Source organism: Pholcus phalangioides, unplaced genomic scaffold, assembly GCF_987345545.1.
Source record: "Pholcus phalangioides strain wild (caught in Gottingen) unplaced genomic scaffold, Ppha-v1.0 ptg000011l_1, whole genome shotgun sequence".
NCBI lineage: Eukaryota > Metazoa > Arthropoda > Arachnida > Araneae > Pholcidae > Pholcus > Pholcus phalangioides.
This window is the reverse complement of record NW_028301604.1, coordinates 57,222,090-57,294,178: the sequence shown is the minus strand read 5'-3', so window position 1 is coordinate 57,294,178 and position 72,089 is coordinate 57,222,090. Positions and strand designations below refer to the sequence as shown.

At 34.8% G+C, this 72,089-nt stretch overlaps 1 protein-coding gene across 1 annotated transcript; it reads right to left on the bottom strand.

Moving 5' to 3' along the window:
• Positions 1–42,493: 42,493 nt before the first annotated feature.
• LOC149080617 (substance-K receptor-like) lies at positions 42,494–59,128 on the bottom strand. Its single transcript, XM_089239766.1, has 7 exons — positions 59,042–59,128; positions 57,637–58,654; positions 51,817–52,022; positions 48,088–48,270; positions 44,890–44,991; positions 44,103–44,351; positions 42,494–42,829 (listed from the first exon to the last, which is right to left on the bottom strand). Exons 2-7 carry the CDS (start codon positions 58,031–58,033, stop codon positions 42,689–42,691), a joined length of 1,278 nt encoding a protein of 425 aa, XP_089095892.1. The 5' UTR covers positions 58,034–58,654; positions 59,042–59,128; the 3' UTR covers positions 42,494–42,688.
• Between the last annotated feature and the right edge of the window lie 12,961 nt (positions 59,129–72,089).

Below are 72,089 nucleotides of genomic sequence, written 5' to 3'. Positions count from 1 at the left end.
CCAGGCTATTCACAATGCAAAACTTTATCAGCGAGTCGCAGAGTCATGTCCCTCTTACCTCTCTTCCCGAGGCATTTTGAAGGAGTTTCGAGGGAGGGTTATTTTTTTTTTTTCTGAAATTATTTTTCTCTTTACTTTTTCCAAATTTTCACTTTATTTTCCTTTTTTTTCCACCTCTTCCCTATCTCTATTTTTTCCCCGAGTTTTTACCTCAATTTACTTTATTCAGTTTCCAAAGTTCTTTTATTGACCAGAGCACTTTGTGTGAGAGTGCAAACGTTAAAAAACCCCGTTTCTTAATAATATTTTTGTCTGGTTCCGGGCGATGCACAAAACACTTTTTCTTTCAAATAAAAATAACATTGAATACGTATACCTGAGGGCTTGTTCAGATTTATTTTATCTTTTTTTTTTCTGTTTGTAACTGCAATTTAGGAAAACTTTACAAAGAAGGTTACACACAGAACCGAATTCAAATAAAATTGTTATTTCAAGTACTATCAAATTGTCCCTACAGAGCTGAGTAACACGATTAATAAAATACAGCTCCCATTTATCGTAAAATGAAACACATGATTGCACAATCGAAACCAAATAATACAACTTAAAAATGGCATTGCACTATCAAAAAATTAAAAAAATATTTTCAATAAATTCTTACTGTTTTTCGTAACTTTTTCACATCGTTAAATAACAAAAAGTGTTTCTTTCAATAACCATTCCTCGTTTTAATGTGCTTTCAGATATTCCACGCTTTTTTTTAATTAGAACAGCTGTTGAAAATTTCACTAAAATTTAAACTAGGTAATGTCGTTGGTTATTGCGCTATTGGACATTCAATGTCGCTTTCATCATCGCTTTCCTTTGTCTTCTGCTATACGTTATTATGAGGTGCAATCATTGGTCATCATTTTTGCAACATCCCGTTGTACGAATTCAAAGCATTAATTTAGACTTGGTTTACAAATAGTAAAAAGTTAAAAGTTAACTATGTGTGGTTTTATATTCGAATTTCTTAAATTTCTTACGAATTGTTAAAAAAAGTGACTTTAAGTATAGTGGTATTTTCTACCACATTATTAGACTGATAGTAGCGAATAAAGAATATTTCGAAATGTACTTGATTTGTTTTAAAATTTTGACGATTAAGTGGGATATTTTTAAGTGGTTCAAATCCTGCATGATTTCGTTGTTTCCTGTTAACTCGGTTGAACTTTTTTTGATGATTACATATAATGTATTGTACATTAGGTCTTGTAACTTGATAAATATTAAAAAAAGTAACTAGTATAAATAAAAACTAAGATACTAAAAAAAAAGTTACCTTCTGTTCTTACCTTTTCTCTAAAAGAAAAAATGTATGAGTGAAAGAAGAAAGAAAAAAAAATATGGAAAACAGAGTCATTCGATTTACTTCGTGCATGATAATGACAAATCCAATTCTGAAATTCTGTCATCGTTGCAAACTCTAGGAATGATGTATATCTGATAGGGAACTGAAGACTTCCGAAGCCGCAAGGGACGAAGTGAAGGATAGTGGTCATTGAGTCGATAGTAATAGAATTACAGCAACCCCCTATGAATCACAGGGGAATTCAGAAAAGAAGGACTGCATGTTTGTTGTCAGCTGCTATACTGGATGCTCTCTCTAACTTATTTTTTGTGGTAGCGTGTCTCTTTTGCGTGTATTTGACATCGAAGCTCAATAACTTTTTTGGTAGTTCAGATAACACATTTCTTCTGTTCTAAATCATCACAATTTTTATCCATTTTCTAATAATATTCTACATGAGATGAGAGACACATTTGCGAAAAAGCGTGACGAACATGATCGACTTTTTCCATTGTATTTAACGAGAGATGACTTGAAAGCGTAGTAAACATGTGCAGTTACATCTATTGAGAATTATATACCGATAATTAGACAATTGTCGACTTGCACAGTTATGTAAGTCTTTTAACGGTTTCGTTTACTAGATCTCCAGAGCCTAGCTTGATTTTCGAAAAGAGAATATACACTATTTCATTTATTGCCATCTGGCTAGGATGTCAGTAAATCTATAATTGCATCTTAATGCACCGCTGGACTAAAATGATGCAATTATACTGATTTTAATAAGCGCACTCACCCGCTTTAATTGAAGTAATATAGCATACCCAGAATTGCGATGTATGATGACTGCTTCCAGTTTTAGTTGCTGTATAAATTAGAAATTTCTGGAATGACAATGCACAATTTCTGCTCTCACACATGAGAGTTACGATCATCTGATGAGAATGTTTTGAATGGTAATCACGAAAATAAAAACATTTCCTCATATCTTTGTCAATTTTATTGTCAGTATATGGTTCCAAAATCAACAATTCATAAAATGTGTGGTCATAGTTTGTCATTTTAAACCATTTAGAATCATTAATCCGCTGCAAATTAGATTATTTTATAAACTCATTAAGTATGATTTTTTTGAACATGACTTTTTGCGCTTACACTTCCCAATGCTATTCTTATTATTTTTTTAAAGTATTCATGTGAAAATATTTATGCAACCAAAGAAATACGTTTCAAAAGAAAATTGTGTATAAATAGAAAGTGTTTGGTTGTACATATATCAGAAATGCATGTGAGATAAATTAATTATTTTTCAAGCTTAGATTATTTTACTACATTGGCCATCCAATAACAGGTGGAAGACTAAAATATATAAGATTGTATCGTTCAGTTCTATGTATTTTATTACGGTCAAGATCGGAATAGTTGTTTTTAAAAAAAATATATAGCACTATTTAAAAATTCAGCACCATTTCACAAAAGATTGATGGAGAAAAATACTTCAAAAATACTCCACTCTACGTAAGAAAAAAATCTCAAAAACCTCCATTTCAATTTGACTCGAAATTGAAGCGTTTTTAAAAGATCGAAATGCTCTCTGAGGGATTACTAGACCGAGGTTAAGAAATGAAGAAAACACTTTTAGAGACTCAAAGGTGAACGAAAATACCCCAAGGATAATACGGGGCCTCATCCGGAGTAGTTCAATTCAATAAGTTGGTCATGGTTTAGAACAAAAAGCGATCTTTCACGATCACACCAGTTCAAAAGATCCAACTCCATTTCCAAAAATACAATTTTTTTTTTTGCATAGTACCAAGTACACGATTGAAAAATGATGCTTCAGCAAAACTATTTTTAAATTGAATAATACGGTTTGTTTGCTATAAAAAGGAAGTCGCTCTAATTTTTGTGCGGTTTTATCGAATTAAGACAATGAAAAAAATTGTTTTTGCATGCAACGAAATATGTAAATTTTTTCATATGCAAAAACAGCTTTTTTTTGATTGGTGCAAATGGAAGCTGACTTTAAACTTCAGCTTGGAATGACTGAATGTAATTTCCTGGAAAAAAATTGGTTTGATGATAGATATAATTTGGTTTTCGTGGTAAATAACCAAAATATGTACTTTATATGTAAGAAGTAATAACTGTGTATATAAGAGAAATAGAATATTTCTAGGTATCTCTAAAAAACTTGATTATTTTTCAAAAAATTCTTCAACTCCAGAAGATCTTTAGTGATTGTATTAACTGCGAAATTCCAATGTTATTTCTTAATAGCTATTGCGTGGTTTACTTTGATTTTTCTACAAACTTAAAATCACAATGCTTTTTTAATGTGCACTGATACTATTTTCACTAATCTTATTTCCAAAAATAAAATGATCAATCAATATTGAATTAGTTAATTAAATTACTTTTCTGCTTACAGATGATTTTCAAGCTTAAAATAGTATCTATGTTCTATGTCTCCTTAAGGCAGCTTTCTCTAGTTTTTACTCTTTTACATTTTTTCAGCTGAGATTTGTCAGTAATCAAAAATATAAAACATAGGGCTTTTCAATTTCCATAGACGATTTTTTTACAATAAAAAAAAACCAACAACTATTGTTCAACTGATATCAGATAAAATTTTTCATGAATAAAATTGCTCGAAGCATTTCTTAAATAGGCTTAGGACAAGCGATTGATAAACAATGATTACCTATCGTACACTTTTGAAGGAGTATCTTCTAAGCGAAATCGATATACCGGTCTGAAGAAGCATCAAATTATGAGCAAAGAATGAGAGGCAACAAAAAATAAACCCTTACGATGCATAACATGTCCTGGAGCCTGTACCCTGAGAGGATATCTTCATACAGGATATTCGAAGAGGATAAAAAGAACAACGAAACTTCTGTCTTGACAAGGTCGGTAGAGAAGAAAATTCGATTTAGCGCAACGTTGCACAACTCATAGCTCTCACTAATGGAATTGGTAGGAACTTTCCCAAAATGTCGTTATTTGTGTGTTTCTAGTTTGGTTACATGTCAGTGAACAGAGTATCATTGAGCCTCGAACGATCAATAGTGAGCTGTTCTTAATGAACTATCATCATGCATTTTATATGCACTTGTTGCAAGATTGAATAAGGTATGTCTCAAAGAAAATACAACGGTAATGGGAGAATTATTTCACCTAACATCAATTACCTACATAAGTACTATACTGTAATTTGAAACTTTAATCTCTAAAGATGTTATCTGTAATCTCACACTTTTTCAATAGTGGCTAAACCCAGCTCTGACCTGTTTAAAATGATTGCAATAGTAACTTCTTTCAATAATTTAAGTAAGAGAGATGTATAAAGTTAGAGGCAAATGTAACGAAACAGCACATTCAGTGCTATTGATATCACGAGTATGAGAGAGGAAATCTGAAAAAATCTAAAAATGAAATTCCCCGTATATTGTATATCATTCGATATGTAATAGAAATGAAATGTAAAATTATGTATGATTTATGTTCTACTAGTATAAGATACAGATATATGAAAACACGTATAAGTTTATTCTTTTTCATGTATCTGATTATTAGTTTACAACAGTTAAAACTATCACCATTAAGAAAATTTCTTCTTGACAGCTCGCAATTTATGTTCTCAAAATTACTGAATTCATTAAGATTTTAGTGCATTTTTATTTCATATTATTGAAATGCCCTAAGTATATGACTCAATCAGCTGTGAGAAGTCAGAGTAAAACGAATGATGCATCGATATAGTTATAAACTCCGACATCAAATAACGGGTAAGATACTCAAGATATTTATAACAAATGATCAAAGATAATTTATTTTGGATCATTTTATGCATTAAAATAGGATATAATAATGTCGTACTGAACAAATAAATATGACGATTCCAAACAGCCAGTCACATAAAAGAGTGTATATTGGTTATTATTCCCACTTAAATATCCACATGGAGGTTTAGCTGCCGAATGGAAAAAAATCTTTTGAAGATAGATTAGCGAAAGACTTCAAGTGGTATTTTCCATATATGAGCATCAATGCCACACTTACAATGTATTATTCAGAAATGAAAAAAAAAATTCCTTTCACCAAGATTTAGAATGTAAATCATAACTTTCTATCAATTTTGTACCATAGAATGCTTCAATTCTACAGACTAGCTCAATATTTCTTGACGGAGCATTTGCACGCTAACTTAGAATAAACTCCGGCAATAGAACAACGCATATGCTAAAATTCCAATCGAAAATCTGAATCAATTCACTGAGTTCAGTATTTTTACGAACATACTCTTTCAACTGCATTCGATTGAGAATAGAAATTCAAATCTACATAGATGAGACAGAGATTATTTGGCTAGGAAAAGATTTTCAGAAGAAATCTAAAAATAATGAATAATATTTGAAAGAAGTTACGCTAATATGAGCTGCAATGATCAAAAATGCTCTTGTAACACAATCTTTCTATTACTTAAACGTAATCATAAAACTTTGAGAGAATCGATATATATATATATATATATATATATAATTACTACAATAAATAAATTATATTTACCATTGGCAATGTAGCCGTAATCCAGAGGAGAAATTTTTTTTTTTCCAAATTACAACTGTTCGGAATTTGACTGGTATTAGGAGCGAGAAAATTACAGTGAAATTTTCAGGTACATGAAATGCAATTAACTACATCACATTTCAACATTATGCCTTGAAGCGTTTCGTTCGTTTGGTAGCATCTCATCGATTAAGCAGTTTGCTTCGAGTGATAGTCGTGTAACTATCAGTAAAAGGATGGCATTGACTTTTTTCCATCCACATCCCACACAAATACTTCTTTTGCAGGTTGTTGTCCGAAAAAAAAAAAAAAAACATCGGTGCAGCACAATTCGCCAATTCGCGTTCTTTATGTCAGAACAGATGTTCGTGTCGTTCCGTTTTTGTGTTTCCTTGTGGAATAGAAGTGAATGGCACAACAAAGCAGGCATTTAATTCAGTTCTTGAAGGTAAAGATTTTAACGGAAACAAAAAATAAATAAAACACTTTTCTCTCGTTGAACGTTTGCAACTAGTCTTCCCCCCCCCCCATTTTTTTTGAAGTGCCAGAAGCTGGCAGTGCATACGTTAGTTTTCATTTTGAAAATCAATCATACCGAAATAAAGTTAAAGTCCAAAGAAATAATTAATTACACTTTCCAACAAGATTTTTCACCGAAGAATTAAATAGTGACTACAGTACAACTTTTCATCCTGAATTTACAAACACAAACGCCAATATAAAGGCTACAACAGGCAAGTTGTCAAACAAAATGGCTGAAAATAGATGGCCATGAAAAATATGGACGTCAAATATAACTGAAATATACACTGAAGAGCCAAGAAAACTTGTTCACCTGCCTAATATCGTGTAGTGCCCCCGCGAGCCCGCAGAAGTGCCGCAACACGATGTGGCATTGACTCGACTAATGTCTGAAGTAGTGCTGGAGGTAATTGACACTATGAATCCTGCAGGGCTGTCCATAAATCCGTTGAAGTAAGAGGGGGTGGAGATCTCTTCTGAACAGCACGTTGCAAGGCATCCCAGATATGTTCAATAATGTTCATGTCTGGGGATTTAGGTGGCCAGCGGAAGTGTCTAAAGTCCGAAGAGTGTTTCTGGAGCCACTTTGTAGCAATTCTGGACGTGTGGGGTGTCGCATTGTCCTGCTGAAATTGTCCAAGTCCGGAATGCACAATGGACATGAATGGGTGCAGGTGATCAGACAGGATGCTAACGTACCTGTCACCTGTCAGAGTCGCATCTAGACGTATCAGGGGTCCCATATCACGCCAACTGCACACGCCCCATACCATCACAGAGCCTCCACCAGCTTGAACAGTCCCCTGTTGACATGTAGGGGCCATGGATTCATGAGGTTGTCTCCATACCCGTACACGTCCATCAGCTCGAAGCAATTGGATCCGAGACTCGTCAGACCAGGCAACGTGTTTCCAGTCCTCAACAGTCCAATGTCGGTGTTGTCGGGCCCAGGCGAGGCGTAAAGCTTTGTGTCGTGCAGTCATCAAGGGTACACGAGTGGGCCTTCGGCTCCGAAAGCCCATTTCGATGATGTTTCGTTGAATGGTTTGCACGCCGACACTTGTTGATGGCCCAGCATTGAAATCTGCAGCAATTTGCGGAAGGGTTGCACGTCTGTCACGTTTAATGATTCTCGTCAGTCGTCGTTGGTCCCGTTTTTGCATGATCTTTTTCCGGCCGCAGCGATGGCGTAGATTTAATTTTTTACCGGATTCCCGATATTTACGATACACTCGTGAAATGGTCGTACGTGAAAATCCAAATTTCATCGCTACCTCGGAGATGCTATGTCCCATCTCTCGTGCGCCGACTATAACACCACGTTCAAACTCACTTAAATCTCGATAACCTGCCATTGTAGCAGCAGTAACCGATCTAACAACTATGCCAGACACTAGTTGTGTTATATAGGCGTTGCCGACCGCAGCGCCGTACTCTGATTGGTTCCATATCTCTCTATTTGCATACGCATGCCTGTACCAGTTTTTTTGGCTCTTCAGTTTACAACCCAATATAAAAGCATATATCTCGAAAATAATCAATACTATATACACTACCCATAAAAAAAGATTATGGTTTTCTTATCTAAGTATGGACAGCTTCTCGATTTATCCCAATATGTTTATCGTACTTCTTTTTTTAGACGAGTTAATGGCGTACCGACCATTCACGACCCCCGGAGGTACTTAGCTATTACAGTTATTGACAACCTTTAGAGAAAAACTTCCTGCGACACCACAACCTGGAATTAACCCTTACTAAACGATACTGGTGTACCCTTGTCGAAGCAGTTAACTGATTGTGCATGGTGCATTAATAACTCATGATCCGTCCTATCCATCCTGTTGAAAATTTGAAACACTTTGATCATATCCCTCCGGCACCTGCGCGTTTCCAATATAAACATATTCAAGAAATCAAGTCTTTCCTCATAGCTTAAGCGTTGAGTGCCTGCAAGAGCATGCATAGCTCTTCCCTGCACTCCCTCACCAAGTCTACGCCCCTCTATAGATATGGTCTCCAAAACCTTACGGCATATTCCAATCCGGGAGCAACTAAGCCCCGAAAAGAGGAAGAATTATTTTGTTAGAACGTGAAGAGCTCCTTTTAGGAATGAAATTGGGCATTCTATTCACTATTTTGACCACCATTGATTAATGTTCAAAAAAATTTAGATATGTAATAATAATGTTTTTCGTCAGATAATTTTTTTTGTTTTAACAGTTAATTTCAGTGTTGAAAATTAAGAGATTTTGTTGCCTGCAATAAAATTAACTTAATATGATATGATATTTACTGTTTTATTTTTATTTGTTTAGGATTAACTAATTGCAATATTTATTATTTACAGCGAGACAAAATGACAGAAGTATATAGCTTTAACGCATGTTCAGAGTTGTTCTAAGGCCGGCATTACACTATAAAAGTTTTATAAAAATTATTTTATAAAACTTGTGTGTGTGTGGCAAATGCAACCAATAATCTTATTAGTTGTATTTGTAACATTATGTATATATATACATAAAACCGATAAGCATATTTGCTGAATTTTTCAAGTTTTATCAAAGAGTTTCACAAAACTTTTATAGTATAATGCTGGACTAACAGGTTTAATCATGTTTAGCACACACATTTTCTGAAATTTTTTTTTGTAATAGGATAACGTTCATATCACGGAGGCAAAAATGTTTTTCCCCTTTATTGTGGGTGTGAACATCGCAATATTGATCAAAATAGGCGCAAAAAATCATACACATAGTCTGTGAAGTTTCTGTTTGAATAGGAAAAAATGCCACACCAGACGTCTTTTGCAATTCAAGACGTCATTTTGCAGACGTCAATTGTTGTTTCTGCTTATCTGATATTAAATTAACAACATCAAAAACAAAATAAGCGGACAAATATCTCAATTTATCATTTCTGATGAGGCTTTATTGCATAAGGAAAAGAAGTGTACAACAGATTTCGTGACTGTGAATGATGACGCTGATGAAAACATTTGAAGCATTTGTGATCTAAATTTTTGAAAGTTAAACTGATTCAAAACTATAGGGAGGCAAAGCTCATGAAAGGTGCCAAAATGCGAAAGAACTGTTAAATCCAAGAGGAAGCAGCTTGTGGCAATCATTCAAAAATACAGTAAAATACAGCCCCGTAGGCCTATTTTTTAAATCAGTTACTGATTTATTTATATTATTTAAGATATTTTTTTTTTCAAATTTACCGTTTTTATATTTTCCTCGAGCGGCCACGGAGTCCCTGAGGAGTGCACACGCAGCTCAAGGGCTCCGGACTCCGCGGAGCACCGGTTGAGAACCGCTGTTCTAGAGGCTCTAAATAAAACCTCAAAAGGGTGGCTCTAGGATGTGTAACTTATGCGAACGCACGGAGTGATGAATTAGGGTGAAGGAGAAAAATAATTACAAAATTTGCAAAAAACAAAAAAAAAGAAGAGAGAACAAATAAGTTTTCACGCAAAATTTTAAAGTATGAGCGTACTGGACTGAATGATTCGCCGAGAAAACCGTAATTTTTGACGCATTTCATCAAGCTTAGAACACAACATCGAGTTTTCGGGATTATTTTACTGGTGCAGCATACACGTCAGAGGGGTGCCGAAACTGCCTCGCACGGGTAATAATAATTAACGATAAGATATAACACTCTTGAATTCATCCCCCCATTTATTGCATCACCACTGAAACCATGCAGTTGATCCGCTAATGACTCATAAAGATTTACACATTTTTAAGTTCACGTCCTTATTCTGTAGAACTTAGATTACTCTTTATGCGTGGGTCTCACCCGAACATAGCCCGAGGACTTCATGACGATTAGATCTGTTAAAAATTTGCGGCAGTTAGTATGCAAATTCTGAAGCAGGTATTTATAGCTAGGTAGTGAGGAGGGGGGCCCCAGAAACATAAGTTTCCCCAAGCTTACTTTATGGAAATTGCACGAAATCTTATTCCAAAAACTCAGAATTAACGCGATTTTTAGTTTGCAACATCATTAGTTTTCTGCATTTGTGCCATTCTTTTGATGAAGGGCTTTAACTATGCAATCAATCAGTAATTTTATGATTTTTTTGTCGGATCCTTGATGCTGGAAAAAAAAATTGTGCAAAAAAAAAACCATTTTGATAACTTTTGTGTTCCCCTTTTTTCCTGATGCCCTAAGCACGTGCTTATGGTGCTTAATGGTTAATCCGGCCTTTTGGTTGATTATTGTCAGACTTTGAAGAGAAATATTTTGAAGTTAAAATATGCTCGTAAGTGATTATATGCAACTTTCTCAATGAGCCAGAATAAGCTTTATATTTGTCATTTAGAGTTGCGTAAGTACTGACTGCACCATATTTATAATACGTTTCACAAAAATCCCTTGCCCGATGGAAAAAATTCAAAGGTATACTCAAATTCAGAATGAAAAGTAGATTTATGAACAGCTCGTATTGTTCTTGTAAAACAAAGGAAAATTAATTTTTATAAATTTGTGTTAGTACTGCGCTAGGCAGTGTTGGTATTATCATACAGTACTAGTTTTCAAATATCAGTATAATAAACTGCTGTTTAAGTATTCATAATCCATCGATTATTTAGTATGTATTTTCACATTTTTTTCTGAAATAAAAGAAAACAAGAGAGTATTGTATCATATTTTAAAGTTCCTACAAAACTTGAAGTTGGGGGAGGGGAAGTTCAAAGTTGATTAATCGTTACTGTGTGTTTAGTTTCCGATTTGCTTGTTATTTACTGATAAATTACTAATTTAGTAACGGTTCAAATGTAATAGTTTATATATATATATATATACATTGTTTTCATACTTTTAAACTTTATTTTTCTCTTCTTAAATACGATAAATGTTGGGGTAAATCGAGAAGCTATCCATACTTAGAATAAGACGACCATAAGTATTCTTTATTGGCATTGTATAATATTTTATCATGTATAGATATATAAATTGTTTGTAATTGCATTTTTAATTGGGTTGCTGTATTTTAGAAATATATGACATCCATATTTATTATGGGCATCTTTTTCTCAGCCACCTCGTTGGGCATTTTGCCTCTTGTGGCGTTGTATTTGTATTTATTAATTTTGCTGCACCAATATTGTTAATAAACATTGTTTAACCCATTTTTCAAGAAAAGAGCACCATAAAGTAAGTGAAATATCATTTAACAAAGTTATGAACGTTTATATTAGGACCCACAGTTCTTTTACACTTTCCAGTTTTCTCATTATATCCAATACTCCATTTTTTATTCCTTTTACATCAGAATAATTGCAAGACATATAGAAATGGGTGTTGGGAAGTTTCTCCCTAGCGGTACCACCTCTGAATCGGCAGAATATCGTGGTCCGCGTAATTGCATCGACAGAGCAACATGGTAGAGAGTAAGTTCCCGAGGCATATTTTCCGATTTGTCTAATAAAGTCCACTTCAGAGATGCGATTTACTATGACCCGCAGGTAAAGAAGAGTAACTGGAAATTGGTTTCATGTTCTTCTTGGAAAAATTCAGGATGTTTCTTCAGTTTAAGTTCATTTAGGATGGCAAGTAATGAAATTTTCTTTTTCCAAGTAGCTTATGAAATAGTTGATATAATTTTCGATGGCTCCTGGGTAAAAACATGCTCCGTTATTATAACAGGAGAAAAATGGAAAAAAGTATTTTTTTACTCGTTGAATAAGACCAAGTTCTAAACAGGATACATATAAATAATGTTAACACTTGTTTTTCAAAAGCCTAGTGATAAATGAAGAACTGGCATTATTTGAAAAAAAACAATATATACAAGATAACATCAAAATATGAATTGTATCATTTCCATTGTAGCTCAAAAACTAAAAATGTAAGAAAATAAAATTTCAAACAAATAAATTTATTCGATGAAACATTTAATCTCAATTTTTTTCTCTGGGCACGTGAGATATATAAATGTATATAGAAAATATATTAGAGTTGTACTTGAATGTATCGAAAAAGATCTTAGTCATTTGGTGTTGGTTTCGATTTTAAGATGTATATACAATTGCTACTAAACTAAACATCGATTTGCATTCACTATTTAAAATGAAAATTGGTCCGGAGGGACGTTATGTAAATTTTAATTAAATTAAATACAGGGTGGGCAAAAAGTCCACACATAGAAACTTTAAAAATTCATAAATACCGGAAAAATAACCGAAATAAAAAACGGTTTGCAGGGTTAGCATCGTAGGTCACAGGAATTTTTTTAAGACAGGAAAAAAATAACTCAGAAACAGCTGATAGGTGGCGCTGACGTACACAAGTAAAAAAAAAGATACGCAAATAACGAACAGAATGCCTCCAAATCGTTTATTACAGCAGTATGTGTTCCACATGACCGCCACCACAGGAGATAACACATTGCAGACGCGTCACGAATCCAGCAACGGCAGAGTGCAGCAGGTCCGGATGTATACATGACACCTCTCGGCAGATCGCATCTTTCAGTTCCGACAGATTGGATGGAACGGATCGATACACCCGGGATTTCAAATATCCCCTTAACCAGAAGTCTGCCGGTGACAAATCTGGAGACCGAGGAGGCCATGGATAATGCAACACCTGCTAATGGTTCTGTCTTCCCCGAACGTCTATATCCTTGACCGGAATAGCGGCGTGACTAGTTGCTCCACCTTGCATAAACGTGACGGTAGAAAGCGCATCTCTTTCGCGGAAACATGGCACTACCTTCGCACGCAGAAGCGTTAAATAACGCTGCTCGTTGACCGTATCCGTTTTCCACATATTTACTGGGCCCTGCGTTTCGAAGAAGAAGGGTCCTATGATGAACGAACCTGTGAATCCACACCACACTGTCAATGGTTTCTGCGTGTACTCACGTGGATTAGACGTCGCTCAGATGCGATAGTTATGGGTATTAACGTCGTCATGAAGCGAAAAATGAGCTTCAACTGTCCGCAAGATGTTAAAGACCCAGGTGGTATTCTGTTAAATTTTGGAGAAAGCCCACCTTGCAAATGCTTCCCTGTGTACGGTATTCGCTGGTAAAAGTTCATGGCACGACTGCAATCTGTATGGGTACAGATCAAGGATCCCATGAAGAATATTGCGTATCGAGGATGGTGGTAAGCCCAAGCGTCTGGCATCTTCACGAGCACTGCTGGTCCTTTCAGCTGATTCAGACGCTAATGCTTCCATTTTGGCTGCAACACGCGGCGAACGTGCCTTCCTTAAACATGGTCGTCCGGCTCTTACACGATACTCCAGCGTTCCAGTTTCCTCAAACCCCTGAACAAGCTTTATGAGGCCTGTTGCTGTTAAAGGCCCTGACATTCTTTTGAACTCGGAATTTACGCAAGGTCGCTGATTCCTGGTTCACGTAAAACTACTTCACCAACAAAGTATCCTTCGCACTCAGCAACCTTGTTCACATGCCCGGTTTACAACGGTGAACTGATTGTGGATTAGGAGCGCAACTTCTTATAACCATCTCATTTGCATATTTCCCACCTAAGTCGCTCGTACCAGCGCCATCTATCAGCTGTTTTTTTTAGTTATTTTTTTTCCTGTTTTAAAAAATTCCCGTGACCTAGCGATGCTAACCCTGCAAACCGTTTTTTATTTCGGTTATTTTTCCGGTTTTTAGGAATTTTTAAAGTTTCTACGGACTTTTTGCCCACCCTGTATATTGTATGCACACACGCACATTAGTGAGAGTGTTTGCGCGCGGGTGTGTGCTCTAAGTAATACAAATGGTGCCGTAAAATTGAGGGTGTTAACAATATGTTCTGTGTTTTTCTAAAAAAATTTAAATATCTCAATTCTTTTCATATCGGTACAGATATATCAAGTGTGAAAAAACTCCCAAAGTGTAGTGATATAATACACATTACAGTACCCCTAGTCTGATATGTGCCGGATTACCGAGTCTACTATATTTGTAATCTTTTAAGATGTTCTGTCCAATATAAACAAATTTTCAACCTTTGATTATTTTCCATTAATTTTATTAAACCCGCAATTTAACAAGATGAAATTGAATAGGTATACTGGATTTTATAATCAAGTGATCTTTAGATCAAGTTCAAGTACTGTATATGGATAATATGTATTAATCATTGTGATAGCAAATACAATAATGCAGGATGAAGGTTTTGGACAGATATTTTGAGTCAAATTCTATCTCACCTAATCTTCAAATACGATATTTACTGAACATATTTCTATGTGATATTCCCTCCCCAGTAACATTCTGATTATTATCTTTGTGTTCACGGTTATTCTTGCAAACTATGAGAATACATCGTTTATTTTCCATCTGCCTCGATACTTTATTGGCTATCGGCCCTTTTTCGATTTCTTCTTCGTATGGTTCCATTGACTTATTACACATCGAGGTACCTGGGGATTGGAAGTATCTGGGATTATTGCGTCGATATTCCATAGCATATATGTTCCAACGATTACCTACCCCCAACAGGAAACATCTTGAGAATATTTCTGAACTAATCACTCTTTATCCATTCGCATAGATACGTTGATAAAGCAATACACGCTGATATTTCTTGTCTAATTTTAGTCTAATTTCTTGCTTCCCTCTATTATACCGAAAAAAATTTTGCTTACAGTGGATGAATGAAAATTCGCTGAAATGTTGATAATTATAATGATGATGATGTAAATTGAAATCCTTAATTTTTTGCACTTTTTATGTGCAAAACTGTTTCAAAAAAATCTTTGGATTTCGAAAAGTAGATAAAATAGATAATCACCGATATCTCGACTGATTTTTGTTTAAGTGTTACGGGAATTCTCCTTGATTTCACTTGAAAAAAAGAACAAAAAGATTCACAAATTTTTTTCTAATTAACAATTTTTTTATGGGGAGAGTATTAAAATTTTAATGCTTATATTTCTACTAATAATCGTTTTGGGAGGTCAAACGATCGTAGCATAATATTCGTCTTCTTGCTGATAATTTCTCATATTTTAATTGAATCTAAAACTAAACCGTATAACTTATATTCCTTTTAGACATTTTTAGTGAAACACCCTGTGTATAGTACTTTTTTTAGGTCAATGGTCAAGTTTTCATTTGCTCTGTTATGTGGGGTGAAACTCAACCTAATTGAACATATTGGCTTCTAACACAGTTCTTTCGGATGCTGCCAAGAAATTCCTTGACAGCCGTAACATGTACATCAACACTGAAAGGATTCTTGCTTAGACTTCACTTTGACGTCTGTTGCTCAGCAACATCTTCTACTGAAGTACTGCTAAAACGTGGTTGTGAAGAAAGACGAACCACTGGTATTTACTGATTGAAATTAGAGTTACACAATAGTTGCAGAACATCGCTAAAAAGACATTGTTACTTTTATCCTCAAGAATCTAATTCTTTTGGAATTTGATACTATTTAAAATTATCATTAACAGAGAAGAAAAAAACATCTTATTTTGACACATACGCATTATACTTTTATGTATTTGCTCCAATTTCTGTAAGTGAATTAACGAAATGGAGTGTTTTATGAAAAACCTTAACTTTGAAATTTTGCAATTAGCTTGTAAGCCATGATTCAAAGTATATCTTTATCTAATACCACGGATTTTCTAATATGCTCTTCATCGTCATACTAGAATTCTACTCCCATTTCCGAGTAGACCGTTCCGAGTGTATATTGCACAACGAGATAGATTGAAATCGGGAAAATATCAGGTAACAAAATTAAAGAAATAAAATTTTGGTAGTTATTTTCATTTTGGATAAAAACATCTCATCAGGAAAAATTTGATAGCTTCTTAGAAAAAATTCGAAAAAAAAATTATTTGCTGTTTGAAATTGTGTGTGTTTTTTCCTTAAGAGTTTTTACTTTATTTTTTATTTCTATTTCATAGGATCCAATATTTCTGACAACACACATAAGGAATAAAATTTATTTGTCTGAACGCATAAGGAATTTGATCAGGCTGAAGTGTTTTTTTTTATCGATATGGGAATAGAGAGAGAGATTGTCGAGGAGTTGAATGGAACTGCCCTACGGCAACAATCTGTAGAGGACTCGAAGTACTTGAGCCCTCAAAACAGAAGCTAACTCAAACGATGGTTTTGATTCCAAGAAGAGTATGTCATACAATATAAAGTACTGTCATTCCTGGTCGAGTGAGTAAAAACGAGAAAGGAAACATACACACGTGTTGCTTTTTTTTATCTGAAATTGAAGAAGGAAAAACCATTTGTGCTTATTTCAGGACAATATGGTTTCAGGAAATTATATTAATTCGGTCTGTGCATATATATGTATACATATATGCCAAACGAGAGGGGGGCGCGGTAGCCCGGTCGATAAGATGCTCGCCTACAGTACCAAAGGATGTTTAGAGGTGTCGCGAGTTCGATACCCGGTTCGTCCTTGTCAGAAAACTTTCCTGACACAGCGGTACAACAAAAAACGGCGACTTGACCGCAGCAAAAAATTGCTACCGTAGGGAGTCCCATATCGAGGGTTTAGCGCACCAACCTCTCGGTGAGTGTTAAAAAAATGGCTGCCATTCGGAATCGGCAATAAATTGTAGGCCCTGTCTAATTAGCCCTCGTGTGCAGAAAATGACCGGGATGCGACGAAAAAGATGAAATATATATGTTACTGTCAAAGCCCGAAATTAGTCACTTCGTGAATTGGCCAATTTCATTGTAAATCGGCTCGGCCAATGTTTGAATTTCGGGCTTTGGCCAGCAAGTTCGCAAAGTAGCTGGAGATCCCTTGCCAAAGTCCGAAAAGAAAATGTATGATTCGGGATCATCACCGTTTGGCGTATTTTTTCGTGATAAATATGTCCACGTTAGCTATGGCAACCCATCATATCGCAATCATGATGCGGTAATCATTTGTTTTTCAAAATTTGACAGAAGGAACTAATGCGTCTATTACGTCTATATTATTTTATAAATAGGTTTTTTTTCAAATTTCTCTTTTGTTTTCTATCGTCACATGGAGCTAATCCAATACAGCTACTACATCTGTATGTCGGAAAAAAGGGCACCATGTCACAAAAGGGAAATTTTACAAGAAAACTGTTTAAAGATTTCTTTTAGCATGTTTTTCTATGGAGCTCGCTTGTTTATAAAGTGAACGTGTCTGTTATTTATTGAAATATGACTTCGTGTCTTATACCTATGTGTTGTCTAACGAAAGTGCTGCGAATTAATAGCATTATCTCAATGTTGAATAAAATGGACATAGTGCCCTTTACCTCCGGCATACAGATATATAGTCATGTATCACACGTTGGCGATGAAAAATGGATTTGGTTCCTACCGGACCATCTTACATCAGCACATCGAACATTCGCTCTTCGCGAATCTGCCGGCCAAAGCCCGAATAATTTCTGCAAATCGGACTTTGGCCAAAATTTGCCACTTCGCAAATTGGCAGCACTTCGGGCATTGAGAGTAGCATATATATATACATAGATGTTGAAATAGAATTCCATACTCTTTTGTGTATCTTGAAAATTTTCAACCCAAAATCGTCATCATTTATCACGCTTACATTATTCTGAAATTTGTCCGAAATAACAAAAAAAAAAATTCAATTTCGTTCATCGCAATCGCTTTCTTCTTCTTTTTTTTCTCAAAATATCCGTCCGCTATGAAATCCGTGTGCTCGGAATAAATGCTTTCCTGTTCCGAGAATTAAATATCGAAAATCAAAGATCATCAGCTACAGAATAACATTTTTTTTTTTATGCTTCTCCTCCACCGCAGGTCTGCCTCGTTTCAATCTATCGGAAACTGTCATCCGGATTGTATTCCTTTGCGTGTCAACATAAAGGAATCTGATTACAAGAAACACTATCGCTCATGGTACGGGAGGGGAAATAAAAAAAAAAGAGTTCATTGAAATAGTAGTACAGATAGGTACGACAGAGTGGAGAAACGAGATGGTAGAAGGTGGAAAGAAAAGTCGATGGAAACGAGGCACACCTTATTGCTGAGAACCTTAAAAGAACCGATCATTAGAAGAGCGAACACCTCCTTCACGTCTGCGGGTTCTTTTCCCTCGTCTTTACCTTCTCCACAACAACACCTCCGGGGACTCAAAAAAAAAAGGAGGTAGCATCTATATATAAACCTTCAGGATTCTCCCCTTCTATGCTGCCTTCACACCAATAGATCCAAAACGATCGATAGTGCTCGAACTGGTTGAAAACCATTTTTTACAATTTTTCTCTCATTTTATACCCGTCGTTTCACTAAACGCGAAACACTGTTCTTCTCTCACTTGATTACTATGACGGTAATTTGTGAAATTATGTTTATAAAAAATTTATAATTTATTAAAACTACCGCGAAACATCCTCGTGCCCAAGTTCTTGGGAACTATTTATTCGTTTGTTCATTTTTTTGCACTCTGTCTTTATATGAACGCTGGCGGGGTAATTGTTATATATATATTTTTCGTAAACAAAAAACACAACTACTGTGCATACGTATACAATATCCGTTTTAAAAGTCCGTTTCAGCTTAAATAACTTGTCAATTGTTGGTTATAAAAACATAAATTCAGTTGAAAAAAAGTATCCAAATAACGTAGTTTTACTCTTTTTAGATATGTCATTTATTTTACCATGGGCTGTATAGATAGGGTGATTCCATAATTCCCGTTGTCGCATTTTAATGGTGAACCGTTTATCCTAGAGGCATACTTCGAATTTAAAAAAAACTACATTTCGTATCTGTAGAACTCAGATACGTTAATCCCCATGTTGGAAAGGGTTATAAAGTTACTAAAATGCAAAAAATAACTTTTTATGCGGAACACCCTATTCTCAAAAAACCAATTCGAAAGTTGTTGCCCTGTCTCTCCTGAGGTTAACAAAAACAGTTCCACGTTTTTAAGTGCAATATTCGCAGAGATATTTGAATTGAAATATTGAAGGAAAGTTGCAAAAGAGCAGCACAAAAAAATCAGGGAAAGAAGCGTTGTCCATTAGTTTATGTTCTTCTTTTCCTTCAACTTTCCTCCGATTTTTGAATTCAAATATCTCAGTGAATATTGCACCTGGAAATGTGGAATTTTTTTTAGTTGACTTCATTGCAGACAGGGTAAAAACTTTGTAATTGGGTTTTTGAAGACAGGGTGTCCGTATAAAAAGTTAATTTTTGTATATTAGGAACTATATAACCCTTTCCAACATGATTGACGTATCTGAGTTCTACACGTTATTTCAATACTTTTTCCAATTGGAAGTAAGTCTCTACGATCAACAGTTCACCAGTAAAATGCAGCAAGGGGAATTATGGAATCACCCTGTGTATCAAGATAAAAAATTAAATTTTTTATACGGTATACCTCTGTCTTCTAATTTTAAATTAAAAAGTTTTTGCTTTGTCTCTCTTGAGCCAACAAAATACCCCATGTTTCTAATTTTAATATTCGCCGAGTAAAAAACGCTGAAAATGAGGGAAAGAATAGTATATATTGAAGGACAAGCTTGTTCTATATATAAGCTGCTCATACGCTGTTCTCTCCCTCATTTTCAGAGTTATTTGAATTCGAATATTTCGGCTAATACTGCACTTAGAAACATGGAATGTTTTTGGACTCCGAAGAGACAGGACCACCATTTTTTAATTAGAAGTCACGAAGACAATATAAAAATTAAATTTTGTAGCTCGTTACATATATGACCACTACTGATAAATTAAATGACATTAAATGGGCACATTATTTGGATACCTTTTAAATTGAAAGTACAGTTTTTCTAATCAACGATTCACAAGTTATTTGATCTAAAACGGGCTCGAGTTTTCACCCTGCATATAGCTATACTGTATATTATATAGCTTTATAGCCCTTTTTGTGCATTATACCAGAGAGCACAATGCAAAAAATATTCCAGAGAACACTTAGTTGCCTTGTCAAAACAGGAAAAAAACACATTGATGCACGATGTTTACAAACATGTAAAATACAAAGTAATGAAAAAAAGGTATATTTATAATAATTATTAACTAAATAGAAAAATTGGTTCGAAAGTGAATACATGACAAATCATTGATGTTTTTCATTTCATGACAGGTATTAGTATTGTTGTAAATCATTAAATATACAATAAAAAAAGAAAGAAATAAAGCAATGAATTATTTCCATCTCGTAAAATAGTAACTAAATCATACAATGATAACGACTAAGAGCCAAAATCCGTGAGACATTGACTAGCAAAATGCAAAATTAATTGGCCAACGACAACCAAATCATGAAACATATATAAAAGAGTGACAGTAAAACAAAAAGGAAACATACACACTATGCAGCTCTTAAGCAATTTGCAAATCTATAAATTTCTTCCTCGATATGTTTGTTTATTATGCCACTAGGTAATTTTTTATGAATTTGATACAAAATACATTAAAATTAATTAACACCAAGTAATTGATACTTTTTTTGGATAAGGTATTTATTGGTTTTCGCATAGAATAGTTAAAATTATCTATTTGGTAGAAATATTCATTTTTATTTGGGTTTCGTGAAACAATCTCGCAACCATGAAACGTTTCGGACGGACTAAAAACGTTGGAAACCACTGTCCAAACCAGAAAATATGCTAACTAAAAGGCAACTTCTACTTTTGACTTATATAACACGTGATATAGTTTTCCGTTAAAGGGTTTAACAAATGGAATGTTCTATTCTGGAGTCGTGATCAATTTATAACATCAACATATTTGAAAAAATAATTCGAATTTTTATTAAAGATTATTTTACAAATACTGTATATTGTTTTATAAAATAAGTTCTCTCGTCCACAAATAAATTTAAAATTTGAATAATTTATAAACAACAATTACTGCTATTGATAATTAAATGTACCATTGGTGTGATTGAATATTTTTTGAATCACGTTTTTATTTTAAAAAACTGTAATTTTAAGAGAGAAGTTACATTTGCTTGCAAAAGGGATACAGACAAGAAGCCAAGAGGAAATGTTTTCTCTATTTTTTCCTCCTCCTGTAAAGTTAATTAAATTCACATTCTAAGAATATAAAATAAATTTAAATGTAATAAACAAAAGTAATGAGGATATGTTTCTTTTCAAATAAGTAACTTATTAATTGCTACATCTATTATATTAAAGCAACGCTTTACGATTTATTTCCCTCTTTTGATAGAGCTAAAATTTGTAGCTCTAATACAATATCGATCTACATTTAAGGAGTGGTTTGTTTCGTGTGAAGAAAAAAATTAATAATGAGAAAGTATCAACGATTGCTAACACGTTAATTTCTCAAGTTGATTTATTATGCAAGCATGCATAATAATATACGATAAATCATGTGTGGCCACGTCCAATTTAAAAAAGAATATTTGAATCTTATCAAGGAATACATATATACATAGTATCATATTATGATACTATGTTCATATATACTATTCATATTATGAATAAAGAAAATGATCAATCGCGTAAGAGGTAGCGTTTTACAAACTTTACATGTAAAATTCAAGCAGAAAAAAAGATTGATAGATATGATTTTTTTTAAGCTGAATAGTAAACAGGGAGAGATAAAAGAAATGATAATAAGATGCGAGTTATTTTTCGAAAAAAGAAAAGAATGCTTGTAGCAGAAATAGCGAAAGGTGTCAGCATCTCACCGAAAATGATTTCACACAGAAGAACCGAAGTATGAAAGTTCTCAGACAAACACGGAAGATAGAAGGTGTTCTTTATCTCAAAGAAAGCAGAATTACTTTTCGTGAAATAGAAAATGGCCTCGAGCATCACAACTGAAAAAGATACGTGTTTGTAGACGTTTAGTTGGACGAATAAAAAAACACGGAAAAAAAACACCCAAAATAAAACCAAGAGCAAAAGTTTCTACCACTCAACACTAAATCAGCTGTTATTTATAGCAACTCATTAATTCATTTTATGGCTATGAATTTTAAAATGCTGACATTTAATTATTCCATTGTGAGCTTTTTATTTCAGGTTTTCTTTTTTGGGGGAGCGTGTCTTTCTTATCTTTTTTTTCTTCGTTATTCTGGACTTTTCTTTTGGACGCAAACAAAATATCAGCCTCTATTAAATTTTAATGAACAGGTTTGATGGTTCGATAGAAGAAAATGGGAAATTCAAATTTAAGATATCATAATACATTTACCATAGTCATTACCATATCATAATACATTTACCATAGTCATTACCATATCATAATACATTTACCATAGTCATTACCATATCATAATACATTTACCATAGTCATTACCATATCATAATACATTTACCATAGTCATTACCATATCATAATACATTTACCATAGTCATTACCATATCATAATACATTTACCATAGTCATTACCATATCATAATACATTTACCATAGTCATTACCATATCATAATACATTTACCATAGTCATTACCATATCATAATACATTTACCATAGTCATTACCATATCATAATACATTTACCATAGTCATTACCATATCATAATATACATTAGTCCATAACATGCTACTTCAGTGTAAGAATTTGTTGTAAATTGGTATAAACACGTTTCACATTTATTTTGAGGACTACTTTTATTGCGTAATTATTAAAATAACTAATAATTATTACATGCATAAATATATTATATGTATATAACATGTTATATGTAGATGTGCATATATAAACGAGAAGATATATTAGTGGACTATAGCGTTAAAGAAATGATTCCTATGCAGTTTTTTTTACTTTTTTTCCACTTAATTCCGAATGGTTAAAACGACAAGACAACGTAGTTAAAGTCATTAAATTTTTAATAGCCGATTTCATAGCTTAATGGTTGTTTAACGACCAATTTGCCATGTTTTTAAATTGATTTCCTCCAAAATAACCTGACAACTTTCCACCAATCTTTTCCTCGAAATACTGATAAATATTTTAAATTATATGATTGCCTTTGCGATTTGAATTTCAGAGTATTTCACGAACTTCAGTGACAGTACTACTGTGAATAAAATAAATCGATTTTACAGCTATCAGTATTAAGTGAAGACAGCTAACAATATAATTATCTCAATGTATAAAAATATTTGAATGAATTGAGGAAAACATTATCGCTAATTCATCGTCTATTTTATGTTTGTTTATTTGTTACTTGTACATTATTTATATGCATTTGCTCTATCCGGTATTTCTTATTATATAATAAACTAAAAAATGATAAGGGAATATAAAATTAATCACATTAGTTAAATATGTAACGCAGTAAAGCTATTTTTTTCCAAGATGTGTGATAACTTAGCCAATAATAAAATTAGAGATGTATCATTTTTCAAATATTTCAACTCAAGGACACAAGGAAACGTTACGCGAGGCAAATACTCGTATACGTTACAAGGAACACTCAATCTAAATTTCGCTACTTATGTCATGTGTTTCGACCATCGTAAGCTGCGATAATTAATCAAAGAATACTATTTCCAATCTCCGAGCCAATTTTTATCAGTTAAATAATTGTGATTAAGTATTCTTCTGTAGTCCTTTATTCTTTACATTACGCTCTGAGATGCTCATCGGAAAACTTCATTTACAGTAAATAGTTGCACTTAATTTTTCATGTTATATGCTTTTTCTATAAAAGCAAATGAAGATTTGTATTTCGAATAGGTAATTTTTGCAATTGTGTGTGTGTGTGAAACATCTCCACAATTTAATTTGTTTTCTCAAACAAATTTCTATGTTATAACTCTTTCACTCTTTTTCTAGGCATCGCCACTTTACTTTCAAACACCGTTAAGAAAAGGGATCTCAGAAAGTTACGTGCAATTAGTGTCAGTCATATGCAGCGAGTTGCTCGGCTCGTAATGTGTAGACTGGAGAAAGCAATTAAAGTATCTCCTCTTTCTTTTATTTAGATCCTCGTTCTGAAACATTTGAAAGAAAGCTTGAGCATGAGCAAAAGTTTAAACAATTTTATCAATATTGCTTCAATCTGGAGAAGCTAAGTAAGCGAAACACCCCGTTTTTATCAGCTACTGTATTAACTTAAATTCAATTGTCTCACCGAGGAATTAAAATTTCCTTTTATTTTAAACCGAAGCATCGGTTTTATACTTACCGTGATAAAATAATAACAGTATGAAGAATTCTAATCCAAAAATGGGGTTAACATTGTATTAATTGAATTATTATTTTTTTATATTAGCCCTTTATTTGGCAGTGCTGCTTTTAAAAGCAACATAAGCTTCTTATATTTTTCAAGTAAAAGCATTTTGTATTTTGTGCTCGTTTTGGTGTAGATGCGTCTAAGCAACTACTAAACATTCGATTTTTACTTGTGAGCTGTTCATGAAGTTTCTATAATTACCAGCAGAATGGCTCCAAGGCGCATATGCCTTCTATTTCTAGACAAGCCAAGCAAGAACGATTTTTGAACCTTTCATTTTGGAGGGTGAATGTCATGTGTGGAGGAGACATGTTGCTGTGCCTTTTTCAACAATGATAGAAAAGTAAGTTGGCAAACAATAAATGACATTTTTATACTATTCATATCTATGTAAATCACAAAAATACAGTATGTTCCCTGAAGTGCAACATCCCATATTTTTTTTTAGATATTGACCATAAATTTTTTCGTCACATTCAGGGTATCTCATTTTCTTAATATAGCCCCTCAAAATTATTCTCCTCGGGATATTTCAATGTTTGCCAATTACGAGCTTAAAATGATTTGACAGACAGCGATAAATTAAATGGATAGTCAATCAACGACCACTCACTTCAGAGGAAATTTGCACTTTACTCAGGGCCGAAATTCAGGATGCAATGATGCAATTTTAAATTCCTCAGGATAAGCTATAGATTCTATAGTACATGCATACGATAAGAACGTTACAGAAACTCAATTATGCATGCACGGTTTCTGCGTGAATTAAAATCAGTCATCCGCTTTCTATTTAAACACAGGGGATGCGAATTTTCCGTATCGGGGAATAAACGACAAGAGCGAGTAATTTTAATGCCCCTTCTTAAGTAACAATAGTCGGCTGATTAACAAGGTAGGTCAGAATATTCCTTAGATCATAACGGAGCGATATCGCCATTAATTTAATTGGAAGCCGACGTTAAAATGAAGATTTTGAAGGCAGCGAACAATGACCCCGCAATTTCCGAAGTCTTTCGAAGCCGAAAGTAGCCTAATCCCGCTTCCTGCCTTAATTATTGGCTGATGGCGTATTTGCTGCTCTCGGCGAAAAGAGGGGATTACAATGTGACAACGAACTTTTCCTTTATTCTTGAGGCTCGACGTTCGAGATCGACAAGAGGCTTCTTCTTTGGAAAGAAATGTCATCATTGACCTTTTCCGTTGGTTATTATTTTAAGTAATTTTGTGCCCGGTCACGTCCAAAGTTCCCGAAAGTTTGCGGTGTTCGTAAAATAACCCGATTTCATTTTTCTAGTCGTGTGATATTGACCTTCTTGGCCATTGTGGAACTTCATAACACAGTAATTACTTTTCTCCGTCGTTCTTGCTTTCTCTCTCTTTTCTGCCCGAAATGTCGCAGTTTTTCACAGACAAAGAAAGCACTCATTTGGTAACCTATTAGTAGGAGCTTACGGTTGACGCATTTCTTTTCATCATCACTAAAATATTCAAAATCATAATTAAAGTATAGAAATGTGCTTTTCTGAAAAATTTAACGCATTTTCTATTTTTTTCATTTTTAAAATCTAAAATCAAACTTCGATGTCTAGCCTTATCCCCTCTCACAAACAGGTATCCATATTAAACGCTTGAGGATTTCCCTATCGTCAGGTCCGTCGGAAGTGTTTAGAACTCGTGGGTGCTCGTAAAATAACTATAGTTAGCTCATAAATTTTTCTTGATCTTTACGTAATAAATTTTGGTCACCTCAGTGGGTGCTCAGACCCATGCCACCATGCACGATTGCCCACAGCACCCCTGGTTCCGACGCCACTGTTCCTATCATTTACTTTAACAAAAAGGAAAACCCACGCAAAATACGAATTGTAATTGAAGACGCGGGTGTAAGAACCAGACAGCTCACTTTTTCCGATTTTCACTTTTTCACTAAATCCTAGAAATGAAAAATCCTCTATCAATTGGTGCAAGAACCATAGAGCTCCGCGCAATAGCTATAGAATTATAAAGGATAAGAGCTGCACTGGTGTCTCATACGGTGCAAGAAAAAAGACGGATCCAGGAGCTGTCTTGTGTTTCTGCACCAAATTGTTTTAACGTTTGGTCTATTGGTGGCAGTGCTTTTTGCGTTGCATCAGCCAGTCGTTGGCGTCCAGTGATGGTGATGTTAATGGTGATTTCTCAGCACATTTTAAGGGAGTTAATGAACAGTGTAATAATAACTTTTTTTAGAGTAATTCTGGTAAAGTACTTTTTAAAAAATGGACAAAATTTCATGATTATTTTAAAATCTTTTTCTAGATTTTTTCTATAAACTTATTACCAGTTACTTCTTGTAACTCTAGTTTTAATGTGTTAATAAAGAGTTTTCGGGCATCTACTAGGATTTTATTGGTAAGATTTTTCCCCCAAAATTCCAGTGCTTCCAAAAACCAGACAGCTCCATTCTTTCTTTCTCAATAAAAAAAAACCAGGCAAAAGGGTAAAAAAGTAAAATTACTCTACGATAGAGGAAGGTATTATTAATGTTCTACCCGATATTGATAAGTTTCGAAAAACGTTAAGCGTTTTTTTAGTGTTTTTGTGAGTCCTGAAAAATTTAGAGCACTGGAGCCGTCTGGTTCTTGTACCCACTTCTCCAATTGCACGTTCTTGAATATGAGAATATATGAAATTTGAGCTATATTTTACTTATCTGCCAAACTTATAATTCATATAGACTCAAACTTCTGGTACAAGTCTCAACTGATGATATTGTAAGACCTATCTTAATGACCACACAATTGATCATAATAGTATCTTTCGCTTTTTTGTGCCATTTGTAGTTTTTTTTTTTGTATGTTTGATTAATTCACCACACAATCACTTTAGATTATTTATTTTGTTTTTCCTTTTTTAATGCACGTATTTTCATATTTCATATATGTTAAGTTTTAGTCATTTTTCGTATCCTATGCACATATATTTCATGCTGCTGTATTCGTAATTGCCAAACTGATCGTGGAAAAAATCGTAACTGACCAAAAAAAATTGATTGATTTTTCCATTATGTCTAAAATATCTGGCAGTTTTGTAATAATAAAAGAAAATATTCACCCGAAATTCGTTTATATTTTTTAACTTACAAAATTACATTTTTTTTTTCAAATTACAGAATTTTACATGCACTTCCGAAAAAAATTCTGGCAGTTAGGTACAAATCCCTAACTTCAAAAGATAATAACTACACAGTCATTCAAATTCTTATTTCAAAGGAAAAAGTTCCGATCAGTTTATTTTTCATCACTGTTCATAAATGAAACAGGAACGAAATTGAAAATTGTAATTCTATAGAAACAATAATAATCATCTTAAATTAAAAACTTGACCAGTGCAACAGTGAAAAAAATTTACATCGACGTATTAGTTCTCTCAAAAAGGGAAAATATAAAAAAAAAATTGAGTTATTTGAGTTATACACGCCATAAAAACAGTGGGAAATGGCTTTACATATTTCAAAACAGCATAACTCCCAACTCTGCTTATACGCTCTCCTTCTATAGATAAATCTGAGTTGATTCGCATTCAGTGCCATACAAATGAGTCTTTAAAAAAAATGCAGAATTCTCAAAACATATAATTTTGAGTTATTGCTTATTTAAACTGAGCTGTCGATATGATGAGAGCCGTCGAAAATTCATGAGATTTTTTTTTTCAGATGTTGGTGGGGGGGGGGGAAATGATTGTACACACACGCAACGATTGTACTGGATTGATTCAGATCAAAGGTTACTTGTTGTGTACGGAAAAACTGATTACGGTAAATAAAAACAAAAATGGATATAATTTTTCAGATCTTTTAAACACGTGATTTTTTTTAAATAAAAAAAAATTATCACATCTTTATTATTCGCTTCAGATGTCCGCAATGTCTTTTAAAATCTTTGAACATCCAATAATCACCCCGAACACGTGCTTTTGACGCATATCAGGTCGTTACTCTCGAATCTGACATGTTATTTGCTATCCATGGGTTTATGTGATATTTATTAGTATGGTGTTTGAGACTTACGTTAGTCAATGAATATGCTTGAAAACGTAATTCAAATTTACGAGAAACAGTAAATCTGCACTTAGATGAATGAAGGCGTCAACGCATCTGGAAAGCATCCAGTTACCGTTTCGCTATAGCTACCGTAGCACTACTGCTCCATAAACTTTACACACACTCTTAGAGCACTAACGTTATCGTTATGCTAACGATGAGAGTAAAAAAGAGAAAAAAAAATCCCCTTTTTCGTCGAAGCTAAAAAAAAAAGACATCCGAAAAGCCAGAGATATGAAAACCAGATTTTTTTTTTTTTTGCATTTTCTCTGTACCTCAACACAAGCTTTATTTTCGCTGCATCTCAAGTAACCTATAAAAGAGCGAGAGAAAAAAAAATTCGGTGGACGACTTTTATTCCCGCCGTCTCCTACAATTTCTACCCGTTCCTTCACCAACATTCGTTTTTGTGTCCCCGGAATGCGATTTTCCCGAATTTTCTTGGCCGAAAGACGTTTTATGTTATTCCTAAAAAGCCAAATAACCATTCAAACAGGCCGTAGCCTATGTAAGAATGCCAAAATGTGCGCCTTGGCACTTTCTGAGTTATTTTTCCTCTCTCTGGTCGATGTTTTTGTTTTTCTTATTCTTCTTTATATATTTTTATTATTTTTGTTCTTCCTTGGTTTCTCTTTCTCTGGTAGGATGTCTTGGTTTCACAGTTTGGAGATTACACTAGTTTTTTTTTTCTTTTCTTCTCCACCCATGCTCCTCACAAAATGATGTCAAAGTAGGACAAAGATTGTATTTTGCCCTTCAATTTTTTTTCTGGCATTGCTCAGCTAGGTATTCAACGTGACCGTGTATGGATATAGAAAAAAAGTAACTCATAAGCCTATTTTGTCCAGCGTAGCAAAGTTTTGACGGTGACGTTGTACTTACATAAAAATGATTTTTCTGTCTCTAATAAAAAATAAGTAAAAATGCCGTGGTGAATTTTTTTCTTTTAAAGAAGTGCATGAAAACGAAGGAAGAAAAAAATTAATACACAAATATACATACAGTATTACAGTAGCGCGGGGGGCGCGGTAGCCCAGGTGGATATGATACTCTCCTGAAGTACCAAAGGATGTTTAGAGCTGTCGCGAGTTCGATACCCGGTTCGGCCTTGTCAGAAAACTTTCCTGACACAGGGGTACATAAGAAACGGCGACACGACCGCAGAAAAAATTGCTACCGCAGGGAGTCCCCCATCTCGAGGGGTTAGCTCACCAACCTCTCGATGATTATACAAAAACAAGCCTGCCGTTCGGAATCGGCAATAATTTGTAGGTCCCGGTCTAATTATCCCTGGTGTGCAGAAAATGACCGTGGTACGACAGAAATGAACAAATTACAGTAGCGCCCAAAAGTCTTTTGACAAATGCAATAATGCTTGTAGCGCCAGATCATTTGCATGCATTGCCCTGACTTTGACATATGTAAAGCAGAAGGAAGATATTTATCGACACCTGTAGCTGAAATTCGTTTATTTGGAGTTAGTGAGTTTTAATCGTCTAATTTTTGTTTTTGGACGGACCGAAAGTGTTTTAACAAATATAGTTTAATCAAGTATAGAAGTAATTAATTCTTATTTAATATGAATTTATATAAACAACAATATGGTAAGATTATGAAGAATGCATAGCGAACTAATGAACACTCTAAAACGTAAAGAATATTTGGTATATTTTTCCGGGAAAGCATAATTAAGGCTTTAAGTATTGAGTATGTTAAGTCCATCTCACTTTCACTTAGCTTGTATTAGGTAGCGACTTGCATATTTACATAATTAGAGTACTTAATCCAGAAAATCATAGTACCAGATATCATCATGTAGGCTCATGGACATGAGACTTTTTCAAGTCCGGATAGGCCTATGCGCCGAGATGGCACTAGTTCTATGGACAAGTCTGTTTAATACTGAAAGTGATCACACTCCTTCCCCCCCCCCCATATTTCACTTTGAAAAAGCTTTATTTCTTCACGTCTCTTTTTTTAACAGCGTTCTATGGTCTTCTTAACCACATGACATGGCTCACCTTTCACTTGATTATCGCCAGTGGCCTCTTTTGACCCATGACCACAAGGGGGGAGGGGGGGGAGCAATATGTTCCCAAGTTGAGAACCACCGATCTACATTATCGTCATTCCAATATTTTCTGCAGCGATTACAGCTCATGAAGAATATTTTTTTGAGCTACTGTAGAAACACCAACGACATACTACTTGATAAAATATTATATTATCATAATTCGGAATTTTAATTACGGTTTTAAAGTACCCCAACGTATTTTAAATTTTCCAATTTCATTCAACCCTGAAGTAACTTTTCATTTAATATTGAATTTTTACTGGTTTCTTAGAAAAAAAATTCAACGGTACCATCCCTTCAGATAAATATCCTCATTTCGTGAATCATAATAACATCGATAAATAAACATAGCATTAATGCATTATTAAATTTTCTAGAGAACGGCGTACGGTATAAGAAATTTGTTGTTATTTTTAAAAGCCCGAATTCCCGAAATATATAGAGGAAAAAACGCTTTCCAATAAATGATTTGGCTCCACTTCCTCGAAGCAAGCGGATATCGATACCATGTTGCCTTTAGTCATAAGCCGAAAATCCGTTGGTTTTTGCTCTACCTCTTCCTCTAGTATCTAAAATATGATGCCCCTAATAATGTGATTCATATTCAAAGAACGTATCCAGTAATTACTTGGTATTTCGTGATTCGAGGAGAGAGAGAGAGAAGAGAACCTGAATCATCAAAAAATATATATATTACATTATGATTGAAGCATAAGGTAATTTGCAAAATGGGGTGATATTACTGTGATATTTATAAGTTATGTAGCTATGATATAATTAAATTTCTATGTAGAAATATAAACTTCTTAGAATGTAAGGTGAAACAAACACTAATATTAGGAGATAGCTTTTAAATTTCGTTTCTCAATTATTAATAAAAAAACACATTTTATACAGAAAGAAATTAAAAACGCTAACATTAACGTATACCTGCAACATATGTAATATAATTTCATATAATACTGTGCAGAGGCGCCAACATGAAGAAAACATTGGGAGGGGGCTGAAAGTTGCTGGTCGTACCGTATATACGACACTCAAGCACGTACGCAGGAGACGGAAGATGCATTGAATTGTTTTTTTCAGAAATTATTATTTAGCTTCTTCCCAAGAACTATTACTGGAACAACCTACCACCAAATATTGTAGATTGTACTACGATTTCCGAATTTTACTGCATCATCAATCGTCATTTTCGTCATACATAACTTCCGCATCCTCTTGTATACGCCTCGGCCAGACAATATTGAATAAATAATAAATATTGGGAGGGCTCAGCCCCCCCCCCCTACAAACTTTATTGGGGCACTCAAATTACCTCAGCCCCTAGGTTCCGGTGCATAGGATACTGTATATTAATTAAACAATGAGAGTAAATCTTTATACTAATGCCTAATCAGTGTTTTATGATCTTCAAGTTTCAGATAAACGACTGACTACGAATTGACTAATCTGGGTCGCCTTACCAGACGCGGGGCCCGGTATAAAAACAATAGTAAAGCCGGATGTGGCTCAACAATTCCGGGCACCAAAAATATTTAGGACCCCCACTCGTTTACTTGATTTAAAAATAATTGAAAGAAATAATTCTAGCACCAATGAATATTCAGAATTAATGAAAGAAAAAACTTTCAAGATTGATGAACATTCAGAATTTACGGAAGTAAAAATGCCAGAATCGAAGAAAATTCGTGAATGATACAAAAAATAATTTAAGAATGGGAAAGCCTCCATTTACGTACCGTTATTGCGGGGCCCCATAAAGCGTGGGGTCCGGTACGACCGCAATCGTCGCACCCCCCCCCCACCCCCCAGAGACGGCTCTAAGTATAATTCTCAGTTCACATATAGTCAACAATTTTCATTGCAAATGTTCCATTATGCTTCCGTTATTTTCATGGTGTGTTTAAATTAGTTCATAATTTAAGTTAATACTTTAATCAGTATTTCTATTTTTATCCATGTTTTAATCCGGTTAATCGAAAGAAATTTTCTTTTTTAATATCGTACAAAAATATTATTAATACGTATTTGTTTTTGATCATGCCGAGTATCGATTTTTTATTGAACATGAAACTAGTCATTGTCTTTATCAAGAAACAGACAATTTATATTTGAAGTTGTAACAAACAAAAGCATTAAGTTTCTTAATAAATCGTTCACCACAAAACAAAAAAATTGATAAAATCATGCACCTTCACAAATATCAATGAAATATGAGCAGGATATTAAATATTTCCGGTATATTTTGTTTTCTTCACGCTGAAAATAAATTATTTTAAAAAAAATCGGAAATTTATCTATACAATTTTCCTTTTGAAATTTAATTTTCTCTAGAAACAGAAAATTTGCAGAATACCATAAGGAATATTCATCACATCTTTTATTATATAGGGAGCTTTTTTCCAGTCGCAAACTCTATATATATATAAGAAGAGAGCCCTTTTCTAATTCTTCTAGTAAGTTATGAGTTATTTCCAGATTTGCTGGAATGTGCTTCTAAGCTTATCAGTTATAATACAGCTTGAATTGAAGATTAAAATAGAAAATTACTTCTATTTGAAATGCGTATCGACCGCTAAACAATGAAATAACGATCCTGCTTTTCTCTATCATTTATTTCCTCCTTCTACTCCATAATACAAATAATACCAATTTTATGTGATACGCTCGCTTTCAACAATGAGAGGAAATTTCCAAACTACTTAGTGTTCTCCCAACATTGATATACGCTGCAAGTTTTATGAAAATAACGTCCCCCTACTGAATTGGGATATGCTTATTTTCCGTCAGATTTTCTCTGATTCAATGCCGTTTTATTCAATTTAAGAAGTATAAGCAGTCCATAATAAAGAAAGTGTGTACGTATACTGCATACGCATAATCAAATTAAGTGATTATGAAGTTATTTGTCGATCCTACGAGAAGGATTACGAAAAGGAAGAAAATATTTTCAAATAAAGTTGTAAAAGATTTGAAGGTATACGGCTAATAAAACTAGCACAGAATACGCTAACGCACTTCTTATTTTTTTAATTAATCATTTACGTGTTTCTTTTTTCTTTACATAATTGGTGAAATGCCTCCTAGTTTCCCTCCTCCTCCTTTCTGCAGAAAATGATATAAATACGTTACGGTAAATATGATAAATCCGGTTGTTATACATAATCTCGGGTTATTATTCATAGTTACTAACCATTTTGGTAAGTTTGATAAATATTGTGGATTTATCACATTTGCTGGTGATTAAGTTTAATCCCCAGCTCGTATCATATCAGTAAATATGATAAATAGTCTACCAATTAATTTTTTTTTTTTAATTTTCCGGACATTACGCATGAACTTCAGTCCAGGATAATGAATTTGATCCGTAATGTTGGTTATATTCGCACATGTTGATAAATATGAAGATAGCTAACATTAACAGGGCCGATAAAAAAATTTAATTTTCTATCTTGTCTTCACACTTACTTTAATTTAATTTTTATGGAAAAATATGTGCAGTGCACCGCGTACGGGAAAAAAATCTTTAATTAAAGTAAACTACTTAAATTAAACTGATATTTCTATGTGATTTTTATATATTTCAAACTTGCCAATTCCATTTGGGAATCATACATAATCGCCGGTAGAAGAGATAAATGTAATGAAATTTATCAAACTTTCTGAAACGAGTGATGATTATGCATAACTCTCTCTCTACCGATTTATTACATTTACCGTAACATATACACCCGTAAATAGATGTATTACTATATAAAATAAACGTGTAGTACGGTATTTTACGAGCGATCCTCACAGTGCTTGCATTAAAAAACTTTGGAAGGGCAAAAATCCATTTGGTGTTCTTCTATTATTTTCAATGAATAAATGGTGAATTTTTCACTCAGATCATCAAACATGACTGCCCTCACCTAGTTGTCCTCCCTCGGTGGAGTCCGTTCGAGAGACGAATAAGTTTCAAAAATTCCTTACAGTGATATCTCGTCTAACGAAGATAATACGTTCCGGAATCACGTTCGTTAGCCGAAGCCCGATTTCCCATAGGTTTCCATGAAAAATAGTTTACTTCGTTCTAAGTACTGCCCAAAATTTAAATATACGTTGTTTTTTTTTAAACCAAGGAGCCTTAAAAAAAAATAAAAACTCGCCGAAGACAAAAATAGAATAGCTTCAAAATAGGAGAATTTTCAGAAAGATGGTATATTTGAAACGGAAGAGCACTTTTATGAGGAGAACTTTTTATGTTATACTATGTACACAACCAACACTAGCTTCAGTCTGCTACAGCTAGTGTTGACAACCCAGTCGAGTTCATGGGTGTCCCCATCCATTCGTGATTTGGCCAGCTCATCTCTATGTCCGAAACATGCAGAAGGAAAAGATAAGCTTTGGAATGTCCAGATTGTGCAGTTTGATGCCAAGAGTCTCGCACTAAAAGAACGTGAGCTCTGAAAACATAGGTTCCTTTTTGAAGTGAAACTTCTATAGCGACGTAACAGCGAAAAGGACATAAGACGAAGTTGGTGAGGGAGAGAAAATTCATCTCAAAAAAGTGAAAAATGCTTTGTTTTTCCTCAAAATCCATTCCGTAGACTAACTGATTGTATGACGAAGCAGATGGATTGTGGTGGTGATTGGGACAGAAGGATGTCAATATGCATACACACACACACATTCGGCCGTGTAAAAAAACAAGGGGGGGGGGGGGTAGTAGAGAGGCTATGATATACATATATACAACTATGTTGGATATGGGAGACGGAGCAATATGAATATCCTAAAGCGCATGCCCGGTGCAAGTCTCTTTCTCTTCTGACGTCACATTGATAGCTGCTATTTGTTCACGCTGTCATAACGCTATATACATCCAGACCGCTTCACTTTTTTATTTATTTTTTATTTTTTCTTACTCTTCACTCCTTTGTACTATAACTTGTCCCGATAAAAATCCTCCCCCTCTGATTTAGAGCCAACCACACTTATCGCCAGAAATATTTAGTGAACAAATCTGCCACACGTGGGATTTACAGCGGGTTCAACTATGATTTCATGTGACATTTGCGTTAATAAGCATTACTTTTTTTTTTTTATTGAATTGAATTCAAAAAGAATAAAATGCAAAATATGTTCCTTGAAGGGAAGGGGGGGGGGGTAAAGCATTAAATTAATTTCGTTTTTAAATGTTCTGTATTATTCAATTTTTATGTTGAAACTGATGAGCCATCATCATAGAAAAGTACTGCAATTAGCGAGGAAATAAATGTACATATATCCAATTTTAAAACACGTAGCATATCAAAATGGTGTTCAAACTGTGAGGCACTCCTCCTAAGGAAAGCACCACAATTTCGCAAAGAAGATGCAAGAGCTTCATGAATGTTTGCAAAAGTTGTTACTACATTTTAAGTAACCTTGTTAGGAAAAAGACATGGGTGGCATAAGCAGATTTTGAAAGCTCAGGGAAGCAGCTATACAATTTCCCATGGGGGGAGATACCGGGGGGCGTAGGGGGTTGTCCCCCCCCCCCCAGCGTCAAAGGCGGTGTCGACTGATCTAATGTATAAATGTATATATGAATTGACATCATCATCATCGTGCCCCCTCAGCAATAATGACCGTGCCCCCCCCCAGACTTCCAAGTCTATATCCGCCTATGCAATGGCCCTCACATCCTGGAGCACAGGGACCCAGGATGTCTTTTGGAATTAATTAATCCCTTAATGGATGGTGTCTTGGGGTTTAAGGGGGTAAAGTGAGTCAAGTTTGGGGGTGGGGAGTTTAAAAAAAAAGGAGGGGTCAACAAGATCAATCTTATTTAAAATTTAATTTGAAATTTCTATATTTAATTTTAAATAATTAAAATTTAATTTAATTGTGGTGAATCTAGTCATGTGTCAAACCTAAAAGTTTTACTTTTATCGCGCGAGATTCTCACGCAGATTTTTTTTTCTAATGTATTTTATATATATTAGCTAATTATTTCATTTTACATGAAACGGTTCAAAAAGTTTCAGAATGAGAAGTGGAGGTACAAGGAAAACGATTTCGAGGAGGTCATTAATTAATCAGGTTGTAATGATACAATTCTAGCAATAAAATTCAGCACACGACACGACTGCTTAATGTCAGCGGTGCGTGCATCCATATCAACAAAAATGTTCGTTAGACGAATCCGACAAGTTAGCCGAAGCAGATAAATAAAGATAAAAATTTTAGTTAGCCGAAAAACTCGTAAGCCGAGGCGTGCGTTAGTCGAGATGTTACTCTGTATACTATTAATTTATTAATTATTTTAATATTTCATAGCTCTCAGTCAACTTTTTTTTCTACTGCACAATGAAAGAATTACTTATGTGCAGGGTAGTGAGGAAAGAACCTAGGCCATATTTTACTGGCAAACCGTAGATCCTAGAGACATGTTTCCAATTGGTAAAAGTATCCAAATAACGTTTAGATTTCAGATACGCCATTCATATTGCAAGGGGTTGTATAATTATCAAAACACAAAAAATAACTTTTTATACGGACATCTTGTCCTCAAAAACTCAATTAGAAAAATGCTGCTTTGTCTCTTTGAGGCCAACAGTAAAAAATTCCGCGTTTGTAAGTATCAATATTCACTGTGATATTTGAATTCAAAAATCTCAGAGAATATATATTGCACTTACAAACGTAGAACTTTTTTGTTGGTCTCAGGAGAGACAAGGCAACAACTTTCTAATTTGGTTTTTGAGGACAGAGTGTCCTTATTAAAAGTTAGTTTTATACGAACTTAATCCCCGAATTTCGGCAAATAATAACAAGCAATATTCCACGTTTTCAAAAAATGAAAAAAAATTCAAATAGTTCTGTAAACAATTTTAAATAACTACAGAAAGTGCATTTATGTGAATGCACTTGAATCAATTTCTGTTAGTTTAAAAAATATTAGAATTTCAACGTTGCTTCGTTGAAAGTACGTACTGGAAAAAATAGGGCATTGTTATATAAAAAAGTCGGTACGTCAAAAATTACCATAGACTAATAATAAATTTATTCTATTTCTCTGAAAATTTCGGCAATGTCCAAAAATATGGGTCATATGGTCACCCCACGCCAGTTTCTAGCTCGCGGTCTAAAGATGTTGTGCATCCCTCTTATTTTATAGGCCTAAAGTAGATATATTATTATGGAAGTATTCTGATTTGTTCAACCCTTCAATTTGTATTGACGAGATATCTCGCTTACTTAAAAGCCTCTTATTTTAACACATTAACGCCCAGATATTTTCTAAAGTTGATTTCTCAATTAGACACTTTTCCCTATACCCCTGACTTTGCTGGAAATCAGAAGAAAGCCTACGGCATTGAAAAAATACATATGGCATACATATGTGGTTTCTGCTGTGCCGCTTAAAGGGTTAAGACAACGCAATGTAAATCATTATAATTATTGTCAAACTACCAATTGATTTAACAGGAACCTAAAATTAAATTATTTATTAATTCAATTAGAATTATATTAATTTCCGATTTAAAATAAAATTTATTAAAATTTATTTGAAATTCAAAATTGAAGTAAATGGTTTTTTCGATAGTGAAAAAATGAAACCAGAGGATAATCTATCCGGACTTACAAGACTAATTCATTCCTGAAAATATATCGCATCTTGAAAAACTCGTATATCAAAGTGAATTTACCAGAGGCGTATACAGAGGAGAGGGACATGAAGGGCTCTCGCCCCTCCCAAGACATTCAAAAAATAAAAAAAAATAAAAAAGTGCATTTATGTGCGGCTTGAATCAATTTCTGTTAATTGAAAATACTTTTTAGAGTTTCAACTCAAAATTTCACTGGAAAAATAGATTTGAGCTCCTTCAGACCTGATGTGCAGACCATAGCGTATAACCTGTTCTATACTGTTCAGATAGAAAGACCTCAGACCAGTGGTGCATTTACAGAGGAACTATCATGGCCCCACCCACCAACGAGATACCAGGTTGGGATCTTTGGCAGGGCCCCTTCCCCAGTAAGATTCTTCCCAGGCATCTCAATGGTGTAAAAAAAAAGTGTGGAGAAAGATAATACTCGTCCCGGGCCCCCTACGTCTGTCAGCCCCATCCTCGTAAGGGGCAAAGGAAGAAAGTTCAGAGGAGCGGAAAATTTAAGTATAAGAACAATGATTTGTGGTCAAGAACATTAACTCAGGCGTAAAATCCATGAATCTGCCTCTGTGTGGATGCACCTTTTGCAAAATTCAATCAAATTCCCCTGACTTTACCCATATGAAATAATGGAAATCCTGCATTGATTCAATTCCACACCTATTTTCAGATTTAAAGGGGTCATTCAAGTATTACGTCAGCATCGAGGAGGGGTTTCGGATTTGCTGACTTTTGATGGCAAGGGGGAAGGGGGTTTGAAGGTTGCTTACGTCATCAACCACCCCTTTTTGAATATATGAAATATTCTAAGCTGCTGACGAAATTTTGCTGACAGGGGTCAAAAATGGCTGAAAATCTGCTTACGTAATATTTGAATGGCCCCATATTCCATGGCATTTATTTATTTATTTATTAATATCGAATTCCTCTGTTGAAAGAAATATTTATGTCTTGCTTCTCTCAAGAATGTATTAGAATATATTGGTTTTCCTGTTCCATTTTTTTTCTTTTCTGGAACATATTTCAAGTCTTCCGTTTTTTTTCTACGTCTAAAAAAAAGAACAACAATTTCAGACTTAAAAAATTAAAGGATTTCAAAAAGGAAAATACCAGACACATATTTTTTAGACAGCTGATAACTTGAAATATAGATGGCAGCTCTCACTTATAGGCATATGCTTAAAAAACAAGGAGGGGGTGACCATCAATTCACTTCTCAAGATTCCACTGATTGGTAGATGAAATTCACGCATGCGGATTGCAGGCCACTGATGACTAAAGATGTTATCTTTCTCTCAAAATAGTGATATCTATATTGTTTGGGTGGATTATACGCAGGATATTAAAGTAGTACATGAAAATAGGATTACCAGATTCGAAAACTGAGGTAGGATTGCCTGCTCACGCACCCTTAATGACGTCATTTTCCCCAACTTTGCAACAGATGGCGTCACTTTTCTTCCAAAAAAGGAAACCACCACTCAAAATATAAATATATATATATATAATATTTTTCCCAACTAAAGCAATGCTGTATATGTTACGGAAATTGAACAATCCAGTTATTATGCATAATCACCGGCTATTATGCATAGTTACCAACATAGGCACCGGAACTTAGGGGCTGAGGTCATTTGAGCCCGCCCACAATAATTTCTGAGAAACAATGCAATGCACACATTCCCTCTCCTGTGTACGTGTTTTGAATCCCGTATATATAGGAGACAACAAGCAACTTTCTGCGCCCCCCCCCCCCCTACTAATGTTCTCTTCATGTCAGCGCCTGTGGTTACCAACCACTTTTGTAAGTTTAATAAATTTTTTTTTCCACATTTACCTGTGTAATCCCCAGCTCGTATTGGTGAATATGATAAATCAGGCATCTTCAACCCGTTGCCCGCAAGCACCATGGTGCTCTAGGAAGCACCCAGAGTGCTCGATGCTCGTGCCCAATTTCGTGCTCGCGAGCACTTGATCAACATCTTAAGTAAACGCGTTGTACAAATTATATTGAAGGATTGACGATTTTCACAATTTTTTTGCTTTTTCACGCTATAAATTCATCATAAAGAGGCCCGTGAAAATCTGGTCGGGGGGGGGGGCCCGCAAAAGATCCCAGCATAGGGGCCCTGCTCCAGGATGTGGGGGCCATGGTTGAAGTGCGTTGGTTAATTTTTTTCCCCTTCAGAATTTCAGACCAGCGCTGAGGGGAGTACGCAGTGCCGTCTTAAGGCATGGTCCCACCAGGGCACGGCCCAGGGCCTCAAGAGAAAAGGGGCCTCACAAAAATGAGATCTTTCCGAGAATCTGCTTGGTAGGGCCTCAGAAAGATCACTTGGCCCGGAGGCCCATGATGCTCCTTAAGACGGCCCTGGGAGTAGGATGATGACGGCCAAGAAGCTATACAATAGTCTTGTACTTGAAACCTTTTGATGTGTCCAGTACACACATTATGAGTTGGATCAAAAAAGAAAAAAACGAAACGAACCGTCTCTCTTCGCTTTTAATGAAAATTGTGCCCGTCTCTGGTTAGTTTTATTACTTCACCGTGGAGTAAGAAGGGTGGCTTTCTTTCTATAACTTGAACAGTTTTTTTATCTTTTGGGAGTGGTTTTTTTTTGCCAGAGGAATCAGCATTGAGTGTTGTTACATTCTATTTTATTTATTTCTGAATGGAATAGACAACCTCCCTACCTTCAGTACACGGAATCTGCTGTTGGTGAACAAACAATGGTATTCTCAAAATGGGTATTGTGGGTTTTTTTCTTTCAGAGCTGTTTTTCCGACTATCTTTTTTACGTTATCCTGGGGGCAAGCTGGGTCATGGTTAGAATAGCATCTCTCTGCTTGGAGGCAACTTGGATTCGTCTGGGAATTTCGAGGGAGTTGGAAAGTGCGCAAAAATGTGTGTGTGTACAAACACGCACAAACACTCATGCCAATGAAGAGATATATGTTTCAGAGTGAAAAAAAAAATCTCCTGAAAAGGACATTTGTAAAACGTAGGAGAACGCTTGAAATGACACCAAAAAGGAGGACGGATGGCAATTCGACATAAAAAATAATAATCAAGGGAATATGTTACAATGGCTAGAATGTGTCGCCATCTATCAGATAAGTTTATAAACCATGATTTCCTATTCTATATTTTTTCATTCCTATAATTCTCCTGAAGATTAAATTATCTTTATTTATTTATTATTATTTTTCTATGACTTTAATTATGACCTTAATAATATTGGTATAAAACGAAGAGAATCATTAGCAATAATTTCCTGGAAAAAGGATATTTTTTTTATTTTATTTTTCGCTGTGTATGGCCCCCACCAGGGTAGGGCTGACAGTGATCGGAACCTGGAACGATTCTCATCATTTTTTGTTTTTTCACGCTATAAATTCATCATAAAGAAACCCGTGAAAGTCTGGTATGGGAAAAAGGTCCCATATACATACCCCAAAAGACATCCTGGGTCCCTGTGCTCCAGGATGTGGGGGCCATTGCACAGGCGGAAATAGACTTGGAAGTCTGGGGGGGAACGGTCATTATTGCTGGGGGGGGGGGGCACGATGATGATGTCAATTCATATATGCATTTACACATTAGATCAGTCGACTCCGCCTTTGACGCTGGGCTCCCCCCCCCCTCCCGTATCTCCGCCCATGGACCATTGTATAGCTGCTTTCCTGAGCTTTCAAAAATCTGCTTATGCCACCCATGTCTTTTCCTAACAAGGTTACTTAAAATGTAGTAACAACTTTTGCAAACATTCACGAAGCTCTTGCATCTTCTCTATGAAATTGTGGTGCTTTCCTTAGGAGGAGTGCCTCACAGTTTGAACACCATTTTGATAAGCTACGTGTTTTAAAATTGGATATATGTACATTTATTTCCTCGCTAATTGCAGTACTTTTCTATGATGATGGCTCATCAGTTTCAACATAAAAAGTGAATAGTACAGAACATTTAAAAACAAAATTGATTTTATGCTTCCCCCCCCCCCCTCCCAAGGCACATATTTTGCATTTCATTCTTTTTGAATTGAATTCAATAAAAAAAAAAGAAAGTAATGCTTATTAACACAAATGTCACAAACCATTTCTTGTTAAAAAGTATTGTCATTTATTCTATTTCATCAATTCTAGCTTTAGATATCTCACATAAAAATGTATTAAATGAATATATCACATCATCATTAACTTTTTCGACCATTAATAATGAGCATGAAGCATGGAGCTTTTTTTATCGGTGCAAGCTTTATACCAAAACTATTTTCATCCCCAGTTTGCTTCACTAGTAGTTTCAGCTGTCACAGACCTCCATTGCTTGAAAAAGAGAAGTAGGGGTATTAGGTGGAGGAGTTATTCCTTCTTCATACTTATCTTTCTCAAATGTAATAGGCTTCAATTCCGTCTCTTGTGTACTCTGAGGTAGCTCACCATTCTGTAAAATAAATTTGTGTGTGACTGCTGGATAAATTTATAAATAGTGCATAAACTTTGAAATAAATATATATATATATGGTCTTGTATCACAAGTCCTATTCAAAAGTTACTGCTTTGCCAAATTTAATCACTATTGTAAACCACCTTGAAGGCTATATTATTAAAAAAATTCAAAAATTCATTTAATTTTTTTATCTATTTCTTGGACAAATGTCATTATTGAATTAAAAAACAATTTATGATATTTGAGGCATGAGTAATGATGAATACTTTTTGTTCATTGAGAGTGTGGGACAGGGGTGAAATTTGAAAGTATAAAAATTAAAGATGCACAATATGGAATAATAAGAAGAAAAATATAGAAGTTGCATGTATACTAATATAAGTCTGAAACTCTACAGCTCTATTAACCCCTTAACTGCCAACAAAATCTTACACAATGCACTCCAGTGCCACCTTTTTTCACTCACGTACTGTAAAGGTGGGCATGTATATATATATGTCCATGGCAGTTAAAGGGTTAAACAAGAGCATGATTTTACTTGCATACATTGATACAGGATTGGGCATAAATCATCCTCATGTATTGAATTACTTTGAAATATAATTATTTTTACTATATTGCCTTTTTTGTTCCTTCAAAATGTCTTGATAAGGTGTCTAGAAACTTTCTGGATTTTTTAAGGCTATTTGCTCCAGCATTTATTAAAATTGCCTCTATTTCCAACCAAAGCATAAGGGCTCCCTCTTGATAACTCTATGAAATCAGTCTTATGAATGTAATATCCACCCTTTTGAGCAATTTCACTATTTAGTTTACCATTTGTATGTTTTACATCTTTTATTCCCTTTTTTAAAGCCATTTTTCTCTTTTGAATGAATAAAATCTGAATTTCAAAATGTCATTCTTTCAACACATTTTGAGCTCTTAAAACAAATTTTAATAATTTTAATATATGCTTATAACATACTCCTTCAATTTGTATCATTAAGAACTTATTTGAAATTCGAGTATAAGTATATTAATTTTCCTTTTCAATTTTCAAAAACATTCCAACCATTTATTTCTTTTATTTTTAATTTCCTCTTTACAAAACAAACTGAATGTGCAATTTTTTATATATATAAATGAGAAGGTTGCTTTTATATGTCATTCTGTGTTTTCTATTACATGTAGCTCATGAACAGCTCTTTTTTAACATATATTCTTATGCAGCTGAAGTGGTTTTGAATTTCGCACAAATGTTTCTTTCAGGAGAGAAATCACTCACCTGCAAGATATTACCATCCTTTTTTTTAACTATCGCAACAGCTTCTGGAGTTTTTTTCCTTGCAGGAACTTGATTGCCCAAGTTGTTACCAGGTCTTACTCTGTTTTTCTTATACAGACATCTGAATGTTATTCTGAAGGCTTTTCGGAAGCTTTCATTGCATGCACCATAAATTATAGGATTTATAGCACTTTGTGCATACGTGAGGACATGTCCAGCAAAAAACACATGTTTGTACCATCCATCCAACTGAAAAAAATATGTTTCACATAGCTGAAATGCTTTTTTTTTTCAATTGCACAACATTTACATTCTGTCTCTTTCTACTTTTGTGATTACAATCAAGAAATGACAGAATGTAAGATGAAATTTCAGTATACTGGTGTGAACACTAAGTATCAAGTAAGGTTTTTAATATAACACATGAAAATCATTAGTTTATATCTTCTGTGTTGATACTTTATTAAGTATAATGAAATTGTCTGCCTTTGGTAGTTAATTGGGTAGTATATTGCCTTTGATAGTTATTTCAGATGTTGACCCACAATGTCCTTTGGAGATCAAGAATAAAACATTCTTCTTAGATCTTAGATGCATCTTAATATTTTAAAGTCCTATTTAGTATTTAGAAATAAAAATAAACCATTTAGAGAAAATGTTAGGTATGAATGTTTGCTATTACAGAAGCTTTCCTCAATTACTGTGTTCCATAAAATTCTTAAAATACTGGTTTGTGAAACATGCAATGTAAAATTAAAATTGATAAACGTTGAAGTCAGTAACTTACTTCAGCATCTTTTGGCTTGAAATAACGATATAGCACAACAACCTGGAACAGCACCCAGAACAGCATAAAATTTATAACATACATAAAAAGAACTTTGATAACCTGAAAATATATTTGAATGGAAAATGTTATGTCTTCTGCAAGTGTGCATTTTCTTCACTAGTTACATCATTTTAAAAACAAATTTTCCCTCTCTTTTCAGATTTACATAGGATATGTATTTATTTATACATAATAATCTGACATTAGTTATTTAAAATGTTTCAATTCTTATTTGTAATATTCTAAGTATAATTTTTTGTCAAAGAATTTAACAAAAAATATGTGTAAAAAAAATTTAAATTTATATAAAAGAAAAATGTTCATCCCCCCCTTTTTTAAAATTCATTAGCCAGCTACCTAAAATAATACATACTTATGTGAGGCTATATGGTATATATAGCAATGGTTTGTTATAACAAAATCTATAACAAAAGTTTCATTGTTCTTCTCATTAAAATTATTGACTTCTCATTAAAAGCAATAAGTATCTTCAACATTTTAGCTTGGTGGTGGATTGCAAATCATTCATAATAGATTTCTTGTTATTAAACTGTACTTGTTATATCAGATTTTTACTGCAGAATTTGTTTAACAGGCAGTAATTCATTTTTTTTAAACTCTTGAGGGAAAAAAATTTCATTTTTAATTACAAGAAGCAATATCCTAAACAATTGTTCTTTTACAGTTCAACATTAATGTGTCTCTGTTTAGTGTGTTTTATGCTCTGATTTGATTAGATAATAGACCTTTTACTGGATAAAGATTTTAAAAATTCTTTGTCAACTTATGTATTAAAAATCGTTTACCAACCTGATTTGATCCCTCTATTCTCAATATATGCAATTTTTGAATAATCTTATGAATGGTGTCATTATTTTATTTCAAAGGAAAGAACTTCATAAGTCCTCCCTAATAACAAATTAAACTCTGCTTTTACGATTCTTCAAGTATCTGTTTATTGAGCAATACTGTTTTACATCAAATTTGTTGCAGTGAAATAAACTTAAAAATGATAGTGTCAGAAGAAAATTGGTAGCATATGCTTTAAGTGTTCCATCACAAACCTTCAGCAATTGCATTGACACAAAACATCATTGTCTATTATTTTATACAGTACCTAAACCCTTGATGCTCACCGAGGGATTGAGTAATTCTGGTGCGGAAACACCAGTCTTACTGACATACCATTATGGAGGTGACTATTCCAGGTGGACAACAATGCTCTGTGAGCAATTAGGCTTTGCACTGTTTGTTTAAATATTAGCTTTTTTATTACTTTTTCAATGTTAAAATTCTGCATCCATTTTCGGACCCCCTCCCCCAGCATCAGAGGTGGAGATGACTAATCTAATGTATATCCAAATATATGAATTGACATCCTCATCATCATGCCTCCCAGCAATCATCATTGTCCACCCCCCCCCCCAGACTTTAACGCCTATGTCCGCCTATGTCTGTATCTGTGTAATTGTGAAACTTTTTATCCACACAAATTTATTAATGAATTTGGTATTTATTAATGATGTGGAATGTTTTATTGCATCTATTTTAAACAAATCAAGAATAGTTCTTGACCAAAAGAAAGAGAGAAAATTTATGGGAGCAAAAGAGTTTTTCATAATGGAAAAACTAAATCACAATTCAAGAGAATGCATCCAAAAAGAAAAGGGGAATAAGAAAACAATTGAAAATAAAATTCTTTGTATATCAAGGAATAAATCATTCCAATATCGTATCTCTAAATTTATATATGAATCTAATTGTAAATGTATTACTTTTTACTTCTAACCTATTACTTAACGTATTACTTTACTTCTCTAGCTACTAACTTCCTTGAATCTGATTGCTCTTTTCACAGCTTAATTGTGTGTTCCTCAGAACAAGGTTCCAACAAAATACAAAAATTAAAATCAATGTTTTTAGTCACTAATCACACATTAAATCATAGTTTCCCGAACTTTTTAAACTATCGCCCCACTTCTTCAAAGATTTTCTTTCTTATCACCCCCCCCCCAACTCAAGCACACCCAGTGGATCCTCTAATAAACTCATGGCTTCTACCACACCCTCAGACCATTCCATCTATTGCCCACACTGGGAAACACTGCATTAAACAATGTAATCTATTATATGGACAAAAATATAAATATTCTCTCTATTGGGAATAGGCCTAATAGCAATACTAAGAATAGATGGTATTTATGATGGGAGTATAAGCAATTATATTTTAGGATTGATTCTTATCACTTTTTTAATTTTATTAGCCATTTTTATTTGTATAGACATCCAATTGCAGTGTTCTATAATTTCAACTGAACTAGAATTGATCTACATATTTTAGAGCACTATAAATGCATGTTTCTCATCTATCATAAAAAAGCGCACACACCTAATGTATAAACTAAAACATAAGTATAATTAATTTTAATGCCAGTGAACTGATGTTTCTTTATTGCATGTTTGTGTTTTATTTATCATCATTATTCATTGAGATTAAAACTAGGAAACTGACTGAGAGATTTTTTTTGATGTGGATGAGCTTTTTTTTTCTTCTGATTTTACATTGTTTGATCATAATAATAATGATAACGTGGCACTCATGTATTGCCAACAGATTCATATGATCTGTCTAGGAAGTTGGTTAGCATTAGTAGACATCCATGTTTGAACTGGAGTTCGAACCCAGATCTGCACAGTCAAATATGCTATGCACAGTCAAATATAGTAGCTTGACTGCCAGGTGGCAAAGTAGAGGTGCAAGATGCATTATAGAATTATACATGTGTAAATAAGTTCTTACATATATTCTTAATTACAATTATTTAATCTTCTTCATATAAAATACTTAATAACTATCTTCGTATAAAATACTTAATAACTATCTTCATATAAAATACTTAATAACTATCTTCATATAAAATACTTAATAACTATCTTCATATAAAACTGATAATAAGGTTTGTTTGGCATTAACAATTAGCTAATTAGTTTTTGACATTAACAATTATCTAATTTGTTGTTGACATTAACAATTAGCTAATTAGTTGTTGACATTAACAATTAGCTAATTAGTTGTTGACATTAACAATTAGCTAATTAGTTGTTGACATTAACAATTAGCTAATCAAAGGTTAGAAAACAATTTTAGAGCTTTACTTTTTTGCGAAACTTCATCTTTAGTGGGTGCTCTCTCAAAAACAACTGATGCTCATATTTATCAAGTTGCATTATAATAGCAGTATAAGCAACGGCCATTACTGTGAGTGGAATATATACTAAAAGAATCAAAATGATCAACCAGTAGTACTTGAGAACATGAACATTTTCATTGCACCATATCTATAAATAGAAAGAACAATTAATAGATATTGTTTACTTTATATGACTTTCAAATAGATATCTGAGTAACTGAATATCTATTGAAGAAAAAGTTGATCAGAAAGATAAGTTGAAGAAAAATAGATAAGGTAGGCCTATGAATAGTAGGTATACATTTAAATAAAGAAGTGCTTGTATTCTTACTCAGTGAAGTAAATCGGCATTTATAAAGAAACAATCAGTGTCGTATAAAATTATTAGACATGTATTAATAAAATATGCAAATAGTTTAAATTACTCGTGTAAAAAAGAAAGTGTCTCTCCAAAATGGCATCAGACTAGAATCTTTGGGAAATAATTTTTTCTTGATGGAGAGAGGTGAAATTTCATATTTCCAGATTGGATCATGTGCTTTTTTTCAAAGTAAGTTAGAATTATAATAAAATACAGTATATAGTGGATTTAACCAGCTGCTATATTGGTTCTCATTTGCTGATGAAAAGAAACATTGTTTTCGAAGAACTTGATCATATTTATCACACTATGGTCATATTCTGCAAAGGAATAAGGATAAACATCCACCTTTTTGATGTCATTTCAAGCGTTTCAAGGGGGCTGCAAATGGTATGTCGCCCCGTACATACAGGAAACAAGCACGCATGCAGGAGGAGGGGTTGCGTTGCATAATATAGTCATGAATTATTTAGGAAGGGGCTTGTTCTGAGTGATTAACATGAACTTTTTCAAACAAAATCTTCAATGTATAGAGAAATTCAGTATTAAGCTGGGTTTTCCTAGGAGCAGGTTTCTACATTTGCAGCGTGAAAACGCTGATTGGTAAAAAAAAACCTGAATTTCAGATTCTTAACCAATCAGCATTTTCACGCTGCACACGGCGCAGAAAACTACTCCTAGGAAAACCCGGCTTTAGACGTACGCAGGATTTTCTCAGAGCGGGGAAATACATGTTGTTTTTTTTTCTTCCGTATGGGTTTTTTTTACAAGATAACAGTATAATCTTGGTTGGGGGATCAAACCCCCATAACATAATCTCGGCTCAACCCTCCCCCCAACTTGCTTACACCAATTCATTTGGTGATGGCCAGCTTTTAAGATACGGACTAAGATTGAACTAAAACACATTGTATCTAAATGTAACTTACTTTAGTAGCTAACATCCATCCGTAATGCTTTCGACAAATATGCATCATGAATTTAAATACACTGAAGAGCCAAAAAAACTTGTTCACCTGCCTAATATCGCGTAGTGCCCCCGCGAGCCCGCAGAAGTGCCGCAACACGATGTGGCATTGACTCGACTAATGTCTGAAGTAGTGCTGGAGGTAATTGACACTATGAATCCTGCAGGGCTGTCCATAAATCCGTTGGAGTAAGAGGGAGTGGAGATCTCTTCTGAACAGCACGTTGCAAGGCATCCCAGGTATGTTCAATAATGTTCATGTCTGGGGATTTAGGTGGCCAGCGGAAGTGTCTAAAGTCAGAAGAGTGTTTCTGGAGCCACTTTGTAGCAATTCTGGACGTGTGGGGTGTCGCATTGTCCTGCTGAAATTGTCCAAGTCCGGAATGCACAATGGACATGAATGGGTGCAGGTGATCAGACAGGATGCTTACGTACCTGTTACCTGTCAGAGTCGCATCTAGACGTATCAGGGGTCCCATATCACGCCAACTGCACACGCCCCATACCATCACAGAGCCTCCACCAGCTTGAACAATCCCCTGTTGACATGTAGGGTCCATGGATTCATGAGGTTGTCTCCATACCCGTACACGTCCATCAGCTCGAAGCAATTGGATCCGAGACTCGTCAGACCAGGCAACGTGTTTCCAGTCCTCAACAGTCCAATGTCGGTGTTGTCGGGCCCAGGCGAGGCGTAAAGCTTTGTGTCGTGCAGTCATCAAGGGTACACGAGTGGGCCTTCGGCTCCGAAAGCCCATATCGATGATGTTTCGTTGAATGGTTCGCACGCTGACACTTGTTGATGGCCCAGCATTGGAATCTGCAGCAATTTGAGGAAGGGTTGCACGTCTGTCACGTTTAATGATTCTCGTCAGTCGTCGTTGGTCCCGTTCTTGCATGATCTTTTTCCGACCGCAGCGATGTCGTAGATTTAATTTTTTACCGGATTCCCGATATTCACGGTACACTCGTGAAATGGTCGTACGTGAAAATCCAAATTTCATCACTACCTCGGAGATGCTATGTCCCATCTCTCGTGCGCCGACTATAACACCACGTTCAAACTCACTTAAATCTCGCTAACCTGCCATTGTATCAGCAGTAACCGATCTAACAACTATGCCAGACACTTGTTGTGTTATATAGGTGTTGCCGACCGCAGCGCCGTACTCTGATTGGTTCCATATCTGTTTATTTGCATACGCATGCCTGTACCAGTTTTTTTGGTTCTTCAGTTTAGAAAGCAAAACCTACGACAATGACTTCATAAATCAGACACGTTAAACTGAGAGTCCACGTTAAACTGAGAGGAAAACAAATCTCGTCAACCGAAAGAAACTGACCAATCGAAAATTGAAGGGACTTTTCTACATTTCATTTGCTTCCGCAGAAGCGCAAAAATGAAGAAAGCATTTAGGACGCCTGAAAGTTTCCATTTGTCACGTATATACGGAACTCAAGCCCTTATGCAGGAGGCAGGGAAGTATTTCGAACCTGTGGGCGCTCGTTTGGATCTTTATTTAGGGAATTTCTATTTCTGAGTTCATTGTGGGGGGAGCTTGGACCCATGCAGGGACGGGCTTAAGTATTTCCTCGTCCCGTCATTATTTCTTTGTTCATTATGGCCTTTGTATTAAAAGCCATAAAAATGATTGTTTCCCCGAGACCAGAAGACGAATCCCGATTCCAGACATGGTTGGACGTGGCCTTTAGTAAGCAACCCAAGTGGGTACCCCGGTCAGCGTGATTGTGGTTATATTTAAATTCTGAAGATAGCAACCATTGTGTGTCGAAAACGCGAAGAACTTCGTGGTTTTTCCTTTTATTTGGCATTTTCGTTAATTTATCCACTTCGGTGAAAACAATACCCGGATAATAACATTATTAGTGATTTCAAAAGTGTAGCTTACTATAACTAATTTTGGTCCAATAATGAGTCTTTTAATCGTTCTCATGAAATTAAAGTGATTCTAAACTTCTTCCGCAACCTAGGTGGCAAATTGAGACTTCCATTCGGTGTACGTGTCTCAAATTGATGTCTCTCAACGAAACATTTATTTAACAATGTTTTTTTTACTTATGATATGCTATTAAAAACGAATTAGATTATAAACCACAGAAATAACTCCTATTATGCAAGAAATTAATTTTTCCTTTGAAGTGAAACATTATTTTCAAGAATAAATGTTTTCACGTGAGTCACAATGAATTAGTGACTAAACTATCGAAGGAAATACTCAATTATAAAAGTGACGTGACGTGATAATTGGTTTTTGATATGGTGAAAATTCATACTTTACGAATTAGAGCCCATGAATGCCAGTGAACTACTTAGTGTCATACTTAGTTTTTATACAATATATTACCTCTGTATGGTCTTTCCAATCTCGTGTCTGTAACCACCTCCAAATCGCAAGTGGTGAACCACATGTCATTGCTGCGACCCAAATAGCCACCATAATGACAATTGCTTGACCTTTTGATAATCTCCTTGAGAAAGGGAAAACAACACCAAGCAGTCGATCTGCTGATATAACCACTAAAGAAAACACACTGGAGAGTAAGCAAGTTACTGCTCCAGCGAAAAATCAAAAAAGGAAAATATTTGCATTATAAAACATTTTTTGAAGGGGTTTAAAATACTGATTTATTTTTTTTATCTTGGGAGAACAAGTTCCATTAACTTTTATTGTTAATGGTTTATTGATAATGTGTGCAACTTCTTCTAAATCCTCAAAACTTATGTTTTTGTGCTATAAACATACTGAATAGTTTGATATTTGAAGTTTTGAAAACAAGTAAAGATAATGCCTACATCAACCAAGCCGCCCCGGGGAATATACGGAATCCAGAAAAGATAAGAATGACATGAAATTAATTTTCGCTGATCCATGGAGAATTGAGGAGAATCAACAGTTTCTAATAAAAATAACTTTAATGAAAGATAAAGCGTCAATTCCTTGTCTTGAATATAGTGAAATTAAAAGTAAATCAACTTCAGAGCATTAAAAAAAGAAACACATATATCTTCAGAAAAAACTTCTCTTCATAAAAATTTCACCTCCATACATAATAGTGTCCAAAGAATACTGAGCAGCTCTTGCGAAACGAAATGTAATCTATGAGATGTTCCAAAAAATACCAGTTCCGTAAGTAGTTATAAAAAGTATTATGATTCCTAAAGTACTTTACTGACGGTCAAGATTGTGAATAATTCAACTATCAGTATAGGAAATTGGAGCTGGTATATGTTACGAGAGGCTGTGCTGCAGAATCAAAAAATATCATATTGTCTTTACCATGCAAATCCCTTTATACCAAGTATGTAAATGATTAAATTTTCAAAGTCAAGTGAATGTTAACTTCGGTCATAGCACGCGTTTCAACTGCCCAACTAGCATTGTATAAAACAAGTAACAATTGCGGATGGTTTATCATTTCTCATTGTCGGCGTTGCAGTTCCCCGGAGACATAACCAATAACCATGCCGTTACGACGTTGCCGAAGACCTTATAGCGAATTGAACGACTTCGAACGTAGTCGCATAGTCGAGGTGCGTGAAGATGGTTGGTCATACCAAGCAATATGCCGCCATCTGCACCGAAAGGACACGGCTGTGCAAAGGTGCTGGCAGCAATGGTTGTTTCAAGGAACTCATCGGCGAAATGAAGGATCTGGAAGGCCAAGGTGCACGAATGCTAGGCAAGATTGGATGATTATGCGACACCATAACTGCCCCAACGATTTCAAAGAAGTTGTACGCAGAATGACTAGAGGCTACCCGCTGTCGTAAGAGGTAGCACCCCACACCATCATACCAGGGGTAATGTCTGTATGTCACTGTAAAACAAAGGCTGATTGGGACCGCTGGCCTCGACACCTCCACACACGAATCCGATGGTCATCTGCTCCAAGACTGAAGAGGGATTCATCGCTGAATGCTATGCGATGCCAGTCTGCTGGCAGCCATGATAATGGGCTACGACACCACTCTAGACTAATCTGCCGATGTTGAGGGGTGGGGTTGAAGGCAGGCATCTTAAAGGCCCCTTGTGTGATGGTGTGGGGTGCTATCTCTTACGACAGCGGGTCACCTCTAGTCATCCTGCGTACAACTTTAACAACTCAACGATCTGTTGATGACACCCTGCGGCCGGTGGCGTTACCCTCAATGGCAGTTCATCTTGGGACCATTTTTCAACAGATAATGCCAGACCCACCTACAGCTCGCATATCTTTTGACTGCTTCCGTGCTGTTGATACTCTTCCTTGGCCAGCAAGATCACCGGACCTTTCGCCAAACGAACATGTATACAAATACAAATACAACGCCACAACAGACAAAGTGCCCAACGAGGTGGCTGAGAAAAAGATGCCCATAAAAATATGGATGTCATATATTTCAAAAATATAGCAACCCAATTAAAAATGCAATTAACAAAAATTGTAAACAATATATACAATATATGGGACATGGTAGGCCGCCAGATCCGGGCACCACAAAATGTCGCAAATCTGGAGCAACAATTGATGAATACTTGGCGGAATGTATCACAAGATCAGATTAGGAATCTTTATCACTCCTTACATCGACGTATACAAGCATGCATTGCCACCAGGGAGAGAGGAGGTTCACCAATTACTGATTTGAACACTCAATGTGCAATTGTTAGCCACTGATGGGTCCTACGGCTTCGAATTTTTAATCATTTCATTATCTGTGTGTGAGCTTTACACATATTTTATTCCAGTAAAGACAGGCATTTGCAAAAGAGTGTATATTATTTTCAAGACGATTGCCAGGGAGGGAGAAAGTCTTGTTGCCCATAAACTAAAGTTATGTAATTTGTAAGTAATGGAAAAATCATCTTTTTAATTACAGTTAAGAATAAAAATGCAAATAAGCTTCGTTGAAAAAAAAGCAGTTTCTTTTATCATGACTGGACAAATTCCAGGCGCCAGGTCACCATGGTGACTAAGAAATTATTAGCGCCTAAAATTTTCTATGTGTGGTTATTAAATTGTGGAATCTGAGAATACGAAATTTTTGGAATTTATATCAGCATATCTATCAATGACGAAGACGGTAATTATGCCCTGGAAAAGTAGAAATACTATTTTTGACCTGTTTTTAGTGGAAAAAATGTTCGGCACCAAGATCGTTTTGCAATTTGTCAAATATGCCTTTAACGTTCATTGGCGGTCACACTTTGATCATTCGCATAGTTCGCATATCCGAATTCGGAAAACGGAGGAAATTTGGGAAAGAATGGCATTATATATATAAATGCGAAAAAACCGTTTTACCTGCATTTAACGATGTCTTTCCCAAATTTCCTTCGTTCTTCGAATTTGAATATCTCTGAATTACTTAAAAACGGAATTTTTGTTGACGTCAGGAGAGACAGGGCAACGACTTTCTAATTGGATTTTGGGTTACACGGGGGGGACTGTATGAAAATTTCGATTTTTTATTTTGTTACACACTGTATTTTCACGCTCAAAACTGGTACAGGATGATGTTTGAACACCTGTTGAGTATTTTTGAAATTGGAGCCATATCCCTACGACGGACGATTGATGAGATAAAAGCCGTGATAGCACTTACAGGACACCTTGTATAAGCCGAGTTCTTTTGTTGAAAAATCCCTTCCTTAATTGGGGAATCGGCTTATATACGGGTAGGTTTTTGAGGAAAATATATCAATAGCGTTACTAATCAGTAGTGTGATTTTTGAAGCTATAGAGATGGCGTTGGTTTTACCTTCCAGGTGAAACCGAAGTGGTTATTTCTTTCCCCGAATCGGTAAAAGTCGTGATCACCCACGTGATAGCCAGTGCCTCAGAAAAATCACTTGGCCTGGGAGCTCATGATGCTCTTAAAACGGTCTTGGCGATAACCATTGATCCATTTAAAATATTGTAGTCTCATGGCGTATCGGCCGGCGATAATTGAAAGAGGAAAAATATTTGCACATGATGCTTCTCTTTCACACTAAAAGTAATCAAATAAAAAAAAAATGGCACACCGTATGATGACTTAATCGGATATATTCTCTTCGAACGGCATATGCTTGGTTGGCTTTCGATATGGAGGTTGGGGAATCAGAAGGCATGGATGAGAAAATTTGAATCATTCTTCAGTGTAACTTTTCTTGCATGAAATTATATGAATTTTTCCCCTCTAAAACGCGCTGATTGTCGGGTGTCAGCTTATACATGGGTTTTCAATTTATTGCTGTTTTGGTGGTCCTGAAGTAGGGGGTCAGCTTATACACGAGCGTATACGATAATTAGCCAGTTTCATGCCTGTGTTAGTTTCGAAAAAAAAAACTCTAGTAATTCCTTGTTATTTTAAATTACATGTAATACTTTGGCTGGCTTTCATGAAAATCCACACAACCTTTTGGGCGTTTAACTAATTTTGTGTAAATATGTAATATATGTGTAATTTCACTAATTTTGTGACTTTTATTAGTTTATTGAAATAAGTATATGTATTTTACTTGCATATCGACTGCCCTTGCTGTAACAAAATCAGACAGAAATATAATCTTATACCTACATTTTCTAACATGAATGACATATGCGATATAATCTCAAAGAAGCAATAAAAAGAAAAGTGGTTCCTATCGTATGCAGTGATATGGTTTAAGAGAAAATGTGAAGCCATACTTTCGTAAAATTGCATGTTTTAGGTAGGATTCGATTTCCACATTCCGAGGGTAAAATTTTTGCCGAACATTTATTGGAAACATTTTGGTAATGGACAGAGGAAGAGTTTAGAACTTTAAAAGAGCTCCCTTCCTGGGATTTTGTTCTCTCGTTTCCCGGAATAAAACGAAAACAGTTATAAAGCCAGGAAGATTTATGGTCCTTCAGAGCCTTTGGTTAGAAAATAAGAGTAATAATTTAAAAGATTACAGTTTGCCAGTTTTTGCTAGTTTATTCTTTTTTTTGAAGTGCACAAGAACCGAGGTTTCACGAAGCGTGCGTGTGACTTACCAGACGAGAATAAAAACAGCGTGTTTGTCTGTGGTCTAAAACAATTGCTGTTTTGGGAATTTGCTCTTGCAAATTACCGTTTGGCGTCGTTCCGGGTTAACCATTCATGTTCGAGAATATATATATTTTTTGGCTGAAAACGTTCTATGCACAGAGATCAAGGTCCTTTAACAGCAACTAACATTTTTCATCCATTTCCTTGACCATCATTTCGAGCACAAGTGGGAAAATCATATGTTCTTTCAGCTTAAGATGTCGTAGCTGTTTTATCAACAATAGAGACACATCCATTATATTCAAATTTTGCATTTAGAAGTGAAGTACTTGGATCACAGAGTTGATATTAGTTTTACGACATGTCTGCATTTTTCTGATTCAAGTGCGTAGTTATAGAGTAATAGAAATCTTTTGGATATTATTTTAAACCTTAAAAATCCTTGTTATTTTTGGTGTTGTATATTTTGGTGTATATATATGTGTCGTTTACCGTGTTATGAATGGTTTAATGTAAAATTTTCTTTGAAATGTGTTCTTTCAATAATGCTGATGCGATAGAGCAATGATAAGTTATGTAAAAATATTTGATAATGTAAATATGATACAGAAGCATTTTGATTAAGACATGATAAATATCCAGTGTTTAGATTCTAGATACAAGTAGCTGGTGCGAATAAATTTTAACAAAACATATTACCATACAAACACAAACTAATAACCATAGATTAGTTTCAATGATTTTTCTGAATATTCTCAGGTAAACTATGGCTTTTAACAATCATAAAATGCTGTTTTGTCGCATTTAAACCAAGTTATTTACTTATTTAAGTGCAGCTACACTCAATACAAATTAAAATAGAAAGAACAACTGATCAGTAGGTATAAGCATCAAAATTAAGACCTTATTTTTTTTCTTTTCGAATTTTTCCCATTTATAAGTAAATTATCTATAGTTATTAATTAAATCAAAATATTCTTTCTGCAATCTTTCAGTTTTAATATTTCGCTAAAAGAGAAAAGCACCATTCTATGGAGAATATTAATTCATACCCTGATACACCATACTACTACAATATGGACCAACAATAGTGTTTGAGGCATTTAAAACTAATGTGCAATATGTAGTGTAAGAAATAGCCAGTTTAAAAGAAAAAATTAAATTTATTGTATTAAAATATACTCACCATGGAAGAAACCATATAGACGACAATATTCTTTTCCTAGAATAAAATTCTGGAAAACATCATAGAAAACTATGCTCCAACTACAAAAAAGTATAGTCATCAGATCAGCTATCGCCATGTTGCATATGAAAAAATTGGTACATGTCCTCATCCCTTTCACCCTAATTACAACGGCTATGATTGCTCCGTTGCCAAACAAGCCTAACAATATGATTGGCACCATGAGTAACGATTTAAGAGCGATTTCCAAATCCGATGATTTGTGCCAAACTTTTGTATGTTTTGAAAAATCAAGTTCCGAAAAATTGAGTGTATGTGAACTGTTCTCTTTAACACTCAAAAGAATATTTCTGATGTATATGTCTATCGCTTCTCTTTCAATTGACATAAGTGCCATGCTTACTCAATGTGATTTTCCTCTCTCACCCCACCATGATATATCACAGAACTGAGCTTGCTGATCTATATATACTTTGTTCGAATTTATGCAAATTCTTCATTTTTCTCATTTCTACTGACTATTTTTCTTTCTTTCTGGAAACATCAATGGCATCTTACAACGAAATATCTGTAATAGCTCAATAACCTATTGTGTAGAATCACATATGTATGATGTTTAAAAATGTTTTTAGAATGATGAAGACCGTCGCGAAAATGTTTCGACCACTTTAGACAATGTTCAACGTGTTTCAATAGGTTCTTTATATTCTGTGGCACTGATTAACTATTTTGTCGAGTTATTTTTAAATAATGATTAATAATTTTTCATTTTCACAAGTACTCTAAACTTTCTTTAGACGCACATAATGCTCACATCGAACCCGGTGGTAGAGTTTATTTTTTCGCCGTTTGAAATAACTTTTGCCCAGAGTGAAACTTACTTGACTATTTGATGTCACTCAGATGAAAATAGAATAAGAATAGCAACACAAACTATTACTAACAATGCACAGCTTTCATTCACTAACGAAAAATAAATGTTTCTTTTTGATCAGATGCCCGAAGTTGGATGGTGTTTCTGAAATATGAAAAATAAGAATATATTATCGTTCAAAAAATACCGAATATTTTCCATTTTATCTCAAAGCACTTTCGGATATAGGTTGACTCTGCTTTCGAACTCACTCTCTTCTAGAACACGGTAGACAACATATATCATGATTTATATCACAATTGATTTTCTCGATGGTAGTACTCCTTCATACATTTATTTTCTTCAAAGTGAATTAAAGAAGTCATGCTTCTCCCCTTTTCCATGAAATATTTTTAAACACACAGTGGTATAATGTTTTAAAGAAACTATTGAATAACGTCTTACAGACATAAACATTGCATATGACAGTTTTTTTAGCCTAGTCAAATTTAAATAGTAAATCCTGCTACAGAAAATTGCAACTGAACATACCTTTAGCCGTTACTCGATACTTCTGCCTTTCTGCAGAACCCATACATATTACATTTTGTTATCAGAGAAAATTAGATAAGATTACACTTGGAGTGTTATGAGAATCTCTTTATATTCCTTTCACTGGTGTCTTATCAGTGCTTCTGTTTATGTGTGAGCAAACACAGGTACTCTTTCAAATCTTTATATTTATAATCTACTTGAGTGCATCAGACATTGTTTAATTACAAATGTATTTTTTTCGGTATATATGCCGTATGTGTGCATGTACTGCAGTGGGAGAAAAATAAAATATTGTATATTTGTGAGCTCAACATAAGCGCCACATTGGCGCATGCATCGTACCTTTCCATTATAAAATTTAATTGCCGTGCATAATTACTATTTTCTTGTTTTCTAGAAACAAATGTACTTGTATTTCATAAAATGATCGAATCAATTCTGAATGGGGGGTTGAACTGCTGCTATTCAATTAATTTATATTGGAGAGCTCCATATACCATAGCGTTCCTAGTAAATTTCTACAAGTACAAGATTTTGTTGTTCGAAATGAGAACTAACATCTGTAAGCTCTACAAGCATCTACAATCATGCTTTTGAAATTATTCTCAGAAATGCAGTATTATTTATAACTGATTATATTCATTTAAGGAACTCTCTTAATCTCTTTTTAATCGAACCAGCTCATGTTCCAAAAATGTGGACTATACAGGTATATATATATTTTGAAAATAGATTTTTTGTGGTTGTTATGCCCATTCAAACTCCTTTGGAAAGAAAAATCAGTTGTCTCATCCCGGAGGAGATTATTTGATTACTGAATCAAGCTGATACTTACTGGTTTCAAGCAAACATTTTTTTTAGGATATCGAAAAATTTTTTAGAGTTTATTTTTTTAATGGTGATAGTTATTCTTTGAAGTACACTAAGCTTCACTTACAATCGTGTTTGTTTCGGTAATCAATCATTTGCTCGAAAGGCATTTTTTTTTGTATCAGAAAATGTATAAATTCAAAAAAAAATGTAAATGAGTTTATTGATCGTTTTGATCATTTTTGTCGCACCACGGTCATCTTCTGCACACGAGGGCTAATTAGACCGGGACCTACCATTTATTGCTGATTCCGAACGGCAGGCTTGTTTTTTTATACTCATCGAGAGGTTGGCGCTCTAACCCCTCGATGGGGGACTCCCTGCGGTAGCAATTTTTTTCTGCGGTCATATCGCCGTTTCTGATGTACCCCTGTGTCAAGAAAGTTTTCTGACAGGGACGAACCGGGTATCGAACTCGCGACACCTCTAAACATCCTTTGGTACTTTAGGCTAGTATCTTATCGACCTGGGCTACAGCGCCCTTAAATGAGTTTAATTTATAATACTGCAGGCAATGAATGAAAAATTAATGAAATTGTTTCAAGGTTTTAGTGTATCAATCGTGCAGAAGCTGTTTCGAATAGACTGTCTTTCACAGAGCATTTTGAGTTCATTTCTCGCAGTAGAAGTCATTACTTATGCATACGAAATATTTGTCGAAAAATTTATCAGACGTATTTTCTTAAATATAGTATGTGATCGTTCACCGTTTGATTGGATTCGGGAGCTTAGGGAGCTTACATGCACTTTGTTCTGACACACAGCAACAATGACCGTACATAGTTCCATACAGGAGCAACTTGCTTCTTTCTTTCTTCAGAAGCAATTTAATTTTCTCCATTCAAAAGAACAAGTTGCTAACTTGCAAATCAAACTTAAGAAACAACTTGCTCACGATGTCCCCCAAGGATCAACACTGTGTTCCTACCATAGTGCAAACGTGATTGATTCACTTTCAAGTGAGCACACTCACTTTACGATTGTTTAGTCGAATATTTTATAGCAAAGTTCTGAAAGAATATGCATAGTAAATGAGTATAAAATCAAGAGGAAGAGAAACAAATTCCTCCCGAGGAAACAAAGAGCAGTGAAATCTCAAACATAAAAGAGAGCAATTCACAAAAATAAATTTAACTGTTCAGATATGAAGGTGACAATCAACTTTCAGCACTTCTGAAAAGGTACTATTCCCAAATGAGTGAGTGGTTTATGTTCTTATGATGATCCAACCTTTTAAAATGTGTCCCATATTCATTGAAAATAATAGTCTATAACTATTTGAAATTTCAAATTAGTAACTTTATTATTTTACTTCCTTCTATTACTGTCTTATATAGTACTGTTTTTTTTAAAATATATTTTATCTCATTTAGAATTTATTTAAACGACCTTTGATCTAATATTAGCTTGCCTTGTTTATGTAATTTAGTTCTGTTATATACAGCATAATTTTATTGCTAATATACTATTTTTTAATTTTAATAAGTGATTCAACTTATTTCAGGCATTACATCGTTTTTCGTATTTATCACGGTGTAACTGCACTTTGCATTTCCGATGCCTCGTTGAGCAATTCACCTGATGCGTTGGTCTTTGTGTTTTTTGTACTTTTTGCATTTATTTATCGGGTAAATTAGAATGACCTGCAAAAGAACATTTTATAAGGTTGGTCAAGTTGATTGTAAGTTCCAACGCGGAAGAAAACCGGAATCAAGTGATACAAGATAATTCTTCGAGCAGCTGGTGTATAGAGTCAGGACCCCAGGGATGCCACGGGTATCGTAAAGCTAAGAATCGTTTACTCGATCCATTTCCTTAGCATGACTCTATCAGTGCTAGAACAAACAATCAAACAATAGATACGTAAACTCGGAAACAGATTTTCAGATCAAACAAAGAACATAGTTCGAGCGGAAAATGCTAGCATGGTGCTTAAGTCCGGTATTACACTATAAAAGTTTGATAAAATCCCTTGTATAAAACTCAACCAATAAAGTTCATAGGTTACATTCGAGCAAATGAAACTGATAGTCTTATTGGTGGCATTTTTCAAGTTTTATAAAATTACTTTTATCAAACTTTTATAGTGTAATCCCGGCCTTAGGATGGTTTTCATGCTCAGAGAATGTTTTGAAAATTGATCATTTTTGTCGCACCACGGTCATTTTCTGCACACGAGGGATAATTAGACCGTGACCTACAATTTATTGCCGATTCCGAACGGCAGGCTTGTTTTTCATACTCATCGAGAGGTTGGTGCGCTAACCCCTCGATGGGGGACTCCCTGCGGTAGCAATTTTTGCTGCGGTCAAGTCGCCGTTTTTTGTTGTACCCCTGTGTCAGGAAAGTTTTCTGACAAGGACGAACTGGGTATCGAACTCGCGACACCTCTAAACATCCTTTGGTACTTTAGGGGAGCATCTTATCGACCGGGCTACCGCGCCCATGTTTTGAACATAATACAGTAGTAATTTACGTTTACTAATGGGAAAAAAGTTGGATTTGTGTTGTTTCTGGGTTTTTTTTCTCGATAATTATTTTTTATTTCACCTTTATAAAATTTCTCTTCTCAAACTATATTTCAGTGATTAAATTTGCTATAGGAAATACATACCGAAAGGGAAAGATAAATTCATATTCCATAGTTAAATTTCATTTATAACCTACAGAGATAGTATTTACACGTATACATAAGTTCGAGCACGTTGTTAAATGAGACAAGCTTTTATTTAGATCTATATGAGATGTTTCATAATTCATCTTAATTCGAGTTGATAACAACTTCTATAAAACTGTCATATTGGGTTCGCAAAAACATTCCACACAGCATTACCAAGAAAAATCAGAAGACTTCGGCTCTGTTTTGACACCTTGACATTCTCCAAAGCGGTAGCCAGCTGCTGCTGCCATAAGCATAAGTAATCGAAATCACCCTAGACGTGACGTATGCTCTATTAGATGTTACGTGATGCATTATGTATTGCTGTGAGTTTTACTTTTTTCCCCGATTGTCTCGTGATTATCTCATCGTCAAAGGAAAACTCATCGAAAATAATGCTCTACTTCTTTTCTGATGATAATTCATGGGGCATTTGCATAATTACGAATGACACTTTTTTACGTTGAGAATACAAAAATCGTATGTGAAGATGAAAATTGTCTGCATTGATTGAACTCTTACTTGAAATGAAGTTAACTGCGCATATAAATTTAACAATTATTTAATACACAGTATGTCTCTGTTTCTGCTTTGTCTAAGGCACAAGTAAGTCTTATCGGATGAAAAATTAGTTTAATTTTCAAATTCTTTAATCCATTCCTGCCTATATATCTTAAAAATTTCTATGTATCAAAAAGTATGAAGTATATACATTACAGAACACATATTATTTGATATCAGATCATAATTTCTAACGGAGATACAAAATTTAATGAAGCACTCGCTTTCCTTACATGCACATTGAATTTTAAAAGTATTTTGGAAATAATTAAACTGTAAAATATTTTTCTCTGACTATTTTTTCAAAATGATATTAAACAATGAATATATATTAAATGAAAACGTGTTTAATACGTGATGTTCTATTTCTCTTAAAAATAAAATATTTGCTGGAACGTAACTTTGACGGTTCGTTCTACGTTACCGAAAAACATTGGCAGAAAATTGCACGTTTACTTTTGCAATGCGATTTAAATATTTTCCATTCCTAGAAAAAATGAGATAGACCCCCCCCCCCTCATATTCTGGTTCACTCGAAAACAAAAGAAATAAAATAAATGTGGGAATGCCATACTGACGAGAAGAACATTTAAAATTTATTTTCTACGCATGTATATTGGCTTTGAGGCTCAGAAATCGTTGGATTTTTCTTTTTAAATTCAAACTTGATGCAGTTTCTTTTATAAAACACAATTCAAAAATTCGATAAGTGAATTTTTCAGAACTTAAAGAAGAAGCAACTCTGGATTTTCTCTATATTTCTTCTACTATTAAGTAAAAGGATTTTTCATCGCAGCTAGAATGGAGCCTTGCTGACCAACACATACGCCACCGTAATTATAAAAGATATTCTTTTACATGTTGCCTCCCATTGAATCATGAATCAACTTTCTAAAGTTTTTTCATACAACAATATTAGTATTACAAGTATTTAAATTAAGTATTTTAGCTTGAAAAATCAAAGTAACTGTAAAAAAGGCTACCCAAGAAGTTATTGGCAAGACTAGAATATATCATAAAGCACAGAGAGAGAAAACTGATGAACATTGTCATCATCCGGCGAATCACAGAGAAGCTAATTTCACGCAGTGCTCCGACCATCACTAAGATTAATATCATTTTTAAGTTGCATAAACATTCATATGGAATGGTATGTAAAAAACCTGTCAGTCAATAAAAAAAATTCCATAACAAACGATTAAAAAAATGAATGTTTTTCTCTGAGTGAAAGAATGTTTGATCATTATGGAAAAAAAGAATAGTTCATCAACTTGCAAATTTCATACAGTATGTGGTTAGCACGCCAACTTCCAGTTGTGTAGGTCTGGCTTAACACGTTCACTGCGGGGACTAAATTGCTTGTCGAGTCCGTGGGGCGCATTTTTTTTTTAAGATTAAAGCTAGTTTTGTTACCCGATGCCAATCAAAAAAAACAAATTCCACGTTTCTAAGTGCAATATTTGCTGAGATATTCGAATTCGATAAACGGAGGAAAGTTGGGGGAAAAACAGCATTAAATGTGGTCAAACCGTTTTTTTTACCCGCATTTAATGCTGTTTTTTTCCCGTTTTTCGAATTCGAACATCTCAGAGGATATTGCACTTAAAAACGTGGACTTTTTTTGTTGGCATCAGAAGAGAGAAAAGGCACCAACTTTCTAATTGAGTTTTTGGGCACAGGGTGTCCGTATAAAAAGTTAATATTTTTATTTTAATAACTGCACAACCCCTTGCAACATGAATGACGTATCTGAGTTCTACACGTTATTTAAACACTTTTTCTAACAGGAAGTATGCCTCTAGGATCAACGGTTCGTCAGTAAAATGTCGTGCGTGCTGTTATCAATACACCCTGTAAATATAACTCGTATTTTGAAGCAAACTTTCAAATTCATTTTTCTCCCATATTTGCTTCCCCATCAGCTTCAACGTGTCGGAGCTTCCTAACTTATATGTGTCAAATGATATTTTTCTCAGATGTTTCAATCTCATTAGGAGAACATTTGTTCGTACGTTGAAGCATTTTTAGCGAATATCTTTTCGCTCGTAAATATTTAAATTATTTGGAAGTCGAGTCACTCGTAACTTCAGGTACTACTGATAGTTATTAATTGTTTACTGTTATAATTATATAAGTTATTAACTTTATAAGTTATTTAAAGTTTAACCAAATAAAATAAAAATAAGAAAATTTTAGTTTTCAATCATTATTGTGAGTTAAATATGTAAATAATTTTTGTTTCACATTAGACTCTTAGTTACAAACTATTTAAGGTGATTCGATGCAACGACATAATTGACTGCAATTAAACTTTAGAATCTGCTACTAATTGGTTTGGATGCAAAGATGCAAATTACAAGAATAACTCGCATAAAGCAAAGCCTCTCTGATTAGGAAAATTAAATTAATTTACTTTGCTATGTCTAAACGTTCCCAAAAGCTTAACGAATTCATTCAGCAAATTACAACGAAAATTTCATCGTGATCCTCAATGTACATAATCGGAAATCTCTCAGAATATCAGTTCTATTGGAGATACAATTGTATCGCAACAAAACCACGATAGTTGTTAATTTAAACTCGTTCGAGAAAGTTAATTACACTGTCTTCATTAGACTGATGATCACTTGACTACGCGATCAAAATTATGTTCGGGGTTGAAGGAGACATAACTTCGAACTTTTACTAGCTGACTTACTGTTTCAAACAGGAATGTTCCTACTTATTTTGAAAATCATAAACACACACAGTATAACTCAAAAAATTGGATATAAATATTCTTTTCAGAGTATATTTCTTTCTGAATCAGATTATTTGTATAGATGTATAATAGCTTCACCTTATCTCAGGATTCCATTATGTATATATTCACTAATTCATATACAGGGTGATTCAGAAAAGATGGAAAAAACTTTAAGACGTGATAGTACTCACCAATACAAGCAATTGCCATCAAAGAATGCATGGTCTAACATGAAACGCAAACGAGCCAGCGCGTTTCGAAACGGTCGCTTCGTAAACGTTAAAACGGCATTCCTGTTGAAATTTATCGGGAGAAAAGTAACACCATGCATGCAGATGTAACCTAGGGAAGAAGAAGAAACCGTATGCAAATCTGCGTCACAGTGAAACTAGCACCACTTATATCCTAAACATGATAAGGTGACATTTTTCACCTGAAACTATTTAAAAATTCCTGAAAACTTCTAAGTTCCATTTCTTTTCATAGGCCTATACCTTGCAACTTTATAATTGCATCACACTACCACACAAACACACACACACACTTATACTAGACATTTTCTTTCAAAATTTTCACAGGATTCTCCTTGAAGCAGTGTTTAGATGATTAATGAGGCCATTAACGAGCAGAAATACACTCATGTGCATAAATTAAGGATAATGCCAGCTCCGGCAAATAAAGGTTCAGAAACAAAACAAACGTTACTTATTCATAAAGCCCATTTATTAAACAAAAGATAAAGAACAAAAACGATGGTGTATGTATGATACCATTCATAAAAACTACGATTTTTGCTCCCTGGAGCAATTGTAAAAAATATCTCCTTTACAAAAATTTACTATTACATGGTTGGTATGATGGTTAATACATTGTATGTCTCCCATGCGATGAAATACAGTCCGTACAACGCCTAGGCATGCTGAGTATCAAATTATCGATCTGATCTTGGGGAAGATCACCCCACTCAGCAAGCAATGATCTCCGAAGTTCCGGTACACATGTAGGAGGTGGTTGACGGGCTGCAACTCGTCGGCCAAGCATGTCCCACGCATGCTCTATCGGATTCAAGTTAAGTGAGAATGCTGGCCATTCCATACGGGTTATATCCTCAGATTCAAGGCGTTCGTTTACGATGTTTGCTCGGTGAGGACGGGCGTTGTCATCCGTAAACACAAATTCTGCGCCCATGCCACCACTAAACAAACGTACATGTTGTTCCAGAATGATGTTCCGATAAATTTGGGCTTTCATGGTTCCGGTTTGAACATGCAGATCTGTTCTGGAACCCAGTATAATTCCACCCCAAACGAGCAATGCTGCACCACCGTAACGGTGTCGTTCAATGACGTTGTCTTGGTGGTAACGGGTACCTGGCGTTCGCCATATGAAAGTCCGACGTGAATCAGACTGCAAGCTAAATCTGGACTCGTCGGAAAACATCACACAAGCCCACTGTGACGATGTCCACATTGCATGTTCTCTACTCCAGGCTAATCGCTGCCGACAGTGAGTTGCCGTGAGCGGAACACCTCTGACAGGCCTGCGAGCATATAGACCAGTATCTCCCAAACGTCTGTACACGGTTTGCCTTGAAACTGTGGTACCCGGTGGCTGCAGATAGCTGACGAGACAGGTCGGATGGTGTGCTCCGTCTCCTTCTTTTGGCAGTTACTGCCAAATACCGGTCTTCATTCGGCGTTGTAACTCGGGGGCGACCTGTACTGTAACGTCTACTGACATTTCCGCTATCTTGGAATCGTTGCCAAAGCCTAGAGATGACACTTTGGGCAATTCCAAGTTCCTCGGATACTTCCATCTGAGTACGCCCAGATTCCAGGCGACCGATAATTCTAACACGTAAAATATCATCCACATGCGCCCTCTGTGTCATAACTATTCGCTTATGGCACTGAGCGCCTTACAGAACTCTTGTGAACAATTTTACTTCTTTGCCACCATTCCTTATATACCCCCCTCTTACACTCTCGTCATTGTGACGTACTATCGGCATCATCTGGTGGCTTCCTGAAATTTGCATATCATTCTTGCAGATGTGTGTGATAATTCTACAGGTGAAATTTTAACTTTAGATTTCGATTTCCGTGTGATTCTGAATTATCCTTAATTTATGGACATGAGTGTAGTTTAATAGCACTACTGGAATGGTGATAAAATTTCATACTTTCTGAATCTGTAATCAATAGAAAAAATTCAATCATGAAGAGAGTATTATAATTCTTGATAAATACAAAATTCTGAAGGTTATAAACAAAATATATACTCGTATAAACCATGGAATTTTATATATATAATGTTTTTTCTTCACGTAAATTTTGTTTAAACAAATCCATGAAAGAGAGAAGCTGTAAATGAGGATGCACACATGTCAGTGAGCTATAAAAGAAAGAAATTTTTTCACATATAATTCTTTGAATTTTTAATATAAAATTTTCTGGTGTTCTTTTGTGTGTAGTTTACCATACACAAATAAAGAAAGCAGAAGATACATTGGTGAAGTAGAAGGAAAATATCATACACTAAAGATAGACTCTGTTTAAAATATCATAGACTAAATATTATTATTACTCCGTGGAAAATATATAGGGTGCATAGAAAAGTCCCTTCATCTGGGAACAACCGCGAACCGTTGATCCTACAATACTTCAACCATATTTGTTGTGCCTTCCAATTGGGGAGGAGGGGGGGGGGGTGCACGGTGTGATCGTATGGGCGGGGGACAATTATAGTACTCAAAAGAAATGACTTAACCTGTTTACGACTGACTTTGCATTTGCGCAACGCTTTGTTTAAAATTTTTTTTAAAATACTTTTCATTCAAATTTTTGTATGAAATGAACATTTTTGTGAACTAAGAGGTCTAATGAGTGTCATAACATTTTTAAAAATATTTTTACAACGAAATTAGATTTTTTTGTTTTTTCAAAATTCCGAGTTTCTATCTGAAATTTTTTTTTCCTGACCATGTGAACAGAAATATTTTTTTTTATAAATAATTTTTTCCCAAATTTTTTTTGTCACATAGTATTCGAGGTTTCCCAAAATTATAATTATTATTTTGAGGACGCGGTTGCCGAGGTCGATAAGATACTCGACTAAAGTACCAAAGAATGTGTAGACGTGTCGTGAGTTCGATAAACGGTTCGTCCTTATCAGAAACTTTCCTGACTCAGGGGTACATCAGAAACGGCGACCACAGAAAATATTGCTACCGCAGGGAGCCCCACACCGAGGGGTTAGCGCACCAAAACCTCTCGTCAAGGGCGTATCGAGGGGGGGACTTGGGGGTCTGGTTCCCCCCGAAATGTGAGAAAATGACCGAAAAAAAGAAAAAAGATGGCCAAATCTATTGTTCTATCACCTTAGTTCCCCCCCCCCGAAGTGTGTGTATGGGTGATATTCATGACAAACAGAGAATGGGGGAAATTATTGAGAGACCGCCCCCTATTTAAATGAAAGTAAATTAGGCTATTGCCCGTTAAAATTTGGTAAGGAGTATAAGCAGTTCTTTAGATTGAAGCCGACAGGGGTGAGTGTTAACTTTACTCACGTGCACTTGAGGTCGTCGGGAGCTGGAGGCCTTCATCTTGAAAAGGCACTGTTGTAAGCGGGTTAATTTTCTTCGCGGTTTGTCGTAGGAGTTTGGAAAGATTCCTGGACCATATCAGTTGTTACAAGCCATCATGTGCGTTCCATGAGAGAATGGTTGGCGATCAGACCTTCCTGCTTCCTTTTATCGTGAGTCGGTGGGAAGGCGACCACGAGGTGATCTTTTTCCATCGAGCTATTGCAAGCCATTATATTCAACTAGTTTGGCGGAGTTGTAGAGGATAGCATAATTACATGGTTGAGATGATTATTTTGATTGTTTACAGATGGATTTTTCGATATTTTTGTATGGGCGATGTATTCCATCGAGGTCTCGAGTCTCATTTTTCACCAGCTTTCTTCCCCGAGGCGCAAAGCTGCATTAAGAGCACCTTTTAAGCGGCTTTGCGGAGGCGAAAGTCAGAAAAAAACCCCGGGAGAAAAAGCGACCTTTCACAGGCCCTCCAAACTCACTGGTGTTTTCTCCCAAGCGAGCTTGGCGTTGGGTTAGCTGTGGCCAACAAGGCGCCAACGGCCACTTGGCTGAAACGCTATACGCACCAGAGTACCAGAGTACGTACCTCTGGTGCAAAGCTGCATTAAGAGTAACTTACAAGCGGCTTTGCTCTGGTGCGAAGGGGATCGGGAGATCTGTATACTACAGTGATGGTAACTCGTGGGAAATTTCCCATATTCGTGGGAAGAATTGGCCAAAATTTGTTCACATGGGAAATTTCTTGGCGTTTGTGGGAAATTTTGAGAGGTCATCAAACAAAAGAATTTTTGTTGAAAAAATATATAAATGCTAAACAATGCTTTTCTAGTGTAAAATAATTGACTACATATTTCCACCGATAGATGGCAGCACAAATTTCGGAATGTGTTGGAAAAATTTAGTCAAAACGGAAATTTTCGAGGGAAATTTTGCTTGACGAGGTTACCATGACTGTTATACGATCTCTTGTTTCCAATTATATCGTAGATAATATTCAATTCCAACCCCTTTCTAACACATACCTGGAAGCTCAAGCTTCTTATCGATTCGGGTGGAGTGCGGCTTGTATGATAATGTCGAGCGACGCCAAGATTGTCAAGCCTGAGAAAACAAACAAAAAAACTTAGGTTGACGAATTGGCGGAGACGGAGCGTACCCGAAAAAGTAAGTAATTTTTAATATATTTTCAAGATTTTAATAGTTAAAAATGGTACATTTCGAGATAACCAAGCAGTTTCTCGTGAAATTTACTATATTTCTGTACTATTTTGAGGGAAAACATTATTTTCGGAGATAACATATGGATGACAAAAGGACTTATGTTGGTGAAATGCATATTACCTTCCTTATGAAATAAATTTTTGGTTAATTCTGATAAGGTTTTCACTGGTAGTTATCATATTGTTTTTACATTGGTTATGCATAATCAGCGTTTGAAAAAATTAATTTTAAATCATACCCCATGAAAATAAAAGTAGTAATTATTATACATTCAATAGTTGATTACATCAAATGATTAATTACGCTATAATTATGTAAATTAATTAAATATAGATGAGAGAATATATATATTTTTCTCTTTCTCTGTCCATGAACTTTCGTTTCAGCTTTCTGATATTATTGCAATGCCTTTTTAAATAAAAATTCATATACTGTACATTGTGCACTTTATTAGTTACTCGAATCATCATTGGATATGTACTTTATTTGTTTAGATTTTTTGAGTCCTGATGAAGTAGAAACTGTTCTGCAACACTGATGTTTTGGATGTTTCTGATTACAGTGGCAATGACTGACCTACAGTTTTTAGTAAGGAAGATGACTAAAGAATGTGGTTGAGATGATGAAACTACAGTTGCTGATAAGAGCAGCATAAATAAAAAATCAAGAAACTCATATTGAAAAAAAGTCTATAGTACACCCAGTCTATTGGGAGGAATAGACCTGAGCAATAGAAAATTGGCATATTACCGGTGTGTACTAATAGCTAACAAATGGCCTATTAGAGTTTTCACTTACTTTGTCGATGTTGTTATTTCGAATTGTTGGTTTATGTATGTTAACCAACACAAAAAATAGTTGTATCACAAAAAATAGCGTAAGTGCCATAAGTCTTCAATTGAATATAGAATGGCTATTGCATCAGAACTTTGCAAGTACGAAGAAAATGTTGTTCCACGTAGAGGAAGGCCTACACTTCCGCAGCGAAAAATTGTTCCCCAACCCATGAAAGATGTTCGCCTGGATGGAGCGAATCCCTTTCTCCGATACACGGGCGATGAAAATGCATCGAAGTGCAGATTACCAGAATGCAAACCAAGAACGAGGGTGATCTGTACAAAATGGCAAACGTAGTTGTATGATTTGAAAAATAATTGTTTCGGAAAGTAGACAATTTGATACAAAAAATTGTATATATATTGTTCCATTTGATAATTAGCATTGTGTTATAAAACTAACACATGACAATTCGTTATGCTTGTTGTGAGTTAATGTCATATAATGTTGTGTTTTAAATTTGTAAATAATAAGTACACATCTAACTATAAATTTCACTATGGTTAAAATATTTAGTGTTTCTACTCATTTAAATCCTGAGGTACACATATGT

What these genes read in the sequence shown, in the direction of transcription:
- LOC149080617 (XM_089239766.1), bottom strand. Translation starts at nt 58,033, where the DNA reads ATGGCACTTATGTCAATTGAAAGAGAAGCGATAGACATATACATCAGA. An exon ending in TCTATATGGTTTCTTCCATG is followed by an intron (nt 52,023 to 57,636) that starts GTGAGTATATTT and finishes TCGCTGGAGCAG; the next exon opens with TAACTTGCTTACTCTCCAGT. An exon ending in AGGATGGTAATATCTTGCAG is followed by an intron (nt 42,830 to 44,102) that starts GTGAGTGATTTC and finishes TTTATTTTACAG; the next exon opens with AATGGTGAGCTACCTCAGAG.